This window comes from Chenopodium album, chromosome 21 (genome assembly GCF_948465745.1).
Source record: "Chenopodium album chromosome 21, dcCheAlbu1.1, whole genome shotgun sequence".
In the NCBI taxonomy this organism is placed as follows: domain Eukaryota; kingdom Viridiplantae; phylum Streptophyta; class Magnoliopsida; order Caryophyllales; family Amaranthaceae; genus Chenopodium; species Chenopodium album.
Window position 1 is genome coordinate 32,576,037 of NC_137854.1, and position 72,089 is coordinate 32,648,125.

Here is a 72,089-nt window from a genome sequence, read left to right on the forward strand (position 1 = left end):
TTAATTACAAAAGTTGTCGAATAAAGAAGGTGATGCACTAATTTAGGTCAATATGGATTATCATATCTTGTCATACGAAGTACAGAGTACTTGTACAATTTAGGTCATACTAGATTACTGGTGGAGTATGTCCTTAAAATCATGCAATGTTTTTACCTTTGGCTTCTTAATTCGATTTGGTTAAATCCACTGAAATTAGACATGTGCACAATATTCACCATATAGAGTAACATTGCTATGTATCGACTTATATAAGTAATTTCTCTGTCCCTATTTGTTTTGCCTCATAGCTAATATTTGGGTCAAAATTCGATAACTGTGATCATTAATTCTCGTTAATTTATAAGTTATTATATAGTCAAATGAGATCTTGTTGGATTCATCTCGTTGCATATTATATTAATATCTAGTTTTAATAAAAATTACGCTTATAAACATAAAGATATACATGTTTAAAGACATTTCTTGGAAACCGTGATAAGTCCGATGGGGCAAAAAATAAGGACAGAGGGAATACTGTTGATCGGGGGATTAAGTAGGTCGTTGGTTCTACTAACCCTAATCAAATTAATTATTTATAACCTAAACTACCCTAATACGAGTATAGGGGTAAGTAAAGGGTCGAACCCAAAATGACTAAGTGTATCAATCTATGCCAACTAGATTACTAGGAAAGCTTGTGAGGTAAAGAGAGGTTCAACTAAACACAACTAAGAACAAATAACTAAAACTAGGGAAAGTGGAATCCAATTACATTAATACATTCAACAACATCAAACAATTAGATGAAAATGCCCTTGATTAGGAACAATCAACACATTTCACTCACTCTCGCACAATTAAGCATGTTAATTATCCTACTAAACTAATTCACTCTCGTGAAACTAGCCTAGCAAAGGTATGGAAGAATTTAGACCCTCAACCAACTCACTCTCGCACAATTGATTGAAAGCACAATTAAGAACATAGAATCAATTAGCTAGAAAGATTCTAATCCATAAAAGCATCATCCATACACAATAATCAAGAAATAATTCCATACTAATCACAATCAATCATTCAATTAATTAACATAACCTTCATCCATTTCCCTAGAACAAAATCTAAGCTAACATGATGAACAAAAACAAGGAAAACATGGTAAAATAATAATAAAAGCAAGAATCAAATAACTAAACTAATTAATCTACTCAAAACAACAAATAAATAAGCAAAAACAATAATAAATGAAAGCAATAAAGGTGAGAGAAAGTTAGGAGGACTCATTGAATTTATGAGAGGAAAAATCCACAAATTTGCTTCTTCAAAATCCCAAAAACTCCATGAAAAATCCAAGCTTTCTCTCTCTAAACTAATCTAACCCTAAGAGAGAGAAAATAAAAGAACTAAACTACTCTAAAACTAATCTAGGGTAGAATTAAAATGTTAAGTGTTGAAAGTTTTGAGAGAATAACCCCAAAGGGGGTATTTATAATACAAAGCTAAAAAAAAAAAAAAATAAAAGAAAAGAGAAAATAAAACTAAACTAAAACAAATAAAATAACTAAACTAAAAACCAAAAAAAAAAAAAACAAAACTAAAAATAAAATAAAATAAAAGGAAAATGAAAAGGAAAAAAAAAAAGGAAAAACCCACTAATTTCCCCTAATACCCACGAAGCATTCAGACCAATTTCTTTCTCCCTCTTCGACTTGGCTGCTCAATACTCCAATGAAATGCGTCACTAGCCATTACCGTTCGATCATAGCCATTCATCATCGAATCACAACCATTCAACATCATTGCATATCATTGAGACTCAATCAAGGCTGTTGATCTTCATTAATAATCACATGCAAAGCTCGTGATGTGGTTCAAATTGAACCCCGATCTACGCGCCCGTGAAGACACCGCGCAGAGGTCGCACAATAGCTACTGCCTCAACTCCGATTTTGACTCTAATTACGTGCGCCTTCTGACAGGGTTGCGCGGCCGCGAAGCTCCAATCCAATTGGACCTTAATTGAGGCTTGTTGTTTGCAAATGGTGAAGAGGGGAGGCCGAAATGCGCTGCTGGTGAGTTGCGGGGTTTAATTGGTGAGTGGTTTGGTGGTGATTGATGGTGGTTTTGGCGGTGGCTGGTGTATTGGAGTTGCGTGGTGGAATTGGAGATGTGCGTGAGTGCTGATGGTATGTGATTGGAGGTGGTTCGGGGTTGCTGCTGTTGGTGTTGGTGTTGTTGCGGGGTGAAGCAGGGGAGTGAGTGGTGGCTGGAGGGCGTTGGTTGCTGGCGGAGATTGATGGTGGTTTCGGGTCGGTTTTTGTGGAGTAGATGGTGGCAGTGGTTGCGAGTGGTTTGGTGGTGGGAGTGTGTGACTGGTGCGTGGCTGATGGCTGGAGGTTTGATTGGTGGTTTAATTGGTGCTGCTGGTTGTTGTTGTTGGGCTGTTTTGCGTGAGGGAGAGCAGGGAGCAGGGGAGATGGGTGCGTGACTGGTGTGGTGGAGGTTAAGGTGTGGGGTGGTGATGTTTAAGCTGGCAGCAACAGGCCGGGCAATAGTTTGCTTGGGAGCTTGTGCCTCGAACCTTGGACCTCCGAGCACAATCCTACACAAACCAAGAAAACCGAGAGAAAAAGGGACAAAAACTAGAATAAAATATAAATAAAATAAAACAAGATAAATAAAGTAAACTAAAATGCTAAAACTAAAGAAATAATAAAATAAAATAAAATAAAATAAACTACAAACTAAAAGGAAATAAAACGAGAGAAGCCGGAAATTATTAACTAAAAATACAAAAATAAACTAAAAACTAATAAAAAAGCAAAAATACTCAAAATAAAGATAAAAGACGAGAATAATAAAATAATAGAAATAAAGGATAAAAAGGGTGAAATTATTGGAAAATAAGCCGGAATACGACTCAATAAACACCCTAAAAGTGACATAAAAGTCACTTATCAACTGTATATCATTTTTGTATATCTCTTTTATTTTTAGTCATTGTTATAACTTAAAACACATTGTACGTTTTTATACACACTTGTATTCATTTCCGTACTAACTTGCTACAGTACCATGAAAGGTAATTAAATTCCAGGTTATCTTGCTACATTATGGAGTCAACCTGGATCAACAATAACAATAATATCTGAGGCGGTTCTCGTCGTCTTATTAGAGGCTTTTATAGAGGCCAACTTTAGCTCGGAAGCCTTTTGTTTTATAGTTTCCTATTGAGGAAAACCCCATTAATCTCCTAGATAAACAAAACAAATATATTCCAAGAGAGAAGAGAATAAAATATAATAAATTTTTAGAAAGTAAAAAGATGTGGGTCCAACTATCAATAACGGATGTTTATCTACCTTGACGGCGTTAGTATGGTTCAGCTTCATCACCAAATCAGGACAAAATAAAACCACCATCACCATCTTCCTCTTCATCTCCTTCCTTCTTCAAACCACAACTGAAATTCAATCACCATCTTCACCTTCTTCTTGCAAGCCAACCACCACCAATACCAACATTATCACCAACATTGATGGCGGCTTCGCCGCCAAATAAAACGAAAACCCTAATAGAAATAGAGTAATTCAGGTCATGGTGAACCCAAAGGGTAAGTGAGCTTCCCCTCCTCCATCGTTTTCGACCATTAAAGCTCTGAGAATTCTACCATTATTAAAACTAAGAGATTTCTACCATTAAAGCTCTGAGATTTCTACCATTGAAGCTCCTAGTTGATTGGCAAGAAGATGATAATGATGGTGGTCACTTTATTTCTGGTTGTGGGTTCAAGGAGGAAGGAGATGGTGGTTGTGGTCCAGTGGCGATTCCAATATGGGTTTAGTGGGTTCAGCTGAACCCATACTGGACATCTGAAAATTCTACGAAGTCTGTAAAATAGAAAGGATATAATACTAATTTATGCGCTGATATTGTTGATCAACGTTGTGTTGGATCAGTGGTTGAAAGCGCGCGTGCAAACCTTGCTCCTTACACAATTGACACAGGATCAAACCTTTTCCCTAACACTTTGGGATTCGAATTTGACTCTCTTGGAAAGTCGGCTTTTGTCACGTGTGTTGCATGGATTGAAGCTTAGAGAGTAGCATTAGACTTTCACACTATCTTTAATGCTTTATTTTATTTTTCTAGCTAGCATGGTTTTACCATAACTCTTCTAGTGTGGGCTTTACATGTTAGATTATTCTTTTTGCGTTGGACTCCAAAAACGTCCATCTACCACTTCCTAAAGTTTTGTGGTGTTTGGATAAGTAACAAGATCTACACAGCCTAAAACTTTCGAGGTTGCTGCACTGATCCGCGAGAAGAATAAGCTACGTTCAAACTCACAACTCCATTAAACTTGCTGCAAGAATTCAAAGGTATTTCTTCTTGTTGCTTGGGTTGTGTTTTTCTTAGATTGTTCATCATCCATACTAGGGTTAGGGTGTTAAAAAAAATCACGTCCTTATCCTTGGGAAAGGGGTAAAATTCACATCTTGTTATTGAAAACTTGTTGCTATTTTGCGTGAGAATTGTTGGGTGTTTTGGTGATTTTTGTTACGATTTTGTGAGAGATCTCTTGCTAAAACTTAGTTAGCATTATCCTTCACATATTGGATGTGAATTTTCTGGGTTCCTACATAGCTGCATATATTAGGGTTAAAGTAGCTGCATAATTGAAGAACATAATTTCCAGATTATCTTTCTTAGTTGCAGTTTAATCTTGCTTGTTGTTCAAGGTTAATTTCGTGGTTGTTAGAGGTTGTTAGGGTTTATTAGAATACTTGGAGTGCAAGGATTTGTGTTATAACATCCTATAATCATATTTGGAAAGAGTTTGTTACAAGTTATTACTAGTTTGTTACAAATAGCCTTGGTGTGCAAGCAACGGAGTTTCGGTTAGTATTTGTGTAAGAAACCGACAAAGAATCAATCTTTTAATCAAGATTTCTGAGTTTTGACAAAGTTCTATCAAAGGAGGATTATATAAAAAAAGGTTTGGAGTAAAATTCGTGGCTTTATACACAAGCAAAAATCAAGAAAACACACACTACCTGCTGTTTGCTTTCACGGTTTGTTTGTGTGATTTTTGCAGATTATTATGGCTATTTCCAGGGACGAATTACAAACTATGATGATATGATGCGTGAGTTTAATACCACCATTGAATCTATGAATCAAAAGCTTGAAACTAGTACACAAGCCCTCACTCAAACGAATGAATCTATTGCTGCCACAAACGAAAAGGTTGATGTTTTGACTACTAGAGTTGAAGAAGATCGACCTATACCTCAACCAAGAACCTTTGAGAATGATAGAGACTTGAAAATTGCTGAACTTTCAGAGTTTAATGGAGATGGAGATGCCGAGGATCTCTTAGAATGGATTAGGCAATTTGAGAAGATCATGGACTACAAAGGGTTCGATGATGCTAAAGCTTTTAAGATCACACACTTGAAACTCACTATATATATATGCTGGTATTTGGTTTGAAAGACTTAGAAGCCAAAGGTTGAGAGAAGATGAGCCTCAAATTGATACATGGACGAATTAAAAAGACAACTAAAGAAGCGGTTCCTACCTAGAGAATACATCCAAGATCAATTCATTAGACTTAACCAAATTCAACAAGGTTCTAAGAGTGTGACCGAATATGCTAAGGAGTTTGATAAGTTGTGTATGCTTTGTGATTTGAATGAGAAAGAGGAGATGAAGATTGGTAGATTCATGAGAGGACTTAAAACTTTGATTGCACTCAAAGTAGAAACTTCAAGCTATCATTTCTTTGATGATGTTTTGAGGTTGGCCGAAAGATTTGAGAGGCAAGAGAAGGAAGTGGGTCATTCTACTTACTCGAGGGATGGTTCAAAGGGTTCTTTTAAGGAAAATAATTCGAATTCATACAAGGGGAGCTCTTCCTTTAATTCGAATGCTAGTTTGAGTAGTGGTTCAAGGTTTGATAACAAATCAAATCCTAGGGTTATGATTAGTCCTGAATAAGCTGCACTTGCAAAGAAACAATGTTATCAATGTAAAGGATTTGGTCATATATCCCATGATTGTCCTTAAAACGTGAAAGTTACTCCAAAGGATCACAAGATTCTTCTAGCTTGGCTTCAACAAGAGAAAGAAGATGAAGAGCAAAGAGCTCTAATAGTACATCATGGAGAGGATGAGGAGGAAAATATAGAAGGGGAGTCGGATTTTGAGAATGAAGATAGGTGGGATGACCAAACATTCCAAGAAGCTTGTTTTGACAAAGATACTTTGATTTTGAGGAGACTTCTTAAGGCCGAATCTACACTTTTGAAGGAGGAGGAGCAAAAGGAGAACCTGTTCTATACTAGAGCACTTGTGAGCGGAAGATCTTGTAATTTGATCATTGATAGTTGTTCTTGCGCCAATGTTGCTTCTTCTAAAATAGTAAACACTCTCAAACTTCCTACCAGAGAACATCTTAAACCATATGCTTTGAATTGGTTGAATGATAATGCGCCTATTAGGGTAAAGAAACAAGCTTTAGTTGCATTTGCTATCGGTGATTATAAAGATGAATTATGGTGCGATGTGATTCCTATGGATGCTTGTTCTATTTTGTTGGGAAGACCATGGCAATGGTCTAGAGATATTAGCCATGCAGGTAAAAGAAACATTTACTCAGTTTTAGTTGGTGGAAAGAGGTTTAGATAGAAGCCATTACCTCCTAAGGTGGCGCCAACTAAAGAATTTTCTATGAGTAGTTTGTTTATGTCTGCATCTGACTTTGAAAAAGAAATGAAAGAAGGTAATGTGGGATATGTTCTTTATGTGAGAGAAGCTGCTCCTAATTCTTCTCCTACACAAGATCCTACACTACAAGCTTTACTAAAAGTGTATGAAGATGTTTTTCCTGATGATCTTCCACAAGGGTTACCTCCTATTCGAGGGATAGAGCATGCTATTGATCTTGTTCTAGGTGCGCCACTACCTAACAAGTCTGCTTATAGATTTAATCCGGAAGAGTCTTAAGAACTCCAAAGGCAAGTACAAGAGTTGATTGATAGAGGTTATGTTAGAGAAAGTAAAAGTCCTTGTGTTGTTCCTGCTTTGTTAGTTCCTAAGAAAGATGGTACTTGGAGAATGTGTGTGGATAGTAGAGCTGTGAACAACATTACTATCAAGTATATATTTCCTATGCCTAGACTTGATGATATGCTTTATGAGTTGCATGGTGCTACTATATTTTCGAAAATTGGTTTGAGAAGTGGCTATAACCAAATTAGAATCCGAGAAGGGGACGAGTGGAAGACTGCTAGAAAAATGAACACCAAAAATAATAAATTTTAATATGAGGCAGTAGTAGTATTTATTAATAGTAAAAAAGCACAACACTTAAAATAACAAGCAAGTAGTACAAAGGTAAATTATTAATAGTATAAGAATGAGTTTAGATTAGCTTGGGTTGTAGCACACAATGCGCTATCCTTAGAGAGAAAACGCCCCGCTGCACTGGTAGAATGTATTTATGTGCTCCTCTCCCAAGATACGACAACCCGCCGGATCAATTGTGTGCAGCAAAAGACCCCCGAACCTAATTACACCAATGCTCCGTAATAATTACAGTATTGCTTTTAAAGAGAGAATATGGTAAACACTAATTTTCTGTGAAAGTAATTTTCCACTTCTTAATCCTCGTTTACCGTCACTTAGAATTACATTTATAGGAAAACAAATGAAATTAACCGTTATCAAATAGGCTGAGTTTGTTACAAGAATGTGGACATTATGCTCCATGAGTGGCTCAATAGTTATCCCAACTTTCAAGCCATGCAACGTTAATGTTCCTTAATAGTAGGAGGTTAACAACTCAAGTAAGATTAAAAACAAAACTAACGGCTAAGAAAAGAAAGTATCCAAAGTTTATAAAATATCTTTAAATTTTAAATTTAAACTAAAGAAAATAGAATTTATTTTCCAACAATCCCCCACATAATTTAAAATTTTAAATATTGTAAAATCTCAAGGTGTAACATAAATACTAATAATTAAGCGGAGCATATATTGTTGCATTTTCGGTACAAGGAACCTTCCGGGTTTGAGCCTTATACCTAGTGTACATGAACTTCCACCCGAGAAGATATAGAGACATGGTTGCCTTGAGCTATACCTCCATTCACCGAGCTTTAGTGCACAGCACATACAACATAGGTGTTCATTTAGGCTCTAACCAGTGGTTGCGCCTTACGACCATGCGCATGTATCTTGTATCGTGAGTGTCACTTAGAAACTAGCCCCATGTCTCACAGTAGCGGCCCCACTACCACACTCACTAGGTGAGCCCTCCAAGGGTGGTCCGTGACCTCCACCCCCACAATTTACAGTCGTCGGGATCATTAAGAGATATTTCATCAAACACTATTTACATATATACCTCAACCTCAATATTGCCGCGGTTTAAAATACACCTCGCCATAGGAAAGGGACATAAAATTATAATGTGGTGTATTTTAGCTATAGCAACTTGACTATTACAATGCATAGAAATGGCAGGAATAGGTTTATTAAGCATAGGCAAATCACATAAAAGATTTTTTAGAAATTCAGCTTCATTACTAGCAGAGTCTAAGGCTATTATTTCAGCCTCCATAGTAGAACGAGAAATAATAGTTTGCTTAGAAGATTTCCAACAAATTGCACCACCTCCCAATGTAAATACATATCCAGTAGTGGATTTTGTTTCATCTGAATCAGAAATCCAATTTGCATCACTAAACCCCTCAATGACGGCAGGAAAACGAGTATAATGAATACCATAATTAATAGTTCCTTTGAGGTATTTAAATACCCTCTCTAAAGCACTCCAATGAGAAAGATTAGGATTATGAGTGTATCTTCCCAATCTACTTACTGCATATGCAATATCGGGTCTAGAGTAATTTGACAAATGCAACAAAGAACCAATAATTTGAGAGTACTTAAGTGGAGAAACACCTTCACCCGTATTTTTCTTTAACTTAAAAGATGGGTCATATGGTGTCGAAACAGGTTTCACATAAAATAATTAAACCTTTTCAATAACTTCTCCACATAATGAGATTGTGTCAACACTATGCCATCTTTATTTTTAATCAACTTTATGCCCAAGATGACATCCACAGGACCACGGTCTTTCATATCAAAGTTGCTAGACAAGAAGCATTTTACGTCATTTATAGCATTTAAATTACTACCAAATATAAGAATATCATCTACATAAAGACAAAGAATCACACAAGAGCCATTATCTTCTTGTTTAACATACACACATTTATCACTATTATTTACTTCAAACCCATATGAAAGTACAACTTGATCAAATTTATCATGCCATTGTTTTGGCGCTTGTTTTAAACCATACAAAGACTTAACAAGCTTGCATACTTTCTTTTCCTTTCCGGGTTCTACAAAACCTTCCGGTTGGTCCATGTAAATTTCTTCCTCTAAGTCACCATTTAAAAAGCGGTTTTAACATCCATTTGGTTAATTTCTAAATTAAACACACAAGCAAGTGCAATTAATACTCTAATAGTAGTAATTTTAGAAACGGGAGAATATGTATCAAAGAAATCCACACCTTCTACTTGCTTATATCCAATAGCAACAAGTCTAGCTTTATACTTTTCTATAGATCCATCGGTTCTTAGCTTTTTTCCAAAAACCCATTTACACCCTATACTTTTGCATCCGGGAGGAAGATCAGTTAGAAACCAAGTTTTATTGGTTTTTAAGGAATTCATTTCATCATTAATGGCTTCCTTCCAAAAAGGTGCATCTATAGAACTCATGGTCTCACTATAAGATTTAGGATCATCTTCAAGTAGAAAAGTACAAAAGTCAGGACCAAAGTCTTTGGCCTTCCTTGACCTCTTACTCCTTCTAGGTTCAGAGTTAATTTCTAAATTAGTATGACTACTAGAAGGTAAATTAGAATTAGAAACATTACTAACAGGTTTAGGCACATCATTCTTAAAAGGAAAAAAATTTTCAAAGAAAACAACATCTCTAGATTCCATAATAGTATTATTAGAAATATCGGCTATCTCCGAATTAATAACAAGAAATCTATAAGTAGTACTATGCATAGAATAACCAATAAATACACAATCAACGGTTTTAGGCCCAATTTTCCTTTTCTTATTTATAGGAATATTTACCTTCGCAAGACACCCCCACACTTTGAGATATTTCAAATTGGGTTTTCTATTTTTCCACATTTCATACGGGGTTTTGTCAGAATTCTTGTAGGGTATTCTATTTAGAATATGACATGCCGTAAGTAAAGCCTCACCCCACAAATTATCATGCAAACCGGAGCTAATAAGCATAGCATTAATCATATCTAACAAAGTACGATTTTTCCTTTCGGCCACCCCATTTGATTGAGGAGCATTAGGAGGAGACACTTCATGAATAACACCATGCATTTCACAAAATTCACCCATTTCAGTAGGAGCATATTCCCCACCTCTATCGGAACGGAGTATTTTTATTTTCCTATCTAATTTATTTTCCATCTCCGCTTTATAAATCTTAAATTTATCAAACAACTCACTTTTATGACTAATTAAATACACATAGCAATATTTAGAGAAATCATCAATAAAAGTAATGAAATATCTTTTACCTCCACGAGTTAACAAGCCATTACTATCACAAACATCACTATAAATTAATTCAAGCAAGTTGGTTTCCTTTTCAATTATTTTATTAAAAGGCTTTCTTGGTTGCTTGGCTTGAAAACATAAACCACATTTTTGTTTCATATCAACAGATTACTTAGGAATAAGATCAAGCACCATCATTCTTTTAATAGAATTTAAATTTACATGTCCAAGCCTTGCATGCCAAGTATCACAACATTCAACATTGGAAATAGATGAAGTAGCATTAATAGAAATATAATTCACAGAAGAAGACATAAGATTAAGCTTAAATAAACCATCACAAATGTAGCCTTTACCAACAAAAACACCATGTCTAGAAATTACAACTCGATTAGACTCAAATACAACTTTATAACCTTGTTGCACTAATAGAGAAGCACTGATAAGATTTTTTCTAATATCAGAAACATGAAAGACTCCATCTAATACTAGACTATTTCCGGACGATAAATTTAATACTACTTGGCCTTGTCCGATAACACGAGCCAAACTCCCATTTCCCATACTCATGGTACGTGTGCTGGAGTCCTGATATGAAGAAAATAAATTTTTGTCAGCACATACATGTACATTAGCCCCAGAGTCTATCCACCAATTATTTAAGTTAAAAACATAATTTAACTCGGGGCTAGTGACATGATACCTGTCAGATGGGAGATCGGAGCTTGTACTACTCATAGTAACAACATTAGCTTGGGGCTTATGAGATAGCTTTGGGGCAGATTTTGATGCATTATTATCTTTAGCTTGCTTACAACGTTGGTAGAAATCCTTGGCAAAATGATTGGTTCTTTCACAAACATAACAAAATAACTCATTCCCCTGACTCTTACCATTTGCCTTGTTGTTATTATGAGCGTTGTTTTTATTTTTAAAATTATTTTTACCAAACTTGTTATTCTTAAAACCATTTTTCTTAAAAGGTTTAAACTTAGGCTTGTTAGAGTTCTCAACAACATTAGCCGTAGCCTGAAATTCAGATTTTTGCAAATTCTTTTGAGAAAGACGATGTTTTTCCTCAATACGTAAGCAAACAAGCAAATCATCAAAAGAAAAATTTTCAGGCTTATGTTTTAGACTCCTAGCAAACTCAGATCATGAAGGAAGTAATTTTGCAATCATAAAAGTAACAAGCATAATATCAGGCAAAACAACTCCTTTTAATTTCATATCATAAATAATACTTTCAAACTCATGAATTTGGTCAGAAATTGATTTTTGATCAACCATTTGAAACTCAATCATTTTTTCACAAGAATAACGCCTAAGACCCTTTTCGGCTGAACCATATTTCATTTCAAGTGCTTCCCATAATTCCACAGCAGTTTTAGTGTGACAAAATATTTTATACACACTATCAGATAGAGCACTCAAAATGCGGCCATGACATAGGATATCATTGTCACTTATAGAATCGGTACTAGGAGTTTTGACATCTACTTCTTGGGCTACATCTTTAGAGGAGCTAGCTGGTTTTTCTTTGGTTTTAGGATCAAGAATAAAAGATATTAAGCCTAATTCTGTAAGCCAAAATCTCATTTGTTGTTGCCAACAAAAAAAGTTTTCACCATTAAACTTATCAGGCTTGCTAGACAAGGACTAAATCATATCCATGGTCGACATGTTGACTAATAAATACTACTACTAAAATTAAAGTAGAGTTTTCTCTCTAAGATTGTTAGAAATATGAACACTAGGCCAAAAATAATAAATTTTAATATGGGGCAGTAGTAGTATTTACTAATAGTCAAAAAGCACAACACTTAAAATAACAGGCAAGTAGTACAAAGGTAAATTAATAGTAGAAGAATGAGTTTAGATTAGCCTGGGTTGTAGCACGCAATACACTATCCTTAGAGAGAAAACGCCCCGCTGCACTGGTAGAATCTATTTATGCGCTCCTCTCCCAAGATACGACAACCCGCCGGATCAATTGTGTGCAGCAAAAGACCCCCGAACCTAATTACACCAATGCTTCGTAATAATTACAGTATTTCTTTTAAAGAGAGAATATTGTAAACACTAATTTTCTGTGAACTTAATCCTCGTTTGCCGTCACTTAGAATTACATTTATAGGAAAACAAATGAAATTAACCGTTATCAAATAGGCCGAGTTTGTTACAAGAATGTGGACATTATGCTCCATGAGTGGCTCAATAGTTATCCCAACTTTCAAGCCATGCAACGTTAATGTTCCTTAATAGTAGGAGGTTAACAACTCAAGTAAGATTAAAAACAAAACTAACGGCTAAGAAAAGAAAGTATCCAAAGTTAATAAAATATCTTTAAATTTTAAAATAAAGCAAAAGAAAATAGAATTTATTTTCCAACAAATATATAGTCGTCATCATCATCTCCATTATATAGCATAAAATTTGAAAACGAAACATCATCATTTCCATTTATGTCCAAACATAAGTCCCCAATATATATTATCATTCCAATTTCCACATATGATTCATATAAAATGATTATAAATTATAATTGGATCATTTACATTTTATTTAAATATTTCCTCTATTTTTTAAATAATTGTGTCACTTGTATTATATACAGTGTTGTAGACAACTGAGTTAAAATAAATATTTTAACGTATAAGTGGGTGAAGTTGAAAATATAATAGATCAATAAAGGGTGAATAAAGGAACATTTTATTTACACATAAAGGGAGTATAGATATAGATTAGGATTGTTCAAAAAAAAAAAGTATCAGAAATAAAAGTGTTGTTAGTTAGTTAGTTAGATGAGAGAAAAATAATAAAATATATAGGACTATATCCATTTTCAAGAAGTTATGCACTTATTAAAATTGTTAAATAAAGAAGGTGCATGTGATGCACTTATTTAAGTCACTATATATAGATTATCATATCTAATGATACAAAGTACTTGTACAATATAGGGCATATTATGCTCTTAGAATCTTGTTTCCCCAAAAAGCTCTCACAACCTTTATATACATCTGAGTACATTAGCATACATGAAGGTCGATAGGTGTAATTAAGGGTAGTTTATTTACTCATTTTTTTTCTTCTCATTTTAAAATTTTAATAAAGCAAAAAAAAAAAAAAAAAATATAAGTAGAAAATACCCTTGGGTACAAGTGCACCTGAGTGTATATAATTTTTTTTTAAATAAGCCTCTCGCAATTTACCAAATTCATTCTTTCTTTTATTACCAGTTTGACGCAATGTTTCCAGTGTGTGGTTCCTACAGGTGTGGGTACCTTGCATCTTACAGCCGTTTCGCGGAAAGAACATACTACCTCGTTTAATAGTTATGTGCAACTTTGGGGGACTTTACGGTTCACGATGCAAAATTTGATAATGGTGATTAATGTATTTTAGGGGTATGTAATTAAGGTGGAGAGAGAATGTTTGGATAATTAATCAAACACCCACTGCCACCACCAAGACCAGCCAACACTATTACATCACCCCACTGCCACCACCAAGACCAGCCAACACCACCCACTGCCACCACCAATACTAGCCAACACCATCTACTGCCACCACCAAGACCAGTCAACAGTCTAACACCACCGACATCGCCTTCACCAAGACCACCACCGCGTTCACCGAGACCACCACCTCCTTCACCAACCCGCGAAACCAACTCCACTACCAACCCCACGAAACCACCACCACTACCAACCCTCATGAAATTACCACCACTACCAACCCCCACAAAACCACCACCACCACTACCAAAGGAAGAGAAAACCCAGAAAATCCCACCCCCACGAAAATCAAAACCCAGAAAAACCCAACCCCACGAAAATAAAAAATCAGAAACCCCACCCTAACGAAAATCAAAACCCAGAAAAAACCACCCCCGCGAAAACAAAACCCAAATCTGACAGAAAACGGAGCAAATCCCACAAACCCGTCACGAATTGAAGTTCTTGAAATCCAAAGAAAGAGAAAGAAGATCTCAAATCCTTGAAACTCACTACAAATTTTTAAAAAGTTGAAGAGAGAGAAAGAAGATCTAAGAAAGATGAAGAGAGATAATGATATTGAAAGAGGAGAGAGAATATATGGGGGAAGATGAAGATGAAGATTGTTTGGGTGTTTTTGTCCATCAGGAGAGTAACGTCACAAAGACTGGTCCGGCTCGAGTTGCACCTGCAAAAACACGAAGTCTCCGGGTGTTGGAGCTCCGCCTCCGACGATCAATAGAGTAACTTGAAAAAGAATAAAGAAGTGTGGAAATTTAGGTGGGTATCTTCTCGTATTTCGAGATCAGGAGTTCTCTGATTTGAGAGAAAGTGGGTGTAATGAATTATTGAATGTGTCCCCAAAATGGGAGAATATCTCCATATTTATAGGGTCATTGGGAAAAGTGCCCCTCCCTAGGTCACTCTGACCTAGGTTTGGTGGGCTGCGCCGCAAAGTGCGGATTTCTTCGGAATTGGGCCCTTGAAGGCCGTAATTCTCATTGATATCTGAGATATCCACGTGTCAGCTGGTGAGTGGCTTTGATGACCTGCCAGGGCTTGACACGTGGAGCTCTCTCATTGGTCCACATGTCTAGGGTATTTTTACCCTAAACATTTGCCCCTCACAGGAGTGACGTGGCGGGCCACGTGGCGCCTATGACACGTGTCCACCTGTGATAGATGAACAGTAGAAATGGCTAGTAAATCTGGGGTGTGACGGAGATGCCCCTGTTTACCCCTCTATAGATAGGATTTTACCCCCCCTCCTCTCACTATTTCCATCATTTTGACTTTCTAGAGAGAGAAAGAGAGATTCTTAGAGAGAGATACTCTGATTCAGTCTGCGTAATATTTTCAAGATTTTCGTGTGCTTACTTTGACAACACCCGGTCACCCGTTTGTAGCAGTTTTCAGATTTTTTCAGAGCTAAAGTAAGGTAACCACTTGTACCCTCTTTCAGCTTTTTCTTCATTTTCTTCTGTATACATTCTTTTTCCGTCTGTATACATTTTCTTCGAAAATAAAAATAAACTCTCTATCCACACACACGGCACTTCCTAGGACATTCAATTGGAACTACTTTGCTCATCTCTGAATTCCTCTCTCTTTGTATCTGTGCAGAACACAATGGCAAGATTTTAACAGACGGCTGTTAAGCCCAGACGGCAGCGCGCTAGGGAAGTGCCCGTAGATGAGGTTATTCGAGATGAGTATTACGATGGTCCGGATGAGCAAGATGGTTCCTCAGATGGTGCCCCCTCTTCCCCAAATAACACAAATGTGAGGGAGGAAGGCGGCGAGGATGCCGCCTCCTCTCGAGAGTCGGATGATGAGTCAGGCGGTAGTGAGGCCACCGAAAGATCAAAAACCGAAGCGTCTGGCTCTGATCAACACAACTTTGCTGCTGATTACCAGCAGCCGGCTAAAACATCATCTCTCCCTAATCCCAAAAAGGCAAGGATGTTGCCGAGTGATATTGCTTTACTGAAAAGTGGCTTCAAAGCCTTCAAGAAAAAACACCCCTTTGGGAAGGGGTGGGATATTGTGGTCCCGCCTGCTGATGATGTGATGGTCTGAGACGACAACATTGATAACGTAGACAACTACTTCGTCTGCTACGAGGCGGTAATAGAAGTAACGCATACAACTACTTCGTCTGCTACGAGGCGGTAATAGAAGTCAGCCTCCACTTCCCCCTTCATAAGGGGATTAGAAAGATTCTCAAGGGGTATGACCTGGGCGTCTAGCAGCTCACCCCGAACTCTTGGGTCAATATTCTGAGCTATATCGCCGCCTGCGAGTTTCAGAATATAGAGCCCAGCTTTACTACCTTCGCTCATATGCACTACATGAGCAAGGCCCCAGGCGGTCATGGGGCGTGGTATACTCTTACCAACCTCCCCGAGTATCTGATGAGCTTGGACAAAGTGTTCAAGTGGTCCGGGTGGAAGGAGAAGTTTTATTTGGTCTCCTCACCCTCGCTGAGACACAACCGGACACTACACCGGTAAAATAAGGAGCCGGCTCTCCAAGGCAGGAAATGTGCCCTTCCTACGCTCTCCTCTAGAGCTCAAGAACAAATAATGGAGCCGGAATTCTTCAAGACCACTACTGAGCCCTTGGGGGATGGGACTCAGATAATTGTGCCAAAGAACTGGATCCCCCATCCGGATTTTTTCAAGGACGAAATATTCTTGTCCGCCTGTATGTTAAGCACCATGTTTCCTAAGGGTAGATCCACTTATTCATCTGGCGATTTGCCGTCTGTGTTTATGTTGTTCAATTCTTTCAATTGTTTTGACTAACTTTCTATTTGCCCCTTGTAGACGAAGCACTAAAGATGGTAGATGCAGAGAAAACCCCAGCTAAATCAGCTGCCCAGCTCCGCAAGGAGCAACTCCTAGTCAAGAAGGCAACCGTTGAGGCAAAAGAGGCTAAGAAGGGCGGGGTAAGACCGCCTGACCTGTTTACTTTTTCTTTCAACTTCTTTCAGATGTTTTTGACGGCTGTAACTTTTTGCTATTTCCTTTGTAGGGTTCCAGCAAAACCATTCCTCGCTCCATCTCCAAACCTATCAAAAGGCCGGGAGATGAGCTGAACAAAACTCCGGCTGCCAAGGCCTCTAAGAAGAATCCTTCCTAGTCTACCTCCTCTGCCAAGCCGGATCATCCTACAACCGGGGGCAAATCCCCTTCAGTTATGTAGGCTATGAATGAAAACTCAGAGCGTTCTGGAGGAAAGCGCTGGATGCCTTTGAGGCATTGAAAAATGGCGAGCCACTCAATGCTGCAAGCGGTGCTGCAGCGACTGGGGAGGGGGAACTCCACTGCCCCGCACTCAAGGTAAGACTCGAATTGAGCTTCCTTGGCCACGTGAGTTTATGAGAGTCAAAACCAAGGTCGACCCTTCCGGGGGCTCAGTAAGCAGCCGACAAAGAATGAATGCCAACTATGCTGCAACTCTCTCACCAAGTACTTCTTATTGTGCAGATGCTACTTCCGGGCCCCCTGATCTGGTTGCCTTTGCCAAGAGGATGGTGAGAACTCTCACCCAGTCGGAGAAGAACTTCGTGCATGAACGGCAGGAGGTGGACTTCGACCGGCTGATCGAGGAAAACGAGCGGGACAATGAGGCCCGCCTGAAGATCACCTGGAGCCTCCTCTACCTAGACATAGACTTTGAAGTCTATAAACTCAGGTATGATTACGCCACAGCGGTGTATGATGCCCAAGTTCTGGGAGAGGCAGCTCCACCTCAATTCAAGACCTGGGCAGCTGAGCTGAGATATGAAGTCTCAGATGACAAGGTGGAGCAGGCGGAAGGCCAAGAGAACCAAGAGATCCAGCCCAGACGGCTGAGAATCAATCTGGAACCCTCCCCTCAAGTTAGGACCAGCCGGTTAGGACCAGCCGGAGCAGCCACCTCAGCAGCAGTGAGTCAGCCACTCGTCTTTTTAGCGGCAGTATGCCATTTACTTTCTTTTCCGGCCTGTGTGCCGAGTATTTTGTAACTTTACCGACTATGGAGTCGGGTTGACAATCTTTCTTTTTTTTTCACCAGATGTATATTTGGTTAACAATATTATTCGGCCTTAGTGCCGTTTTTAATTATGAAGCATTCCGACTTAGTCGGTTTTTTGCACATATTGCGTTTGCGTTTGAATTTTGAATTTTGCATATACTTGATATTTTGCCTAACTTATAAAAAGCATTTTTCATATACTTCATATTTTGCCTAACTTATGAAAAGCATGCGGTAGGTATTTATCCGGCTGCCTTACCCCTGGGCGGCTGTGTGGTTGGTTTCATCTTAGATTGATTGATTGGCTTGGAAATGTTTGATACTTTGAAGAGTATGAGATGTTTGTAAGCCAATCAATCACAATGGTGATTGCCCTAAACCAAGTGCACAACCGGCCATTAAACAGGCGTTCCAGCCTTTGACCCAGACGGTAAATGAACTGAACTAAACTTATGTAGATAATCTATATGATATTTTATGCAGATAATCTATATAGATAATCTATATGATATTTTAGATGTGATAATCTATATGATATTCTTTCTATAATTAAAGATTTAGATAACTAATTTATTACAATTAAAGTCGTTATTTACATTTAAGTCAACTTTTTTTTTTACCCCATTAAATTAAAACTTTACTTAAAAGATATTTTCGCCAAGGAAATAAAAGAAAATAAAAAAATTATTGAAGGACACACTAGGTGATGACATGTGTCATTACTGCTACGTCTTTTAGTATATAGTTATTAATTGATTGATTGATGATTATAGGAATTTGTAATACATTAGCTACAAAAGCTAAGATAAGAATTTCATACATTTAATTGTTCATCACATGGCTGGTGGACTTTATTTAAACTACTCCCTCTGTTTCATAATGTTAGTCTCATTTAGAGTCTTTTGAATATTAAAAGTTAGAGGGAATCTTCTAATTAAATTTCTATATATAAGAATAAACATAGTCAAAAGAGATATAGTTTTATTCGTCTTGATGAGTAATATCTAATTGTTATAATATTTGGTAGAGTGTGATTAAATGTATATGCGATCAAAGATTTGCATTGAAAAATATATGTAAATGGGACTAACATTGTGAAACGGGGGGAGTATTAAAATTGAGTGACATCAATTTAATTTCATCTCCTTAAAGTAAGCAATTAACCTAAATACCTAATGCGTTCTAAGAAAAATTAATGAATAAATAATTATGCTAAGTTGGTTATTTATTTATTTATTTATAGCTACGATAAAGTCGTGTGAAATTTTGTTTAAGTCGTTTCAATGTAAATTTTATTAATATTCATTTTTTTAAAGAATTTTATTTACAATGTTAATAATTTAAGACATTAATCGTTAAAATTTTGTAGTGGCAAGCATGATAAAATAAACGTCTCAACTAATAAAAAAAGTGAAGGTAGTATAATATAAGAAAAGATTTCAATTTTTATCTCAAGAAGGGAGCCTTTGTGAAAAACTACCCCTAAAATAAGTTGTTAATTACTACCCCTAAAATTGGATAATTCTAGGCGGAGGGCGGCGGCTACGCTGGGTGGGGTGGTGAAGAGGGTGGCGGTAGTGGGAGTGGGGTGGCTGGGTTAGTTTTAGGTTTTTTTTTTTTTTAATTTTTAACCAATTATCTTGCGACACGTGTCCTTGTGAACCCAATTAACGGATTTTTGGACGGAGACAGTTAAATTGTGTTAAAAACAATTTTTTTAAATGTTGGTGGTGTCAATCATTTTTTTATGGTGTTAAAAAAAAATCAATTTCAACCCTTTTTTTGTTGTTAAAAATCAAATTTTCCTAGAAAATATTTGGATTTGAAAATTCTTCAATATTCTCTTAGAACAAAAGTTGACGTTAGCAAGAATGAAAAAACTAAAACTGAATCTAAGAACACGCTCCCGGCCCATAGCAATAATATAACTGAATCTAAGAACACGCTCCCGGCCCATAGCAATAATATATTTTGGTTCAGGAAGTTGCTCATATAATAATCACACTAATGAAGGTGCCATTTTCATTGTTATGGTAGATCTTACATATCAAATATTCTAGTCATTTGCTGGAAAGGTTGTTTGTACAAATGCAATCAATAGTAATAATAATAATAACAAATTTATTATCATTCCTGGGATCGTGGTTGTGATGTCTGTGTTGATTTGACAGGGTCTTCTCCTTTGACACAGTCAGGGTTATCTGACTTTGTTCCTGGACGGGCTATGGTTGATGCAGCTCATCGGAAGCAGATCAAGTATGAATCTAGTTGTCTAGCAATTGGATATGGATTTCTTCCCTTCTCATTTTCTTCGCTTGGGGAATTAGACAAGGAGACTGTTGCGTTGCTAAAGCGGGTTCAAAAGTTCTCAACGACGCAGGACATTGGGGCTCGTGCTGCTGCTCATATTTTTACTAGGATAGACTTTTCTATAGCTAGAGGAATGGGGGCCCAGATTGTATCTCGACTTCCCACTATTTTTTTGTAGGTTGTATGACTTTATCTATTTTTGAGATATAATAATAATAATAATAATAATAATAATAATAATAATAATAATAATAATAATAATAATAATAATAATGATTAACCACACCACACCACAATTGCATAAGATATTTTACATAATACTTTGATCCGTAGTACATGGCTTTAATCATAGAACTAAACCTAACAGAATTAAAACTAAGATGATGAGAGAACACGACATTTATTCGCGCATGCTTTTTAAATTTAAAAATTTCTTTTCTACCAAGCAAAGTTGTGTTTCTTATGCATAATAAGACCAGAGAGCATATTAATGTCAATGTCTTCCATGTTTAAACCAGCAGGCAATTTCCAATCAAAAGAGTATAACAAATTGGCTAGCACAAGCTCACGGCTCACTTGATCGAAAATGAAGGTTAGGCACATTCTTCTTCCACCCCTTAATGGAATCATTGACATTGCTAGCTAAGTTCCCTTTTAAGTCTGTTGAACTCCCTAAAAACCTCTCAGGCATAAATTTATTTGGATCTTTCCAATATTTTAATTTGGGTCTCGTCCAATAGTCCATACGTTGAGGAAAACTGTAGTATTAGGTAAAATATCATATCCTTCAATGATGCTAATTTACAAACTGTTTCACATGGAATAAGTAATGGGGATGGTGGATGTAGCCTAGATATTTCCTTCAATACTGCTTTAAAGTATTCAAGCTTTAGGAGATCGCCTTCCAATATACAACATTTATTTTGTATCGCATTCCTTAGCTCTCCCTGTACTTTTTCATTGGAACGAGGTTCTTTATTAGCTTTGTAAGTACCAAAATTACCCCATAAGGCATAGAGGATTCTATGATAAGATAGTTAGTGGTATCACGTGTAATTTAAGTTAAGAAACTGTAAGTTATATATATGAACCTAGATATTATTTGAGCTTAGAAAAATCATATGAAGGAATTATGTCTTCGATAAGTGCAGTTACTAGATATATCAAGGATCACTATTATGGAGATAATAAGTTCATTCTTTTGGGTCGTCATTGTCTATTGCTAGATTATGATAAATGATCTTTGGGCTAGTCAAATAGTCCAAAGCACTCTAGAATGGATCCTATAAGGTCACACAACAAGGGTATTGGGTTGAACAAGTAAGATGCCCATTAATGGGCCTCATGAGGACATGACTAACCGTGAATAGGATTGGGCATGAGTAGTTAGATTAGAGTTAGGATTTCGGGCTTGATATGGACTCTTATTTAGAGATGTGATCTATAAATAAGATCCATGCTAGGGTTGCAAGTAAGTCACAATTAACTAACAGTGAATTGGACATCAAGGCAACTAATAATCCCAAAACCCTAAAGCTCTCTCTCTCTCTCTCTCCTCACCACGCCCATCCCCCCTCTCCGTCCGCACACACGACCACCTCCCCTTGGTGGCGCGTGGTGCCTCGTGGTGGTGGTTTTTGGCTAGTTCATTTCTCTCCTCTCCGTAGAAGGCCAGAATGGTTGGAAGCATTCAGTCACGACTAACTACCATTAGTGGAGGTTTAATCTATGCCCGTGGACTAAGTAGAGGAATCACACTTGAGGTTCTTTGTCTCCCTCGTTCTTGCTCGATGACACGTGTAATCACGCTTCAAAGGTATAATTACTTGTTCTTTATATGTTATGCATGTGATCTTGGGATTAGGTGCTTTATGAATATGATTCATGTTTTTCCGCATTATAGTACCTATAAACTCCTACATCATATACCCCACAGTTTTTAGCTATCAAGTTATTGACTGATGGAATAAAAATGCATAAAGGAACTTGACCCATACAATTAAGATGCAAGGTAGTCTATAAGTTGGTTAACACTATAGATTCATCTTTCAGGAAACAAACGGTTGATTCACAAAGCAAGGAGGAGGTGTAACACCCTCAAATATCTCTATCTTTACAAAAAATACTAGTATAATACGTATAATTATAACGTAGAGATACACTTAGCTGTATTACCGTCACGTGATAACATAAGGCTATTTAAAATTGTAACTCACTAGAAACTTACAGCGGAAACAACTCTTACTTTAATTAATAAATAAAAGGAATAAGTGATTTTAACAGGACAAACTTTTAGCCATCCGCCATAATTAAACAGTCCCACCTTGTGAGTATCTCATAATGGGTCCTAAACTCAAATGATAGGTTTAGGAACTTTATCATTATTATGAGTATCTATACTATATGTTGTAATGGGTCCTAAACCCAAAGGCGTTCCTAAAAAAGTTTAGGTACCATGTGGCGCTCTTCTCAATTTTTTACTCTTAAATCCAATTTTCATTCCATGTTTAAAAATATAGTTCTTACAAGATTTGAACCCACGACCTTAAGCTTAAAGTATAAAGTGTTAGTCACTAAGCTATTATCATATTAAATGCCATTTTATAATAATTGAATATTTTTCAAAAAAAATATAATAACTAAATATTTATAAAGATTTTTTTTTTTGACAAGGAAAGATGAATTTCATTAAAAAGTAGCCATACGCATCTACATTGGATATGAGTACATAAATCAATAAGATCTAAAATACGGAAACAAGATTCACATCCAATACAACTAACTGAAAGCATACTCGAGCGCAACTCCTGGAGGATGGAATCAAAGATGAAAATCCTCATTAACATTGATGTCTGTGCATCTTTACGGGCGGAGATCATCACAACCTGTGCTATAGCTGTGTTGAACGGAGAAATTGTACCATAAATTATACCTTCTTAAACCATAATCATCTTCCCTGCTACTTTAACCCTACAAAAAGAAACAGTATCACAAAACTGCCATAAAGACAGAACACAACAAACCCTCATAAGAGGACTCATTACCCCAAAAAGAGGACAATTAACTCTCTTAACAAGAGACTCAATTATTGACCAACATACTACTAAAAAACTGCATAAATAATAAACTAACAAGGAGATTTGGGGCTTACCATGGAATTTTTCATCCATGGCAGCCCCCAAAATTTTGGTTTTTTTGGGGGTTTTTTGGGGATGGGCGGCTAGGGTTAGGAGAGAGAAGAGAGAGAGAGCAGTGTTTCGCATCTCACTAAATAAGTTATTTATAAAGATTTTTATCATGGAAATAATGCAGTAATTCGGTGCATCGCCTAGGCCTAAAAACTAGTTTGACATTAAAAGAAAACCATAAAAAACCCTAAACTAGGTGAAATTATTCCTGGGATCCTCAATGCGCATGTTGACTCCATCTGCAATTCAACACTGCTTACCAATAAGGTAAACAGGGTGACCCAAAACAAAAATAGAAAGTATGAATTAGCAAATTTTTTTATGAACATTTAAGTCCAAGATAAGTAAATTAACTTTTATTTAATTAAACATGCTTTCGAAGACTAAAATCATGAAATTCATGACAACATTTAATTTTTTTCAATTAAAATCCTTCAGATAACTTTTTTCATAACCTCGATTAAATCTATACTCAAAATTCCAACAACTCAAATACTCAAAAACTCCAATAGCTCAATGAAGATTTCACAGCATTGAAAACCAATTTCAATGTTCTCTCCTAAGTGTGCATACCCCCCCCCCCCCAAGTTAGTATATTTATGTAGAAATACTATCCTTGATAAAAGCGTAGGTCATACAAAGTTCATAACCTTATCAACCAAATTCGAATAGTGGGATTACATAACATGCTTATAAAGCTTTAAATAATAATTCAACATATAATTCCTCTTGATAAATCAATCTTTAATTAATAAACAAACTTTTCAATAAAATTCCAATTCAACTAGCTCTTTTACTCGATTCAACCATCTTTAAAATCAAATCCTTTAAACATGATAAATAATTTAAACCGTTCAAAACATGATATTCAAATCAATTCCTCATATATATATTCAATTCATAAAATGTGATATCTAAATTTCAAAACATTAATTCAAATCCAATTTCACATAAACATGCATGTTAATCAATTCAAAGCACTTTATAATATCTAACCACTGCACCTAAATGTACCTTAATCCTTGCTTGGCATAATTCAACACTTATAATTCAAGAAGATTCACCAAAAACACCGTACCTTGCAAATAAATATCAGATAATCACAATAATGCTTAAACAAAACCCTAACTATATGTGCATGAATTAATTAAATTCTTTTTCATTAATCTAAAATAACTTTCTATTTTAATTATTTAAAACATTATAGAATAATTATTTTATAAAATCATAATATTAATAATAATAATTAGAATTAAAACAAGAGAAGAAGAGAAGTGAAGATAAACCAAAAAGAAGAAGACGATGGAGGAGGTAGATAGGCAAGCAGGCGGCATCAGCCTTGGACAGGTGCTGGTTGGCTGGAGAAGGTAGCGAATGCTACGGGTGGTGGTCAGAACCAAGACAAACCGAGAGGGAAGGGTGAGAAAAACCATGAGAATATGATGAGAAAAGAGAGGAATTTTGTGAGTTTTTGTGTGCATTTTTGAGTTGGAATGAGAGGGATTTGTAGGTTTAAAAGTGTAGGAATTATGGAAAATAGGTTTTGAATATAGTATGGTAATTTTGAAATAAAGATTTACTTAGAAAACAATGCTAGGATCTATCGGGAATTGTAGGAAATATTAATTAGATGATCGAGCAAGCAAATAATTGATTTATGGAAAGTATAGGATGTAGGTTTGATCATGAAATAAATTAAATTAAGTTAAGAATGTATTACTTGGAGAATATGTTTAGATGGTATTTGAGATCAAAATTTATGTGAACAAAGATAATTTAGATTTGAATAGCTAAGAAAATATAGGAATAAGGGAAAGATAATTACGATTTTTTTCTCTCTCTAACTGAGAGCTTCTCTCACTAAAAACGTGAGTTTTGTATTGTTCAAATCAACTTGAATTTTTCTTTGAAATATTGTCTCTTATTCAACCAATAGCAAGGCTTGTTCATCACTTTGTCAGGCTCTCAAGTACAAACTCTTCAACTTCTCTTCTGCAATTTCAAACACCCAATAGCAATAATCTGCTACAATTTCAAACACCCAATAGCACATAATCTGCTGCTACACTTTTCTATTATCCAAATTTTTCATCCAAAATCTTTGAAATCATTGCATTAACTCTTGCAAGTTAACTTCTTTTAATCCCCTTCCTGCCACGTGTAATCCATGCATTGCTCTTATTTGTGTAGCTCTGCTTATAAATAGGATCTGTATTTTGAGAATCCATTCATCTTAAATCCTTTTTTAATCTCTCACTCTTCTTATTTTCTTCATTCTACTATGGCTAATTCTCCTCCGTATCGGCACCCAAACTATAGGGGTGGTCCGGATGATGATGATTTGCGGATAGGTGGTGTGGCTGCACCTCCATAGAATTTCAGCTTCCTAGGTCCTATCAACTACAACCAATGTGCTGTTGGAGTTTCATTGGCTTTCATCCACCTCGAGTTTCTAATGTACAGGATGTTGTCAACTCCAAATGGAGAATGAGGGGCGTCATCCAGGTTCACAAGTTTGGTGCTTATTTCCTCTGTGAATGCTTTAATTCTCAGGATCTCTCAGCTATTATCAGGCTCAAAACGACTGGCTTTGATGGTAGAATCATCAATATTTGAAGGTATTATCGTTCTCTTAGTCCTTATCATCTTAATTTTGATATGACATCTATTTTGTAAGAATTCATGTCTTACCCTTTTTTTTATCGAACTCGTGAATGGGCTACTCAAATTCTTTCTCATGTTGGCTATATTGAAGAGTTTGAATTCATGGGATATGGTCTCCCTCCCTCTGCTGATATGCGTGTCAAATTATCTCTTGATCTCTCTCAACCCCTGATTCCAGGCTGCTTTGTGCCTTTGGAAGGGGATAGAGTTATGTGGGTTCACTTTCGTTATGAGGGTATTTTTCGTTTTTGCAAAAACATTGGTTTTGCAGGACATTCAGAGAAGCGCTTCAAGATCAAGAAAGAGGTAGCTAAGTGGCGCCTAAAGTGCCGAGTTGAAGCTCTTGAAAGGCAAGGCATGAGGGTCTTATATGGCCCTCGTGAGTACTCCTTGTTGATGCTTAAAAGGTTTTGATGATGATGAACTTAAACTAAAGCAAACTCAAAGGTTTATAAGTGTTTGATTAGTACAGGTGAAATAGATCTTGGTGATGCTAAGAAGACATGAAGAAGCCTTTAAAGAGAAAGTTAAACAGAGAAGAAGAAGAGTTCTCTAACAAGAACTAAGTTCCCTAACAGGAACTTGAAGACAGCAAGCTGAGGTGTCGGCCTGGTCTGCGAATGAATACAGTAAGTTCCTAAAGGAACTTAGTCTGCGTGAAGCCCAAGTAACCTATCTGTACACAAGCGCGGCGCAGCAATATTATTTAGTTAAGATTTTATCTTCTAGATGTATTATTAATATGTTAAGTAGGTTATGCACGAGATTTATTAGAAGTGTGGCAAGTAGCTTGGCGAATAAATTAAAATAGGAAAAGATAAAAGATAGGTTTTAGAAAAAGATTTTCCAAAAGATTTTATTTCTTAAAATTAGTTTGTTAAAAAGATATTAATCTTTTTAACATAATCTTTCTTTATCTTATTTTCCAAAAAAGAATTTCTCTAAAATGATTTACTTAAAACCGTGTTTTGAGATAAGGAAATTTAACATCTTTATCTTTTGGAAAACCTACTTGCTATACGAGTAATACTTGTATAAATAGTAGCGATCTCATTTCATTAGGTGTTTGAGAGTTTATGCGTGGAGAAATCACAGAGCTTTAATTGTGTAAGTTTTCCAAGCTTTTAACCTTTTCATATTAGTTTCGGGTTTCGTGCATAACTTGCCTATCATATACTAGGTGTCATCTACTTGTACTGGTTGGGTTATTTGGGTGAGTGTGTGAATTATACTTTGCATACGATTGAGAGAGCTTCTAGTGTGAAGCTGTGAAGAATTGTACTTTGGGAGTACGAGTGAATCTAAGTGTGGGACTTAGATTGGGTAGGATAGAGTCCTAATGTGTAGCAAGTTTATTCACTTGTGAGTAAAGGTCTGAGTATAATAGGTTTTAACTTGGTGTTTGCCCTATTATAGTGAAGTGGTTTGTGTTTGAAATCCATCCGAGTTTGTGAATCCACCAAACCGTGGAAGCAAGTTTTTTAACTTGCGGGGTCCCATCCATACGCGCCAACCCTTCCAAAGGTAAGGCTTCCGCGCGATGCATCCGGACTCATAACCAAGGACCCTCTTTGACTAACCCATATCCTTGAACTTTAGAGAACTAGAGCCATGGTTAGGTTGCAAACTCATTGCATCATATTGTGCTTACTTGACTACTTGTGCATTATTTGCTTGTGCATAGCTTATATGTGACTAAACTAACCGTTTGGTTTGACTTGTGTTCATAAATATGCCTAAATAAACTAACCAATGACTAAAGGACTTTGCTTAATTAATTGATTAATTAATTTGAACTAATGAACATACCTTAAATCGAGTCATAGTTCTTTTGAGTCAACCCGGATTTTTATTTCCGAATACTGTACAAGCGTTAACTTGTTTTGAACATATCCAGAGTTCTAGGAAGAACTACGAGTCGTACAATCTATGGATCTGTAGCCCCGAGTTGTATCTTTAATTTGGCGTTAGTGTCGTCCTAATCAAAGTCACAGATCAAAAGTTATCACTAAAATACTATAGACTGTCCAGTTTAGTGCATATACGTGAAGTCTTAACTTAGTCTTTGCTTAAGTCTAGTCACATAGTCTAGCCACATGGTCATGACACAAGTCTTAACTTGTCACCTACACTCACTAGTCTTAGCACACACTTTGTATATGTCACCACGACCATGTCTTATGTTCATGCATGAGTTGTCTTTCCGTCATTTGAGTTGGGGGTTCATTCTATTCCTATTTCTTCAATATCTCTCCATCTACATCATCTTCCCACTCTCCACATACTTTCTCCACACATATCATTCCCTTCATTCTTTCACGATCTCTTCCCATCTATGCATGTGGAATCAAGTTTGAGTCATGTGATTTATTATAAGAAAAAAAAAGTAATGATGAGACAAAATACAAGGCAAGCTTCTCACCAAGATTTCATGCTTTCTTCTTTTTTTTTTTTTTTTCAAACCCTTCCCCAATAAGTCTACCATAGGCATCCTTTGTCTTCCTTAGATTTATTCCATAGGTTTTTTCTTTTTTCCTTTTAATAAAATGAGTATTTCTTTTCTTGCATATGATCATTGCATTGCTTTGTCTCCAAAAAAAAAAAAAAAAAAAAAATCGCCGAACTAAGCACAAGGTATACCCATGATTAGAGGAACCTCTTGTAGCCTATCATATCACCATCACCCTTCAAATTTATAATCTCCTTCTTGATAAACTACTTTGAGCCTCATCTAACGATTGACCTTTCTTTCTTCAACCCACATCTACCAAACCTTGGGATGGGATGGTGAGCAACTTATGCAATTTTCAAAATACAAAAGCTTGAGCGATTCAAAAGAATAAAATAAAAAAAGCAATAACAAAATTGTACAAAAGGGCAAGTGTTCCAATGTCTATGATATGAAAATATCTTTGATAAGAACACGTCTCGGATTGCGTCTCTTATCGAGTGCTCGGTACCGTGCCTGATAAACATAAATGCCAAGTGAGTGATAGACTGCATGATCGAGATTGCCCACACTTACAAAAAAGATTCAAAAAAAATCGCAAAAGCAAAAAAAAAAGAAATGCAAAAAAAAAAAAAAAAAAAAAAAAAAATAGAGAAAGCAAAAAAATAAGTAAAAGAGAGAGCTAAAAAAAAGAGTTAAATCAAGGTTGCACACCTTGGGGGCTTATCTAGGGTCTTGAGCCTTTATCCCCTTCTTCCTTTAACCTTTAGCCTAACCACGTTACAACCCTTAAAAAGACCTTTTTGAGGTATATATACACTTATGCGAGGTTCGGCTAGAGCTACGTTTGGCCTGATTCCTAACGGATACGTAGGCAACCTCACAATGAGGTGCGGCCGTAATAAAAATGCATTCATGTCAAGGGATCTCCAATGCTCATCCCTATCCATGTAGAGCTAGACTTGGGGGCTTGATCTTTACATCATTAGCTTACCTAGCCTAAGAGTCATCATTATTTGACTTTTATCAAATAATACTTTTCCATACACTTAGCCTTTGCAGCCTAACTTTAGTGTCACTTTCACACATTACACAGATACATGACGACATAGTCCTTCCCTAAGGAACCCTTTGTCATGAAATCGTAACACAACGTTGAAGCATGCCTTGACATAACAAAATCACTCTTCAAATCATCATTGCATCACAAAGTATGAAGTACTTAGCCTCTACGCCTAGGTTACCTAAATACTTTCAACTAAGATTGTCTAGGATGAATTAATCCTTGAACTTTGAGAGATAGTATAAAACGCATATATTTGTTTAAGTTCATTCGACATGCACAATCAAACGCTTCGATTCTTTTTTCTCGTCTTTCTTTTTCGGGAGAAAGTCGGTACCCTCCACAAAAATGACGGAATTTTTTTTTGCTTTTTCAAGTCATGTACACATCGAGTCGCGTGAGTCAACACTCTACACACACGAGTCACACGTAGTGAGTCATCATTAAATCAAGTCTACACTTTGAGTCATGTCAAGCCACATGTGTCAAACGCTTTGAGTCGAGTCATAGCAATGCAATGAGTCGAGTAACACTAAGCCTTAGGTCAACCCTAAGATAACTAAAAATATAAGCAAAGTCCTATAGTTCTAAATTTAAAGGAAGGTACATTCCAGCAAGCAAGAACTCCAGCACCAGACGACAAAATCTGTCGCTTGGTGACAGAATGAGAACGCGATGGCAATATAATCTGGCGTGTGCCAGTGCAGTGACGAGATACGTGGCCCCCATATTAAATTATGCGGACCTCATACAGCAATTTCGGGTTCCTTGGTACGCCAGTTAACCCCTATAAGCAAATTGACATGATTAGTAGTCGGCTCGATCACAATCGTAATAAGTGATCGACTTGACAAAATTAAAGATCGTCTCACTTAGCTTAAAGCGCCTAAATATTGGCTCATCACAAGCACCAAAGCATCGGTTCAAAAGCAAGCGTATCACTTATACGACAAATGTTCCAAGATTGGATTGTCATCCCCTACTAACAATATTTCCATGTGTGGATTGTCGCGTATCATTTTCAACAACAATTTTTCCAAGATTGGATTGTCACCTCTAGCAAAGTTTCCAAGTATGGATTGTCGTGCTCTTTCCCTGTTTGGTAAATTATTCCAAGTTCAGACTGTCACATATTCATTAAAACCTTGGCAATTTTTCCGAGATTGGATTGTCACATACCTAGTTCCCAATGGCAAAATTTCCCAAAGGATTGTCGTAGGCCTTTCTTCATCATAAATTTCAGCAAAGGTTCCTCAATGTGGATTGTCATTCATTTCAGTAGGTGGCAAATTTTCCTGAAGTGGATTGACGATAGGATCTTTTTTTGCAAATGTTCCAAGACGCGGATTGTCAATAGTGGCAATATTTTCCTAAGAGGATTGTCGCATAGCAGTGGCAAATTTCCAAGATGGATTGCTTTCGAGAGTTATGTTCCAAGATGTGGATTGTTGATCGTAGCAAGGTTCTTATAACAGATTGTTACGAAACATTGGCAACTTTTCTCAAAAATTGGATTTTAGCAAAATTTTCCGAGATACGGATTGTCGCTTCATCGTGGAAACATTTCCAAGGATGGATTGTTACGAAGCATTGACAACTTTCCCTAAATCGGATTGTCATACATTATTCAAGAGTTGTGTTAACAACTGTTCCTGAAGAAAAGAGGATTTTCATCACCCAAAGTATCGCGACAACAGAATTCAAGCATATAAAGCTCCATTGTTCAGAGATGAGTGAACATCAACAAAAGGGGGATGGCATTCTCTAGCTTGTGGAAGGTCGTCAAAACAAAAATACAGCAACAAAACGGTTACTTCCAGAGACGTGTGCTCGACGGTGCAAGATACGCGTTTCTTAACTCTTCTATCTGTTTAACTAACGCTAGTTTGCAGGTATCGGCGTTATAAGAATGATTTAGGATCGCAGAACGTCCTAAATCATTATCCGTCCCTATCGATACTTTGACTTTTGTTTTCGAAACATGCATTTCTCCAAACTCAGTCAAAGTGGGGGCTTCTGTAGACACCCATTTGTGTCTCCCCAAAACCAAACCCAGTGATGAATACCTTTCGCGTCGAACCTTAATCGAATGAAGTGAAAGTGTGAAAAGACTAGTGTTGCGGTTAGTTTTTTTTTATTAAAATCCTTCTTTTTGTTTTCGAAAACCAACTCTATTTTATGAAAACGTCCAATCTAATTTAGTTTGGTCCATGATAAGGGTCCAATTATGTTGTATTTGGATGGGGTTTGAAAAGACCTTTCCAACGATATATTATTAGCCCAATTCTGATGAATAATGAGGAAGTTATGGTCAAAATATTAAACTAGGCCCAAACAAGATTTTACCTGCGACCCAATGATCATGAGGAGGGTCCAAGGGTTTAATCCTATTCCTAAACTAATTAGGATTGGTTAGAATCTTCCATAAGATTCTAAAGATCTTAATTATCCTTTTTTAAAAAGATAAGATAAAGGAATTTGATTTAAATATAAACTTTCTTTTTTATAAAACTTTCCTTTTTTAAAATCCTAATTCTATTCGGATTTAAAGATGTTCAAAGACAGTCAGATATTATTTCCGTGTCTCATATTTTTTATCTAAATTTTATATGGTTGGATAGATCTTGAAATTAACTTTGCAATGATATATTATAATGTTAATTCCGAGCTATAACGAAAAAGATATGAAAGGAATACGAAACTCCATCAAAAACTGACACCCTTTCACTATTTCAGCTATTTATTTTTATCTAAAAAATATTTTAATCTTATTATATTTTCATTGGAAAGTAGACTTCAAGAGCTTTCCAACGACATATTATTTGACTTATTTGGACTTCCGGATCAAAAGATATGATAAAAACAAAATCCGCAAAAAATTGTCTTTGTCGCAAAACGACAAGCTTGTCGCCTGGCGTCTGGCGACAAGGTTGATTTTCGGCGACAACGCGGAGTTTTATTCCATTTCAAATTCTAACTATTTTCAATCAATTCCCGGACTGTTTTCTTATAAATAGAGTCCTAGACCTCCGTTTTTAATCATCTACAATCAACAATCAATTCAATTCTCTCTATTCTCTCTCTAAGCAATATAGCTTATTCTTTCCCTCTTGTTTTCTAGACTAGCTTTTTACAAACACAATTCCGCATACACAAGATCTAGAAAGACCTAGCCAAGTTCGAAGTTGCCTTCGCCCTAGACGTGAAAGGTTTATACTTTTCTGAAGGTTTGGTCCCAAATCCAGTCTAAATTTTCTAACACTTTTTCTTTCAAATATTTATTTAATTTAATTCTTTGATTTTATTATTTTCATTGAAGTTTACTAACGCGTGTATTTTGTTATTAGAAAGAGGTACGAGGCTTCGAAGTAAGTAAATTAGCTTACTCCCTATTTTATTCCAATGTAGAAAGCACTACTAAAATTCGGCCAAATTGCGACCGCCTCTAACGGTCGCAAAAAATAGCAAAAACGGTCTCTAAGAATAATTGCGACCGTCAACGGTCGTAAAGGGGTGTCGTTATTTACCTGGTCGCAAAAAAGTCAAAATTGCGACCGCTTGACGGTCGCAAATTTATTGCGGCAGTTTCCTTTATTTTCAACGACCGGTTAAACAACGGTCGCAAATATTATGATTTACGACTGGAATAGCAGCGGTCGCAAAATTTACCATTTGCGACGGCTTAAGGCGGTCGCTAAATTAAAAAAAAAATAAAAAAAAAATTCAAAACATCTAGCAGATCCAGCAGGCAGCAGCACCCTCAAGCCTCAACCACCCGTACCACCCATCGAAACCCAGCATACATTCACACCCTAAACCCCCTGTACCACCACCACCGCCAATCGCCTTCCCGAAACCCTGTCAACCCGCCACCACCGCCAACCGCCTTAATACAAAATACACCAAAAAATTAATCCCACAAATTGAACCCAAATTACTAGAAAATTAAGCACCAGAAGATTAAACCCATAAAAAAATATAACCCACAAAATTAAACCCAAATTACCATAAAATTAAACCCTTACAAAATACAACCCCAAAAATATATCCACAAAATTAGTCACCAAAAACGAACCTCAAAACAAACACAAATTCAAAACGAAAATCAAACCCAAAAATTAAAAAAAAAAAAACGAAATCGAAAATCAGTCACAAAATGAACAAAATCAAACAAAAAAAAATCAACATTCGTGGAAATTCGAACAAGAAATGCAACACAAATTCGGAAAAAAATCAAATAAATAAATATAAACACGATAACATACCTTAAACCCCAAATAAACTTCGAATTTCATCTCAAAATTGATTTAGAAGGCCAGATTGGACCATAAAAAGTCTAGATCTAGGCTTTTCATGGTCCAATTTGAGCATAAAAACCGTTAACATGTTCAACCATAAGATTATGAAGGTGGAGATCGTGGTGGTGGGCTCGTGATTGTAACGGTGGAGGTCGTGGTGGTGACGCAGTTGAAGGTCGTAGTGGCTTAATGAAGAAAGGAGATGAAAAGATGAGAAAGAAAGAGGAGATGAAGAGAAAGGAGGGCGTGAGAATGGAGAAGGAAAGAGATGATGGAGAAAATGAGGAAAGAGAAAAAGATAGGTTGGGGTGAAAAACGGCTGCTTCCAACAAAGAATAGGGTTAGGATGGGTTATGCACCACTTTTATACTCCATTTTATTAAAAAAAATCATATTATTATTACGACCGCTCTTAGCGGTCGCAAATAGGCACAAATTGCGACCGTCTCTATAACGGTCGTATTGGTTGCATTTTGCGACCGTTTTCGGTGGTCGCAAATGGTCGCAAATTGCGATCGTTTCCATAACAGTCGCAATTTGCGACCGTTTCTGACGGTCGCAATAGAATTATTTTTATTTAGAATAATTTTTAACATATATATTATTTTTTAATACTTTTGCGACTGTTAAATAGCCTTAAAACTGTCGCAAAGCTGCGACCGCCTTAAAAACAATCGCAAATCTGCGACCGCCTTAAAAACGGTCGCAATTATTATATTTTGCGACCGTTTTAATGACGGTCGTAAAAAAACGGTCGCAATTTGACCGAATTTTAGTAGTGAAGCATGCTTAGATTTGATTAATTCATAGTATCATGTTAGGATGTTTTTATTGCTTTCTAGAATCATGTTTAGGGTGTCTTTTATTCTTTCTAATAGCATGTTAGTACCATGTTAGGTTTAAAGCTTTGATCTTTATTGTTTAGTGACATGCTAGGATTTGTTATTAATCTTGTTAGTATCATGCCTAGGATCTTGCTATTATTTTTAAGCTTTGTTATGCCTTATCATGATTTTGATTATTATTATTATGATTATTATTATGTTGCTTGATATTTTTATTATATATTTATTATTATTGCTTGATCACGCCTTTTATGCATGTTTAAAGGGAATTTGTACTTGAAATCCTGCTTAATAAGATAATTAATAATTTGGTTTAGACTAATATGATTTTAATTCAAGTGATCGCCAATAATAGCTTTATTTGTGCATTAATATTCAACCAACATAGATAAACAGGTTTAGGGTTAACCTAATGTTTGCATGTTAGTCAAAAAGTGCACATGAATACGAGTAGAATAAAGTAGAGGCCTATTTATAGGACGGGTCCTCTCTTTTGTAGATTGGATTCGAACCCTTATCCCCGAACCCTATTTGGTTCAAGACCTTATGGAGTTGACGATCTCATGGATCGTTAAGGGGTGTAACCTTCACCCCGTGAACGGTTTACAAGTTCCTAAAACTTGTTGGCGACTCTTTTGCTCTCTTTTCTTTCCCTTTGGACGCCACCATACTTTAGTGTATGATCACAGTGGGGTTCAAGCTTGGGGTTATAGTGCTTGAAATATTCCCTACACGTACCGTTACGGTTAACCTAATGTGAACAACCCTACTTACTTCCCTCAATTGTTGAAGGACTAAAATGCTGTAAATATGTTAGTTTAGGGACTGTATTTGATCTTAACGGTTAACCTAATGTGAACAACCCTACTTACTTCTCTCAATAGTTGAAAGACTAAAATGCTACAAATACATTAGTTTAGGGATTGTATTTGATCTTAACTCCTTCATAGTCATATACAACCAAGTTATAATGAGAACCAAGGCTAAAATAAGAACTAGCAACTAATCTAGACCCTTAGATCATGTTAATCGGACGGCTCACATGCTTTCCGTGTCATTAATGGAATTTTTGTAATATTTTAACTTTATAAAGTAGTTTCCAGTTGACTCTTGATATCTAATTAATGATGAATTCCTAGCTTGGTTTCAAAAAAAAAAAAATGTAGTTTCCAGTTTCATTTTTCAAAAGTAAATGAAAATTTTGTTAAAGTAAGGATCTATTCACATTTACTGAACTGAACTGATTGGAGCTGAACTGAACTGAATTGAACTAAGCTAAATGAATATTTTATGAGAGAAGGAAATTAGGAGCTGAACTGAACTGAACTGAACTGATTGGAGCTGAACTGAACAGAAATTAAGTAAATATGAACAGGCCCTAAATGAAACCAGTCTTAAAGTAAATGAAATTGCCTTAAAAGTTAAAAAAAAAAACTGGAAAAAAGTTTGAAAACATCGAAATTAAGAAAATGTCATTAATGAGAGAGCGGGTGCATTGTGAGCCATTAAATGGAGTGCGATCAAGACTAAGATTAGTTCCTAGTTCCTATTATTCCCCTTGGTTCTCACATATATATATATATATATATATATATATATATATATATATATATATATATATATATATATATATATATATATGATAAGAACTTCACATCAAAATAACATGAATTTTATAAACTTGGAGTACCTTGTGCATGGTATTTCAGAAGTTAGGTAGAACTTGCGGAACTGAACCCCATACCTTGTGGGTTTGTGGTATGAGTTTAAAAATTAGATTTTTTTTAAAAACAAACATTAGAATATTACTCATTTCAACCCCTTACCTCATACCTAAAACCTACGGAGTACGAACCTAACGCCTAGTAAGAAGGTTTTTATGGGTTTTAGAAATCAATCCTGCAAAAACGAATAAAATACTATAAGAAAAGGAGATTAATCTTTATTTCAACAAAAAAAAAAAAAAGAAAAAGAAAAAGAAAAAGAATAAGAGATCAATCTAATACAAAATGAAAAAATAAATGGTATGATAAATGAACAATTTAATGAACAATAAGTAAGCGATATAATTGGTAAAACTGATCTGGTTATTCCGTTATTGTTATTGGCTAGCTGGCAATATTAATTAATTATGGGATTGAGTTTATTGCATTTCTTAATTGTAAGCTAAGCTGGATTATTGAATAACATTATCATCTGTTAATACTTAATAGTCTTAATTCATAGCATTATTATTCAATTGCAACTTGGAGAATTTGCATCGTAGGACACATGTATGTGATTACAGAGTATATGCTGTTATAAATTTTAATTGATTTTATAATTGAGAATCGGATATAAAACGAACGAATTCATTCTACAATCTACATACATATAATTATATAGCATACTCAAATATTGTTTATTTTCCGCAAAACGGCAAAAGAAAAGTGAAAAAAAATAAGTATGAATAAATTTGTTCCTAGCACTCTATTAGGAAAATTTTTGCTAACTACGATCTTAGCAATCATCGTTTCTAGCACTGCTGCTCAAGGTAAATACAGCACGCAGTATATTTATGTTTTAAGTACTCTTTCCATTTGAAATTATTTTCAAAATATTTTTCACTTATATTCTATGTTAAATCGTTGCAAATGAACGAGGGTATTATTTATTTTAAATTTTGTTTATTTTTCTGTAAAAGTAAGAAATGTTCATAATTTAATTTATTACAGGAAGTATATGCGAATCTTGTGCTTCATTTTGCCTTTCAATGGGTTTTCCCCCAGGGAATTGCTCCGACAATGATATACTGTGCAGCTGCGGCAACTCACAAGGTTAACAGATGATGATGTTAAATACAACAGTTTTGTTATGTTTTTATTTTTAATTTTGTTTATTTTTCTGTATACAGTAAAGAGACATGTTCACTTTTTTTTTTTTTTTTTTTTTTTTTTTTTTTTTTTTTTTCCTTTTTTTCTCTGACGGGGAAATGTTTATAATTTATTACAGAAAGTGTATGCGAAATATGTGCTTCTAATTGCGCTAGGATGGGTCTTCAGGCAGGAGATTGCTCCAACAATAATTTATCGTGCAACTGCGGCAGCAAACACTGGTAAACTCAATTGTTTGTACGAGTAACCGGGCTGCGGACTAGTTAGCAAACTATGGAGTAGCATCGACCACCAAGCTTGTTGTTCTTGAGGCGGCCCCGGTGGGTCTTAGGGCCGTTTTATTGGAGGATTGGGGAGGTGTAGCCTTAGCAAGATCTATTCGGGAAATTGCGGCTTAAGGCTAGCAGTTAGTTTGTGTGTTTTTGTTTGTTTTTTTTTTTGTTCTGCTTTGTTTTCTTTGTTTTGGTGTGTTTTGTTTTTGTTGCTCTTTTTCTGCTTTTCTACTTTCGTTTTACTCTTCTTTGTACGGGGCCTTCCCCTCTCTTGCATCAAAAAATATCAAAAGGTTTGTACGAGTAATGTTGTTAGGTTAACATTTTTTTTTTGAATGGGTTTGGTTAACATATAGAAGGTACCTAAGTAAGCATTTTTTTTTTTTGGATTTTTCGGAATAATGAAACTTCAAAGGAAATGCTACTTGTATATGTCAACCAAACAATGTAATACATTACCACTTTGTATAGTGTGTAAGTGTGTTATTTGATTTTTGTTATCATTAAACAAGCACCTATATCATTTTTATTCATAATCTCATAACGAAATCACAATTTACATGTCTTCCATTTTGGCGTGCTTTTAACTGATTATATTCATTTGTTGGTTGCTTAATTGTGTATCTTTTTTAATTGGCAAAATTAGCATCAATACCTTGAACTGTAGCTTGAGTGTAGTCAACCCCCTAAACTTTAACTAGTAGCTAGAGCACCAACAAGTATTGATTTCAGAGCAACGGGTATCATTAATGGGTATTTTTGGGCACTTAAACTGAGACATATATGGTAATTATAGGAAACTTGATGGCATGCGTTATGTTGCACCCTAATAATTGGTGGTGTTTAAACTACTAGTCAAAGTTTGGGGTATTGACTGTACCCAAACAATACTTGAGAGTGTTGAGACCAACTTTGCCTTCTTTATTTAGCAATGTTAAAATTGGGATCCTGTTGACAAAAAAATGATTAATTTATTTAGTAATTTCTCTTTTTTTTTTTTTTTTTTTTTTTTGAGTTTTGATTAGTTATTGTAACAATGCATAATAAGGAAAAGTGAAAATGACACTATACATGAGGGTACTTTTGCCTTAAAGTGAAGAGATAGAGAGTAAAAGATTCATTAAATGAATTGGGCTCCAAAATGGGATTGTAAGTGATAAATAAAAATGAATGAAAGGTTGTCATCAAAGGAATAAAGTAAAATTGAGCAAACATAGAAAAAATGAATGAAAACGAAAAGCGAGTAGTATCTTAATTAAACGAAGGGAATGTCACAATTGTGTTTTGTGTATTCCTCTAATTAATTATAGTTTTATTTTTACTTAACGTACTATATTATTTTGCGAATATTATGAATTCACGACTTTAACACTACTGTTCACCAAATTTGATTTAGTTTGACTTTCAAAATAAAATTTGGGCTGAAAAATGTTAGCAAAATAGGCTAAGATCCATATAGCACAACCATTTAAGTCCAAAGAAAGTCAGGTGATGGCCCAAATTTAACAACTGCACGTGCAAGACATGTAGAAATCTGAATATGAATGTCAGCAACTCAGCAGTCAGCACCAATATTTGAAAAGGGGTTATAACCGGTAACTCGTCGGTTGGATTCAGGCATAGAAAAAAATCGCGGTCGCGGTCGCGTTCGCAGAAACGGACGCGTTGTCACGGAAGTGGCTTGTAACGGTCAAATAGAACGGATTGCGGATTTTGCGGCGTGATTTTTTTCAAAAACTTCACATAAGTCTTTTTTGAGCTTTTAAATTCATTTCTATTTATTTATTCAATATTATTCCCAAAACTACTTTATATACAGCCCAATATATGAGATATGGCATTTATAAATTTAATTTACCATTTATAAGTCCTTAGATCAGGAAATTAGGCTGAATATGGATCGAGTTTCTATATTTAACGACCGCTACAATTATAAAACGGTTATATAACGCCGTTATACCGTTACGTAATGGCCGTCGCGGCGAGTTGGGTGTGATTTTCAATGCGCCGTTATATAACGGCTTTTCGCGGAACGGTAAGTCCCAAACCCGTTACAAAGCGGCCGTTATAGAACGGAACAGCCGCTTTTTAATTCCATGGATTCAGGTTATGGTTAGGTTATTTCTGGTCGCGAGTCACTTTAGGTCGGGTGATTTTGTATCCCGGGTTGAGAAATGCTCAAATTTAATCCAATGTTTTGGATTCAAGTCATCGTGTTAGGTTGACTTAGCAAATTATTAGAAATAATTGATTCTTTGATTGTCACCAAATCATATCCAGTTCTTACATGAAAAAAAAAATATATATTTACAATAAAGCCACAAAATATTGAAAGGCATTTCTAACAAATTCTATGTGCCATGTAAACCCTTTCACTTATGTCACGTCATCTACTCAACCTCTTTTTAGGCCACATCACCACTCAATTAACCTTAATCATTATGCCATGTCACTGATACTCCAAATAAAAACATAAGGATAAGGAGTTTTGAGCATCCAATCTCACATAGGAAAGGTGATCATTTTACCATCAAAGCCAATTAACAACTATGTTATAAATATGAAATTAAATGTATATAATTGCAAATTACAACGACTGATAAAAAAAGGGAAAAAAAACACCAAAAATATTAGATACATATAATCACAAGGTGTAATTAAAGTATTCCGGAGCAATGCCCGTGCCACAAACTAGTTTTAAAATTAAATGAAGAAGCTGACATTAATTATGTGGTGAATAATATGATCACTTATTTATCTTTTCTATCCTATATACTTCGTACTTGACACTATCAATATTTAGGTGTATATCATCCCTTATAGATATTATAGTTGTGATAATATTTGTCGAAAATTAGGATAATATTTGTATATATTATGTATCCTTATCGTAATAGGATTACTAGTCTTGTAAAACTTCTCAATTTGAAGTGTGTACCATTAATCAAAATATATATAGAGTTTTACAAGACTCGCAATCCTAATACGATAAGAATACATAATATATACAAATATTATCGTAATATGCGACAAATATTATCATAACTATAATATCTATCAATCCCTTTAGTAAATATAGGCGTGGTTTAGTACCCTTAACATATAATATCCTCATAGATAGGCTATCTCCATTAGCTAACTTAGAAAATTATTTGTAATTAAAAAAAAAGAACTTAGAACATCACGCTAAGCTACCTTTACAAACTACCTTTGTTAATATACATTCTGTGAAACTAATCAAATTTATCAAACAAAACATCCGGGGAACCCTCAACAAGATTAGAATAAATTTGATGATCAGTCAGATCATAGAGCACTGACAAACCCTCTTCTTCAAAGGCTTCCTTACGAGCATCAAATAATCTAGCAGCTGTATATTCAGTGCAATCACAACATTCAATTTAGTGCCCAACAAGCTTTACAGAACTTGAAACAGATCCAAATTGGAGAACCATTTTCCCTCTGAATAAAACAACCTGGGATTAAGGGTTTCGACATGTCCACCATGACTTGAGCCCTAAATTCTGGTTCCTCTGGCAAACGTTCACTGTCATACTCCAAGATTTCCAAGAGATTATTACCTAATTTCAAAGTTTTCACAGCCCATTTGAGGTCCAATAGCCCACAGGAAGGCTGTAAACCCGAATCCAAATCCTTGTGTAATCAAAGTTTATAAAAATAGGGTTGCTAAGCTAGAAAGATAGATTGCACTGACATTGTCACTATAAACAATGGCAGCGTGACGAAAAGAACAATGTAATTCAAGTAAAAGATTACGAAACTAACAAGCCTTAGAGACAATATTCGCGGACACGTCGATATTCAGCTCCCGCACTCGATCTTGAAAAAGTAGGCTAACATTTAAACGACCATTACATGAGGTTGTCCCCAAGAAAGGAACAATAACCAAGGTAGAACGACGAGTATCGGGACAACCTCCCTAATCTGCGTCTATATAAGTAATCAAGCGACTAGGGGTCTGTTCTGTTCACCTTATTTTCACTTATTTCAGGTCTAATAAGTTCTGACAAGTTTAGATAAGTTAATATAAGTTCAGATAAGTTAAGTTTAGGAAAAATCAGTTCAAATAAATTAAGTTCAGGAAAAAAAAGTTCACATAAGGGCTACCTAAGTTCAAAATACAACTAAAATAAGTTTTAATAAGTTCAGATAAATTCGATAAGTTAAGTTATGTTCAGATAAGTTCAGATAAGTTAAGTTAAGTTCAATTAAGTTCGGATAAGTCAAAATCAGGTGAATAGAACACACCCTAGGAGCAGATGAATATAAATGTGACCCATGATCAACAGTACCTTGAATTTAACGCAAAATGATTTTGAGTGCATCATAATGTAATTCCCTAGGATCATGCATAAAATGACACAGTTGTTGTACAACATAAGCAATATTTGGACGAGTAAAAATGAGGTATTGAAGTGCACCTGCAAAATACGGTACTGAGTGGGATCTCGAAAAGGAGGACTAGAGTATACTCTAAGTTTAGACTTAGTATCTACATGCGTCGCTGCAGGCTTACAAGAGCTCATACTTGCAGGTTCCGAAATTTCTTATGCATATTTCTACCAAGAATAATTATAATTCTGCGACTCATTCCTAATATTAAGGATATAATACTAAATAAAAATAAGGAAATAATGACTTTAGATTATGGTACACTTTATTAGCATGAAGATCGTACAATTTGTATAATGTTTTTGATCTATGGGGAAGTAGAATGGTTCAATTCATAACAAACTTTAGAGTGTGAATCGTGTCAATTAATCCACATACTCTTAAATGGGTAAAACCATACGTGGCAGAGCACTACAAAGCTTGAGATTATGGAATGGCTCATAGAATTTGTACCATTTCCTAATGATAATTCTACGTTCTTTTGGAAACTCACAAAGTTCCAAAGGTATGCTTTTAGAAGAATTTATGATACAACGAGATACATAGGAAGAGTTGATCAAGTCCTGGTGCAAAGTGAAAATAGTGAAATAGTTGAAGGAAAAATTAGTTTCCCGCATCTCTTAATCATATTTGAAGATGTTCATCGCAAAGTCGAAGATCCAATCTGTCTCCAGCAGAAACGAGTAAGGGCAAGAGCATATGATTTTTCCTTAATAGCTCAATATATCAATTAGTTCATAGCAATAAAGGAAGAACCCCCTGTCGTAATTCATGTTGGAAATACCACTATAATAACGTGAAGGGAATTTTCAAACTCATCTTTGAGCTTTACTGTGGTTCATGTTTTTAAGCATGGTGGCGCTCCATAGAAAAGAAGCTAGAGATAAAAGAGTCACCAACAAGTTTTAGGAACTTGTAAACTGTTCACGGGTGTGAAGGTTACACCCCATTCACAATCACGGAGATTGCTAACTCCATAGTGGTCCGAAACCATGAATGGATGTTCGGGGATGATAGTACGAATCCAATTTTAAAAGAGATTGAACCCGCCCTAAATAGGCCTCTACTTAATTATTATGATATTCATACGCGCTTTTCGATCAACGTACATACATCAAATTAATCCTAAATCTCTTAATTGATTAAAAATACACAATTGATGAATACAAAGTTATATCGCAAGTGCACGGTATTTGTTGTTAGCAAAGACTTAGCAAATACGGGTCGAATCTCACAGGGAGACATGTTCTATTAATTTTTGCCCAATTAGTAAAACTATTTCAATAAACGAAGAGCGATTTGGTTATTAATTAACTAAACTAGGACAATATTGCAAATAACACTAGTAGAAAAATTGAAAAATGCACCGCTAATTGGCCACCGGTTTTTGAAAACCGGTGGCTTAATTAATGGGCGGGATTAGCCAAACCGGTTTTGCCACCGGTTCAAACCAAACCCGTGGCAATAATTATAAGGCCACCTATCCAATTAAATTAAAAATAAAAAAGCGCCCCATATAAAAACCCAAACCCAAACCCTACTCACTCATCAGCCTTCCTCATTCTCTCTCTCCTCTCCTCTGCTCTTCTTCTCTTTCCTGGTCGATCTCCCTCATTCTCTCTCTCATCTCCTCTCCTCTCCTCTCCTTCTCTTTCCTGTTCGATTTCCTTCTCGATCTCCTCTCCTCTTCGTCTTTTTTTCCTTATCTTCGATCTCCGCCCTAGCCCTGTAAGCCCACACCTGTGTAGAGTAGATCGTTCAACACCTGCGGCAGAAATTTTTTTTGGTTTTTTCGCTCCTTCTTGTCTTTGTTCGTTCCTGAGTCCGGAGAGTTCCTAGAAGTGCTCGGGGGTCAGTTTCCTTTTTGCTGCTACTACTACTATCCCCTTCTCGTCTCCTTCTCCGTCATTTTAACCACCACCGCAACAACAACAATGAAGACATGCACGAGGTTAGGTTCAATTTTGTGTTTAATTAATCGATTTTAATCGATTTTTGGATTTTGTTGGGTTTAATTAATTGTTAATTAGTCGATTTTGGATTTTTTGAGTGTTTTCATCGATTTTAATTGATTTTAATCCGATCTCCTTCTAGGTTCTATTCGATTTTATTCTGGTTTTTTTTTTCGATTTTGAGCTTGGGTTTTACTAATTTCTGGGAATTTTGTTTTTTTTTTTTTCTGGGTTTGTATTTTCTTTTTTTATTTCTGGGTTATTTTTTCTGAGTTTTTGTTTATTACACGTGGGTTTGGTGTAGTGGGTTAAGTTGGTGGGTGGGTCTGGTGGGTGAAGGTGGGTGTTCGGGTGAAGGTTAAGGTGGTGCGGATGGTGGGTTAAGGTGGTGCGGATGGTGGGTTAAGGTGGTGCTGTTGGTGGGTTAAGGTGGTGGGGTGGTGATTGGTGTGAGATAGTAAACTGATTTTAGGGATTTAATTTTATTTTTGTTTAATTTTTTTTCCTGGGTTTTTGTTTAATTTCTGGGTATTTGTTTTTGTTTATGTGGGTTTTAAATTGATTTTAATCAATTAATGGTTATATGCAGTGTTTTGGTTATTTTTTTTTCACAGCTTATTTTAATCGATTTATTTTTTTGTTTTAATTGATGCAGTTATATTGATCAAGATCTGAAATCGAAGAACCAAGATGCAAGAATAGTGAATTAGATGTTGTATGGGGTTTTTTAGATTTTAATGTTGTAATTATATTTTAATTTAATATTGGAATTTTAGTTTGTAAATCTGATTATCTTAATTATTTGGAATTGTTTTATGAGAAATTTATTTGTAGTTATTATATACTGGTTATTGATGAATATATGTGTGTTTCATGTATATTATGCATATATATATGTTTCTGCAACATTTTAAGTGAAAAAAATGCAAAAAAAAAAAAACAAATTTTTTTTTTTGTTTTTTTAGGGTATTATTGCCACCGGTTAACAGGTGGCAATAGTTGTTAGTACAAAAAAAAAAATTGCGGGAACGACTATTGCCACCGGTTTTGAACCGGTGGCAAAAGCTTCAATTTATTGCCACCCCCCAAATGACCACCGGTTCAAAACCGGTGGCATAGGGGGGTTTTGAACCGGTGGCCAATTGATATTTTCGCCTAGTGTAAGGTTGTTCTCAAATATATAAAGGTCTAGGGTATACGTTTGGTCCACCATGCTTATGTCAATCCAAGAAATGCAAACAATCCATTAATAAACAAACTAGGTTGAATAATTAAAACACTTGTCAATCCTATGGTCGGAATTAACGCTTACGAATTAACATAACATAATCAAATTTGCCAATTGTAATTTAGCCTCTAAAAATATGATCTTTCAATTGTAATATTTATTAGCTAAATAATCAACTCATGATATTGGCCAATTACATGAATCAAACAATAAAGCATAAATCAATTGGAATCATTCAAACCCTAATTCATCAACTTATAAATAATTAAGCATAAAAATCAAGGTACAAACCTAGCTTCCCTCTCTTAGCCCAAGAAAACGACTACTCACTCATAATTGAGATAAGCAAAAACAAAAGAGATAAATAAACTAGAATTCAGAAGTAATAAAATAAAGAACGAAAGATTAAATGAAATACCTCGATGATTGAATTAATGGAGAATAATAAAGTAGGGTTCAACAATGGAGAGAAAAAAAAAATAAAAAAGCGTTCTATCTAGAAAATAAAGCATAAGAGGCCAAAATAAAATCCTTTCAAGTATTTATATTAAAGCCTAATCCTAAGCTAAATAAAATAGAAATAAGTAAATAAATATATAAGCTAAAATATTATAGGACGATAAGTGATGACGTGGAATTAAGAAATTAAGGCTGCTCGTGGCTCATCACCACTCGACTAAACCCGCGGGCGCAGGGCTGGTGGCCGTGGCCTGGCAGTAACAGCAACAACCTTCAAGTGGCCGCAGACAGGCCCGCAGCAAGATCGTGGGGGTGGCTGATTGCATTGCTTGAATTCAAACGCCTATAACTTCTTTTCTAGGAAGCTTCTTGAGGCATGTGACCTATCATAAAAAAGGTCTTCAAGTCTAGTTTCCAACGCAACTTGAATCGCTTTAATTTAATCCGTCGAACTCAAGTTATGATCAAAAGAGTGAGCAAAGGTCATTTTTGATACCTTGCATGCATGCAAGCCTTCGTTTTTTTCCATTTCTAGCTAACTCAAATTTGTTTCCGAAATGTCCATAGCGACTCTCGTGGATGCTATTTTCATTTCCCATGCATTAAATAATCCTTAGAGCCAACATCCACGAGCATAAATCCCTCGATTAATGAACTTGATCCATCGATTTCCATTCAAATTAAATATCATCTTAATCATCTCCAAACACTTCGAAAGTGTTCAAATGACTATGAAATTAAATCACCTGAAACATTAAAAAAATACAAACGGAGCATAATAGAGCGACATATGGTAGCTTATGCAGACATGACTCAAAAAACGACCAAGAAGACTTAGAAAAGGCTCTAAAACTAGCATAAACGTGCCTAGAAAACTTATATAAATATGATTCATCAACAATCAAATATATTATTGGTGATCTCTTCAGTTTAAATATTATTAAACTTAAATTCAATTATTAATTATCTTATTTGGCGTGATTTCAAATACAAATTCCCTTTCAACCTACAAAAAGGGGCGTGATAAAGCAATAGCAATAAATCATGAATAATCAAGCAACATATAATTAATGCAACAATCATCATCATAAAAACATCATCAAAATTATTATTAGTACGTAAGATCCTATGCATGATGCTAAACAGATTAATAACAAATTCTAACATGTCACTAATAATTAACGGTGCTTAGGGAAGGGGAGGTAGCCGAAAAAGGGATTAGGGAAGGGGAAGGAGCTGGAATCGAGATTGAAAAGGGATTTTCGAGGGTGAGGGATGGTTTTTTGGCTCGCTGGAGCTTCGCGTATCTGAAACACCGCCTATGTTTTCGTGAGGGAGGGGGTGGATAGTTCAGGTGGTTCAGGGGAGGGAGGTGTTCCGCTATCAGCGTTGTCGCCGTCGCCGTGGTTGGGGGTTAGGTGGTCGGAGACACGGGGCAGGGGATCGGTTTCAGGCGGGAGGATGGTGGCATGGTGGTTGATTTTTTAATTATTAATTTCTTTCTATAAAAAAATCTAAAGTTTTAAAATATTTTAAAATATTTTATTTTTATTTTATTTTTTTGACCAATCATAGGCCGCCACGTTTCTGGTAACTTGTTATAACAAGTTATCTAACTGGTTGGGACCATTTTGAGCGGATTAGGTATAAAAATCTAACTGGTTGGGACCATTTTGAGTGGATTAGGTATAAAGATCGGATTATTTAAAAATATCGTAAAGGTGGGACTATTTTTAGCGGACGCCCCAAAGGTGGGATTATTCCGGACAATTTTTCCTAATCATAAAACTTAATATATATACAACAAAACGAATCTAACAAGATCACACATTACTATGATACCTCTTATAGGTCAATGATAATTAATGCTCAAACATTTATAAGTTTGACCTAAATATTGGCATTGGGCCTGGGCCGAAATTTAGAGTAAAGGGAGTACTTAGTTATGTACTAGTACATAGTCTGCTTACAAATCAAAATAAACAAGTAGACACTATTACATCATCCCACATTTTGATTCATTTTACCTAGTGCTGTCAAATTTCAAACCGAAATCGTTTAACTGCCCGAAACCGACCGACCCAAATGAGAACTGAACCGATTAAAAATCGATTTTTTGAAACCGAAAACCGACCCGAACCGTATTTTAGTAAACCCGAAACCGAATCGACCCGAATAATGTTAAACCGTATAAGAACCGAACCCGTTAACAAACCGAACCAAATATAGACCGAACTGAAAGAAAACCGAACCGAAAAAGAACCGAACCGTATCTAACCCGAAACCGGTTCCAACCCGAAATCGTTTAAACTGGCAAAAAAACCGCTTACACCGAACTGTTAGCAAACTGCTACCCGTTTGCACCGAACCATTTAAAAACCGAACTGATTGTAAACCGAACTAGTTATAAACCGAACCGTTTATGAACCAAATCGCTTCTAAATCGAACCGTTTACAAAATTTTTTATATAATTAAATGGATTTTTTTTTTGACGGGAATATAATTAAATCAAACCGTTTACAAACTTTTTTTTTTGACGGGAATATAACTAGTAAGATCAGTATGACTAAACTTGAAACAGAACATAATATGTATTTATTAAATCAATAAGAATTTGTTTATAATATGATGCCTAAATATGAAATGATTCGCGACTTTATATAAAACTTGTGAACAAAAAAGGTTAGCAAGTACTATCAAATTTCAAACCAAAACCATTTAACTACCCGAATCCAAACAACTTGATAAACAATTTATTTTTTGAAACCGAAAACCGATCCGAACCGTAATTTAGTAAACTTGAAATGGAACCGATATGAATAACGTTAAAGTGGTTAAACCATCGAAGAACCGAACCAGTTATAAACTGAACCGAAAAAGAACCAAACCAGTTAAAAGCTGAACCGAAAAAGAACCGAACCAGTTATAAACTGGACCAATAAAGAACCAAACTGTTTCTAACCCGAAACTGTTTCCAACCCGAAACTGTTTGAACCGGGATAAAAACCGTTTACACCGCACCGTTAACAAACCGCAACCCGTCTGCACCGAACCGTTTACTACCCGGACTGTTTACAACCCGAACCGAATTAAAACCGCTTAAGAATAAACCGAATCGAACCGATAACTATTTAAACTGAACCAAAAACGACCCGTGAGACAATTAAACCGATTCCAAACCGACCCGATTAAATACCGAACCGATTTCAAACCGAACTGTCAAACCGTTTTGACAGTGCTAATTTTACCTGCTTAAATCAGTATGTGTATCGTACTAAACAAACATAAAGCGGAAAAGAAAGCTTTCAAACGATGCATCATAAAACAGCAAAATTAACGAAAGGCAACTACTACATACGTAATAGATAGTGGCAGATCCAGGATTTTAAGCTAGGGGTAGCATCGGATCCAAAAAAAAAAAAACTGTCGAACAACCTAAGTTAATTTTTTTATATAATTCATTTTGCCGTCATAAGTATATTCCTTAAATTTAATGGTATGATGCGTTTTACATTTTATATTTCATTGGGTATTTTAACATATATGCCAACATTAAAGTTAATGGTACAATTGAGGCACATAAATCATACTGTTAGAGATAATATCAGAAAATATATGTGTGATCTATTTTCCGTAATAATCTTATTAGGAGAATAATATATTTAGCTTTATTATATGTTAAGATATTATTTAAGTATATCTTTTAGAAAGATTGTTTCCTATCTTATGAGCTTAGGTTTTGTATAAATATAACAAATTTTCGTTTTTACAGAGCAAAACCGAGCTCCAATCAAATATTGGTTTTTCAGAGTAAACAACACTCAAATTTCTTATTGGTCTTTCAGAGTAAACCACCCTCAAATTTCGTATTGGTCTTTCAGAGTAAAGAACACTCAAATTTCTTATTGGTCTTTTAGAGTAAACCACACTCAAATTAAACCACACTCAAATTAAACCACACTCAAATTTCTTATTGGTTTTTCAGAGTAAAACCAAACTCATATCCAAAGGAGCAAAATCATGCTCGAATCAACTCACAAAAAAGAAAAAAAATTGCACAGCGGAATTTTTGGGTAAAATTTATGAATCCCGCCGGTGAGTTTAATTTTCTAAACCACCGGCAAGGGGAAAATTTTTGTGAAGTATCCCAAGATCTAACCTACTCTTGATACCATGACAAATTAAGGAGAAGAGAGAATAGAATGGCTTTTGTATTGCTTGATTATTGTTCATCAATAGGTTGAGTATTTATACAAAACCTAAGCTTATAAGATAGGAAACAATCTTCCTAAAAGATATACTTAAATAATATCTTAACATATAATAAACCTAAATATATAATTCTCCTAATAAGATTAATACGGAAAATATATCACACATATATTTTCCGATATTATCTCTAACACAAACATCAATCATACCGAGTAGGAGTAATTATTAACCATTAAATTTTAAAAATTTATTTTTATTGAATTTTATTTCTTTCAAATACTGAGTAATTTATATTGTATATATCAAAATACTACAATCAAATTTTGTGTTGTATATAACTATATAAGAAAAAAAATTATCATATAGGATTTTTTTATATAGTACATTTAAATGTTAAATAAATTTTGTTTACTAAAATAAAACTAAAGATTTGGCATAGTTGAGCAATAGAAAACATGTTACTCCGTAAATTAATTGGAAGAATTTCAATGAATAGCTAGATGGAGTATCCAAATAATAATGTTTTGTCAATAGTGGGAGTATTTAATTTCAAAATTAAAGCTAGTTAAAGTGTGTAAACTTTTTATTTTTTAAGAAAAGTTATAGTGTGTAAATGATTGAAACTAAAGAGCTACAAAAACCTTCAATAGGCTTTATTAAAGCTAAATAAAAAAAAATAGAATAGGGAATTAAAACAAAAAAATTGCTCTAAGAGGGATACGAACTGTAACCCCCTGAAACATTCCAGGGTCACTTCACACATTACAAACCACCAGGCAGCGCTGACCATATGTAATTTTGTGCCGAACAATAATTAATATAATGTATGTTGTGCCTAAAATTTTACTACAGGTTCAGATTACTGCAGGTTGCTAGATCGCAGGTCACAGGTTGCTAGGTCGCAGGTTACAGATTGCTACGTGATCAGCTACCTGGTTCCAGTTCTTAAATAAAATCAAACAAAGATATTTCCAAGGAATATTCTAAGAGAATCCAAGTTTGAATGAAGTCAAAGTTGTTATAAGCCTTCCTACAATCAAGGAGGAGATATTTCCCACCAGGAATAAGTTAATCGGAGATGTTAAATGTATCTACACCGCAAATCAGTCCACATTCGTTGAAGACCAAATCAAGGGGTCAAAATAATTCTCCTATTTTCATGGGGACACTCCTACTATCCTCCAACTAACCAGCAACAAAGAACAAGTCAAAAGGTAAAGGATAAACACAAAGAGAACATGGCATAAATCTCGTAGCTGAACCTGACAGCTACCTCCTACATTCAAGGAATCATCAATAAAGTTGTTACAAGACTTCAAAAGACTCCCCTATTATAAATAGGATGGAAGACCATTGTAAAAACACAAGATACGAGCCCCAGGCATCATATTTCATAGTCATTAGCAATTAGTACTAAATTACAGGTTCTTTCTTAGTCACAAAACAACCTGTATTGCACCTGTAATTCATTCTCAAACTAGTAGATTGGTGGACTCAACGCCACCCGTAGTTTTTACCCTTATTCCTGGGGTTTTCTGCGTCATCATCTCGTGTCTCTTTTCCTCTTTCCCCTTTGTTCATCTTTCGTAGGTTATCTACCCCCATTCTTTGAACCTACACTATCATTTGCATACTTTCTAATCTAGCGGTTGTCCTCTAGAACCTGGTCGAATCTAGCGAGCAGATTTTGGCCAAACAATGTACTTTAGTTGAGCTCAATTTAAAGCAACTGTTTTTTTATTTAATACCCATTGTGCCTCTGTAGATATGAAAATAGTATACTGCACCCGGAAAGAACATTAAACATATTTTAAAGAACATGGGTAAAAAAAAAAGAACATCCAAGTGTTTGAAAAAGAACATACTTGTGTTTGACAAAATAACATGTTTGTGTTTGACAAGAACATGACATGACAAAGAATTCATGGTTACTCGGGTGGTTGAACGTGTTTGAAAAAGAACATTATATTTGACAAAAAAGAACATGTTTGTGTTTGAAAATGATAGAGGTGATCATTGGGCGGGTCGAGCCAAAGTTAAAAAATCAGCTCACTTCTCGAGTCACGTCAAGTTTTGGGGCAAAATTTTTGTGCCCAAACCCGCCCAAAATGGTCGGCTATATATGTGGGCTTTTCGAGTCGAGTCAAAAAAATCAACTAAAATGCATAAAAATGTATTCCCAAACCCGCCCGATCAAAAAATTAAATTTACGGGTTGGGTCTGACTCGATTTGGGGGGCGAAAAATGTAGGGGTTTATAGCTACTACGCAGCAGAAATAATATGAATCATATTCATACAGTACCTAATCCCAAGATCTAATGCATAACACATAAAGAACACATAATTGTACCTTTGAAGCGTGATTCCACGTGCGATCGAGCAAGAACAAGGGGAGATAAAGAACCTCAAGCGTGATTCCTCTACTTGGTCCACGGGCATAGATTAAGACCTCCACTAATGCTAGTTGGTTGCAATTGGACCCTTCAATTAACCTTCAATAGAGAGGAGAGACAAACTAACCAAGAACCACCACGAGCCACCACCTATGGGCGGCGGTCGTACGGACGTGATGGGAGAGAGATAGCCGTGAGTTAGAGAGAGGAATTAGGGTTTTTGGGATTGGTTGCCTTGATGTCAAAATCTACTGTAAGTTGAATATGACTTCTTTCTTCCAACCTTAGGCATAGATCTTATTTATAGATCTCATCTCTAAATAAGAGCCCATGTCAAAAGCCCAAAACCTAATTCCAATCTAACTATGCTAGCCCAATCCAATTCATGATTAGTTAATTGCTCATGAGGCCCATTAATAGGCCTCTTACTTGCTTAACCCAATACCCTTGTGTGTGACCTCATAGAATCCATTTTAGAGGGCTTTGGACTATTTGACTAGTCCAAAGATCATCTCTCATAGTCTAGCAACAGATGATGACGCCCAAAAAGAACGAACTTATTATCTCCATAATAGTGATCCTTAATATATCTAGTAATTGCACTTATCGAAGACACAACTCCTTCAATCTCCCACTTGTCTGAGACAAGTGCGCAATATTAAAATTCCTTAAGTCAATTTGTGTCGATTTGATAATATGATTGCATCTCAGGTCGTGATCATATTAATCTACAAATCTTTTCTTGAAAAACTGAGTTAGCTTAGAATTACAAAACAAATGGTTACTATGTAATCCATTTGAGCACGGCCATGCATTTTTAGAATTCTCTCTCTTTAAGGGGCCAAAAAGACACAATTCTAATTAAATAGGTAAACTCTATCCAATCTTGTGGCAACCAAGGCTCCCACTCAACTTCTAAAATAACCGGGAAACACCCTTTATAATCTCCAATTACGGGTAGACGTTTGAGTGCACCACAACCATAACATCCATTGAATGAGATCAATGTTCCACTCATGTCAAAGGAATCCACTAATATATCCGGAAGCTCTATACTTGAACTTCAAAGTAGGTCTATAGTTCGATCATGCATCATTCATGCATATCCATGTGATTGACCGAGCATCACTACGCTCCTACAGCCCATGAAATTGCGCTATCCAATCAATCTTAACATGGTAGTCCATTATTAGAAATCATTCATGTCCACTTTAATGATTCCGAACTAGGAACTTAAATAATGTATGAATCTAGTTCACCTATGGGGTTTCATTCACCAGGTCATCAACCTGATGAGCCCATCAATTCATAATCATTTTGGACATTTTATTTAATCTTGAAACCACGATTAAATAAGATTGAAACTTTGTTTCAATTGATAAACATAATTCTGTAAATAAATATATTACACATGTAACTTGTTTTTCTCCAAAAACAAATACAACTTCTAATTATATCATTTGCCTCAATCCAGTTTCATTAGCATGTTTCTCATGCTTAGGAAATGGAAGAAGTTTAGTAAGTAGAGTTCATGAGACATTCTTATAAACATGAATTTTGCAATTTCTAAATTTTATAATCATTTTTATCTCCATACACTAAGAATTTTCCTTCGCCCTTTCCCAAGGAACTTAGGAATTTCTAATTTGTATTCCAACATCACATTGGAATTCGATTGAAATATATCATCACTTGTTCTTAAAACACGTGAATCAAATACACGAGTATAGTCCATGGCATGCATGATGCATCCTTTGAGAATTGCATAAGGATCATCACTCAAAAACCTTAATTTCATCAACCTTTCACAAAGTATTGAATCATAATTAAGCAATGTGTCATGTCACATGGGATTGAGACTCTATTCAATATAATGTTGAACTTTTTAAGAATCTTATCAATATAAACTTCTTAACCAAAATCAAACATCCTTCGAGACCTATCTATATAGATCTTGAATCCCAAATGTACTCATCATTCATCATTCTCTTCAAGGTTTTCATACAAAATGCATTAGCCATCTCCCACTAAACATCTTGTATACACAAGACCTTTTCTTCATTTTACGAGAACATCAAACGATTTGATTAACTCACAAAATAAGAACACTAACTCCAAGATGCTATGCATCCCTAGGATTATTGGATCTTCAAACTTTTGATTGTATCATATAAAAATCTTATTTCATGAACAATTTCAAGAAAGTGTTTTGAAATCCATCTACCAAATCTCATAAGGTAGAAATCACTCAAGTATCTTTAATAGATCTTTGCAACATGACTAATGTAAAGGTTTCATCGTAATAATAGTCATACTATGAATTAGTTGAATCCTTTAACAAGTCTTTACTTTAGTTAGAAAACATTTTTCTTTCTTGTCTGCTTTGCTTACAATGGGTTTCACCCAATTAGGCAAATTTATCAAGTGTCATACACTTTCTTACAGACTTAGAATCTATTTCAGATTTCCTGGTTTTTTTACCACTTGGAGTTATAACTTGTCAAATCATCTTTATTACTTGCATAATCATCATGTTCCAAAATTAGTATTTTAGAATTCTTAGTCAATATGAAATCATATTTCTTTGGCTAAGTTTTACATATGCTAGTCATCATTGTGGGTTTTTATGCAACAATCGAAACTCATACAACAACTTTGTTTAGTTTTCAATGAGAAAACGTCAATAGAGGATTTGCACTTGGAATGTACTACCTTCGACACATGGTTATTAATCCCATTACACTTAACGAGACCACGCGTTGTTATTTGTAACATGAGGTGAATCATGCTTATATTGTTGCTTTTATTCGATTGTTTCTGAAATTTCTTCAAGATTTTCGAATTCATTTTTCTTGAACTCTTTCAAGGCTCTCGAACTTTACGAGAAACTAATACTCCACTTGCCTTTTGAGGAGGCATATTTAGCATAGGGTGAACCAATCATGGTTTGAACCACGTTTGTTTGTTTCTTTTCTCGAACTCTTTCGAGATTTATACTACTCCCACTTGACCTATTGGAACAGTTTCCATAAGGGCACCTACTTGAACAACAAACATTTTGTGCTAAGTATGGTTTGTGTAGTAGTACCCCTTGCTCTATATAGGAATCGAATGTGCATTAAACATTTTAATACAACTTTTATTCCTTATTTTGTAGAAAGACTTTATAAGAACTTTTCTTATCCATATCACATATGAAACCTTTGCTACATTTTGATTTGACCTATGTAGTTTTTGTTTAGTTTTGTAGCTTATCTTAAAATTATATCCCTTGAACAATGGTTGGAAGATAGGTAATTTACATCCATTATCAAAAAATATCTCATATAGATTGATAGCTCCTTTTTATGAACATTTCATAAGGTTTCGTTTCTGAGTTTGTTGTAAAACGATTTCACAACTCTTGGATGTTTATCAAGGTCTTGGCTTTCTTATTATTACGATCATATCACAATATTTTGAATGTGTTGCCAAGTACATGTCATAACTTAAATTTTCACAATTACAATCATATTATAATGTAATCATTATCTTGTCAAGTTGATACTGAACTTCATACTGAATATTTTGAACTATTCAAAATTTTCATTCTTTTGCGTCAACTAAGCACAAGTAGTGATCGTATCACAAATGAAGTTTCGTTGTCCGTCTCTAGACTTTGAACTTTTGGTTTTCTTACATCGATATGTATTCGACCTCGAGTTTGCATCATCATTTCTCTAAATGGTGACTTTGTCAAAATTTCAAATTAGAATGATAATTACATATATCAATGGATTCATAATCCAATGATATTGAAAGTCCATCCCTTTGGATCTTCCGCATGCAATTTTCATTCGAATTGATTGATCTATTAGAGACAATTTATATATATAGAAAAGGTTTAATTATAACTATCATATAGAACATTAAACTTATATCTAGCAATTCAAAACACATTATGACTCAGTAAAACATAGAATAACATTCATTCCACGTTTTTGAATCTTCGATGCTTAGTCATTACTAACATTGAATGGTGTTTTGATAATGACAAGAATAAATAACATTTATTTAATGCTAGCCAATAATAAGGTAAGGTGAAATATAAGTTCTACTTGTAAAGTTGCAACTTTTGCTTCCAGACTTGTAGATTCCACTTGTGAAGTAGCAACATTTGCTTCTAAACTTGTAGATTTATTTCTCCTTTAGCTAACTTCTTCCTTTAGTTCAACCAATTGTGCAATAAGTGATCTAAACAAGACATCATATGTCCAAGAATTAGCAATATGCTAAATCAATTTCTATAATGTATTTCTTAAATTGGAACATTTCCATTCTTTTACTTTCCAACTATATGAGGTAGATTCTAATCAATTGGAATTGGTCCATTTAATTTGAAACATTTGTTGTTCATAACAACTTTGAGCATGTAAGTAGTTCTAGGTTTGAGAAGTAGCAACTTGTTTGCATTTCTTGGCCTAAACCTTTCCCATTTGAGCCACTTAGAACACTTCTCTTAGGTTCAAAATCATATTTTCCTTAACTTCTTTAAGTACTTTTCATTATTTTGCTAAATCTATTCAATCATTATTCATAATAGAGTTTAATCAACTATTCAACTCTTATATAAAGTGGATGAAGAATAGCGTCATTTGATTAACTTTTGATCATAGAAATTTTCAATCACTTTCTTATATTCAATCATATTGAAGATAAGAGATTTTATTGGACTTCTATACTTGTCTTTTAGAGGGTTTGTACCTCCCATCTCATTATATCCCTTGAAACACTTTTCAAAATGAAGATGTGGTTGCATTTTATTCAAACATATCATTTTGAATAAAACCAACCTTAGACATATGACATAGATTTCTAAAACTTGCCTTTTAGAACCATCTTAGCAAAATTGGAATATAGGTTTATGGATTATCTTTTAATCTTTTGAGAACGTTTCTCAACTTTATTTTCAATCGAGGAGATTATATATAATAATAAAATTAGAACGACATGTCACTTATAAGTAAACGCAAAATTCAATTATCTTTATTAAATTTAAAGTAACATAAGCGATTATTAAACTGGTAACTTTAAAGCATTTATTCAATTTTAAATGATCTCTATTGAATAAAATGATTCCAAGATCCTTTATTTGTGCAATAATTGACCGGACTGAGGCCCTACCATCAAGTATTGCATTTTCAAGGTGTGTAAACTCTTTACTGATTACAACTCTTTGTAATTCTTGGTTGAATAATTATCCATCACATGTTTAATTATTACCCTTAGCTTCAAGGTTCTAAACTCTTTAGGTTGCCTTGTTGAGTATAACCAATAACAATTGTAAAACGTAATTTACCCCCACTCCCCTAAGATATAATATGAAACTCTGCTGAGGCCGACCCATCATAAAAGATCAAAGGTTTCATCGGGTTTTTAATTGGAAAAGCTGCCTCAATATTACCGGGACCTAGATTTATTATGTTGTGATTAAATAGTGAACTCTAGCGCATCATCACAAAACATCAATAAAATCTAACATGCATAAAATACTGAATGCATAAATAAGACATAGCATGGCCCCTAATCCTAAGAAAACTAATAAAGTAAATGCTCCCACTTGAATCATCATGGATCTCATCCACCTTGCTCCTTTGGGCCTTCACTTCACGGGCTTCTTGGATTATCTGCAACCTGTAATTCTACTCTATTCTATATACTACTTAAATAAAATAAAATAAAATTACAAAAATACTTTATCGGTTCGTAAACCGTACTAAGATTACAAAAATACATCACCATGCGCAGATCGTATTTAGCAATCTATTGGGCCATACTAGTCATTATATAGCAATAAACAACATATATTATAAAATTGCCACATAATAAATCACTCATCATGCTTTCCTAAACTACAACATCGAATGTTCACAATTAAGGAAACATAACACCTAAATATTTCATATTTTAATTAATGCAATTAGATAATATCATAAATTATTCATGATCATCAATAAAATATCATATATTCTAAATTAGTCATGAGATAGAATCAAATCTTATTTTAATCTTAAAAGATAAAATCATATTTATCCTCAAGGATTATTATCCTAAGTACTAGCCAATCACAAAATTTTAAATCAATTACATCCTAAAATAATTATGGGATAATCTTATTATTTAATCATTTATTATCCATATAGAATCTTTTGCTCATATTTTTAACAAAGTTATCTAAAATCAACAACTTTAATTAAGGAAAATTATCAAAATAACAACTTTTGAAATTTGATAATATCTTACAAGATTTTAATTTTGAATTTTTAAATAAAATAATTTTTTTTTTTTGAAAATTCTGGAATACCGTGACTTGGCTTTTTTGCCAGTCACTTCCAACCACCGCAGCAACCAGGTTGAATCCCGGCCACCGCAGTAGCCTGCCGCAGTAGTCAGGTCGAAACCCCAGCCACCGCAGCGACTAATTGACACAGTAGCCAACCACCGCAATTGGGCCGAAGCCAAACTACGGCAGTCAGCACAACGACAACCAGAATTGGCTGAGCTGCCCTCCCGTGACTGAGCACCCTGCCAGCCACACGCAGCTCTTGGCGCAGCCAGGCCAGAGCCCAACCGCAACCGCAGCCAGGCGGAGTGCCCAGCCACGCTGCTAGCTTGGAGAACACAGCCAAACCGTGCAACTGTTACACAATTTAGCCACTGCCTTCCCTAGCTCCGCCTCCCTACTGCCCTCTGCCTCACCTGACCACCGGAGCAGCCACCATGGCCCACCAGCAGGTGGTTCTGCCACCCAGTCGTGGCTGCTCCCACTCAATTGCTTTTTTTTTAAATGAAATTAATTTTCCAACTTTTGCAAAATTAATTTGGTGATTAGATAAAATTAAACATAAACATTTTATGCCTAATTCAAAATTAATCAAAATCTTTATTTTAATTAATTTGGGGCTTTCATAAAATTCAATCCTTATATCACATAAAATACTTTTACATGATTAATTAATCACACCAAACACTTTTAAGTATGAATAATTAAATCAAATTATATGAAAATAACACATTTAAATTCGAAAAATTAGGGTTCATATCACCAAAATTTCGGAAAAATTAATTAGGGCTTTAAGGTTTAAATAATTCGGCTAGGGCATAGAAAGAAAATTAAGAAATTAAATCACATTTAACGATTCTATAGGTTAAATCATATTTAAAATAATAATTGACCCATAATTAAATTATTCTCCCACTTAAATGAATTAAAATTGTGGACTATCAAAGAATTATAGTCAATATGCGTAAATGCAAGAGCTGATACCAATGTAAGGGTTTATAGGTACTACGCAGCGGAAATAATATGAATCATATTCATACAGTACCTAATCCCAAGATCTAATGCATAACACATAAAGAACACATAATTGTACCTTTGAAGCGTGATTCCACGTGCGATCGAGCAAGAACGAGGGGAGATAAAGAACCTCAATAGTGATTCCTCTACTTGGTCCACGAGCAGATTAAGACCTCCACTAATGATAGTTAGTTGCAATTGAACCCTTCAATTAACCTTCAACGGAGAGGAGAGACAAACTAACCAAGAACCACCACGAGCCACCACCTATGGGCGGCGGCCGTACGGACGTGAGGGGAGAGAGATAGCCATGAGTTAGAGAGAGGAATTAGGGTTTTTGGGATTGGTTGCCTTGATGTCAAAATCTACTGTAAGTTGATTATGACTCCTTTCTTCCAACCCTAGGCATGGATCTTATTTATAGATCTCATCTCTAAATAAGAGCCCATGTCAAAAGCCCAAAACCTAATTCCAATATAACTATTGTAACACCCCAATAATTCTCTCTTAAAAACCTGTGAGAAACCTGTATATAACCTGAATAAATTCAAGAGAATTACTGGTGTGCTACCGCCACGTGTTCAAACGTTAAGGCTATCTCATAAATTAGCAGCGGAAAACCAAAAAAGTTATAAATAAACCTCAAAACAGAGGAATTAAATCAAAATAAGTATTACAAGTTGGAACCATTAAGGCCCTTATTCAAAACCCAATAGAAATAGTAAGTGATTAAATTCAGTGTTCAAATAAAATCGAATTAAAATAAATTCAAACTTGCAAAGGAAATGAAATGCAAGCAACCAACTCTCTACTCAAGATCCCACAACCCTGATTGATGCACGTGTAAGAACCTGCGGTTATTCTGCTCCCCAATATTACAAGTGTAAAAATTGGATCGTCACAGGGTCATTGAAAGGCGAAGGCCATGACCAAAGAAGGACACACACAAAAGCACGTAATCAGCAAAGCTGAGTACATACAGGCTCCGAAATAAATTAAGAAATACCTAACATGCTACTAATAATCAACCATATACATCATTAATTAATAAACTCAACACATGACTCGACTATCCAATTTATTAAGACTTCACTAGTTAATAGTAGCTAACTCATTTCAATTTATTCATTGGATTTATCAATAGACAAGGTTGTCCAACCCATCTCCCATTTGGAATATCAATAAAGAAAAACCCCATGCCTCCTTTCGAAAACATCAATAAACATCCAACGACCACGGGCGCGACTCCGTGACCGTAGTTAGTATGAGATCTCACCTAACTCCTAGCTTTAAGAAAAATATTTGAAATAAGAGATTCGTAGATCAGACGGGCTCGATAAAAGTACACGGCTAATACCCCATGTACCCCAACCCCTGATTGTCATTACTCCAGATGTGCACAAATCCAGAGTTTTATTGCTCATCCATCTTGCACTTTACGTAATTTACAGATTTAAACTTGGTGATGACTCATATGCATAACAATACAAACATTCCAAACACAACTAAATCAAACAAGGCAAGTTTCCGATTTCAATTCTTGATTTATTAGTGACAAAACAACATTTATTATTTATTCCTTTACTACCTCGGTGTATAAACACCTTGAGTGCATAAGGCACCCCAAACTCTTAACCTTGTCTTATAAGACATGAATCATTCCTTTACTCATCCTATTTCATTAATCATGAATGAGTAATAATTAAGTCATTTCACCAATCACATACCTTTGCCTCTAAGCGCACCTTGCATAATTAGAACATAACCAATAATTGCAATAAGGAATAGTGCACGTCAAATGAAATTCACAATGTATAACCAAACAATTTAACCCAGTCATCCCTAGAAATGATACTAAGTTCTCGATCCGCCTTAAACATGCACCAAAAGGCAAGGTTTTGTAACTTGTACGTACCTTGAGTAAACAATTCGATTGGCCACTTTAGAAACTAGAAGTCGCTTTCTACAAAGTCCTCTCCTAAACCAAACAATTAGAAATAAATCAATACCAAAGCAATTAAAATTACAACAATACTAAATCATTTTAAAACCTCTCAAATCATTAAAATAAAGCCTTTAAATTGCTCCCATTAGTCAAAATTAGTAGTACAACATCCCAACTACAAGTTCATGTGTAAAAATCATGAAAATATAGTGTTTTATATCAAATTACAGCAACTTTAAAGTGGTTAAATAAATCTGGAAATTTGTTTTAAGCATATAAAATAACCCCGTAAGCATAATTATTTGAAATAGTCATTATATAGCAAGTTAGTGTGTTAAAAACCCAAGAATATATCAATTCAATGCAATTAGAGGCTTCAAAATAAAAGGTATGAAATCTGAAAATTATTTTTAAAGTTAGAATATAAAGTTCAAAGCTTTTTCAATCACAAAATACTCACAATAATTATTTTATAGATTTAGAAGCATAAAAACATGATATTAACACTACTTGTTCATAAAAATTGAAACTTTACTAAATCTAAAAATTAATATACAACCAAAATAATCATACTTTGACATACTTTGAACATAGAATAATTAAGTAACTTGTTTAGTACGTTATTAAGCCTTAAAACATGAAAAATCAACACTTTAAACCCTAAATTCATACATACCCAAATCTGAAAATTAATATAATAATTTAAACATGTTAAAACCCATAAATTTATAATCTTTTGTAATTTATACATACTATTAAAGCCTAATAACAATAATTTTATAATTGAAATCAAATAAAAACTGAATCTTTAAATCAAATAACAAGAAATAAAGGAAGAGAAATAAGAGGGAGGAGAAGGAGGCGAACGGGGCTGCAAAGGAGGTGGTGGCCGGCGGTGGCAGCAGGGCTGGCGGCAGCAGCTTCGAAGGATTTTTTTTTCTCTTGCTGAAAACGTGAAGAGGGAGGAAGAAGAAAGTGAGGGGTTTTCTTTTTTTTTTTTTTTTTTTCTTTAATCTCACGTGAAAGAGGAGTAGGGGAATTAAGGTGGGTTTTTTTTTTATAAAAGTTGGGCCTAAATTCCTAACCCAAGTAGAATTAGGAGTAGGAACTTGCAATTTGGGCTTGAATAAGAGGAACTAAGTGTTTGGGCTAATCACAACTTAGTAGTTTTAGTTTGAAAATAATTAAAATCTTAATACTTTACCTCAAATAAAATTCATACTTATAAAATAAAAAAAAAATATGGAAATATTTGTAAAATAAATACTAAATAAATACATTATTATTAAATTGAAAATATGGGGGATTACAACTATGCTAGCCCAATCCAATTCATGATTAGTTATTTGCTCATGACGCCCATTAATGGACCTCTTACTTGCTTAACTTAATACCCTTGTGTGTGACTTCATAGGATCCATTCTAGAGGGCTTTGGACTATTTGATTAGTCCAAAGATCATCTCTCATAGTCTAGCACGCAACAGATGATGACGTCGCCCCAAAAGAACAAACTTATTATCTCCATAATAGTGATCCTTGATATATCTAGTAATTGCACTTATCGATAACACAACTTCTTCAAAAAATTCTGCCCAAAACTCGTCTAAAATCGAGTCGGGCCGGTCTAACTGCACCTCTAGCCAAAGAACATAAAGTCTTTACACAAAGAACATAATACATTAAAGAACATGTCCTTTTTCTTGGTTACTCGGGTGATTGATTTTTTTTTATTTATTTATTATTATATACATACATTATAGAACATATTGTATTATGTAAAGAACATATAGTTCAAACTTAAAGAACATAATAATCAAACTTAAAGAACATATTACGCTCGTGTTCTTTATAAATATCTATAATGTTCTTTTTTTTCCGCCCATGTTCTTTTAAATATACCTAATGTTCTTTTCGGGTGCACTATGCGCATGGTGCACCAACCACACATTATTCTATTCATGGTTAGATTCTCGTGGGTTTACATGCATACTATTTTAATCTTTTATTTTTTATTTTTTTATTTTATTCACTATTTCTTTTACAAGTATTAGTTTTTTTCCCCTTAAAATTTACTAGTTTTAGCATTATTCTTTAATTTAATCTATTTTTCTTTTACCCCTTCAATCAATCTTTTTATTAGTTTGCCAATTCTTTTGATTTTAACTTACTTATATTATTTTTTCTATATTTCTAATTAGATAAATTAGTAAATTGCATACCTTACATATTTCTTTTAGTTATTATATATTTATCTTGTGCAAATGAACTACAAGAGCAATACCAATTAAATATATCGTACACAAACCTTTGCTTAGCTATAATAAAAAAGGCAAGTCTTCATTGGTTGAATGGTTGTAATATTGAAAATTCTAATGAAATAATATTTTGTGTTGCTTTATAAAATATAGTCAAATCTAATCTATAATATTGCAAATACCGCAACAGAAAATATTGTTTAATGAGAAAATCGTATTAAATACAATACTACGAACTGAATAAATCTCATCCCCCCATATTTATATGGAAATTTGTAATTATTAATCCCAACTTTTGCCCATTTTCTTTCATTAATCCCAACTTTCGATTATTATTGAATAATCCCAACTTTGGGGGGCATTTTCTTTTATCAGGTCAAATGACCGGTGACCTATTTAAAAGGTAATTTTTTTTTATTTTTTTTCTTACATGCCACGTGTTGCAATTTCATTAGTTAATTTTTTTAAAAAAAAAACAAAAAAAAAAATTAAAAACCAAACCCACCAGCACCATAGCCCCACCACCTCCTTCCTTAACACCACCGGAAACCACCGTCTCCCCAACCCCACTGAAAACCACCGCAACCTCACCCCCCGTCGCCGACAACAACCCTAAGCCAGCATTTTCACCCCTCGTCGCCGAAAATAACCCCCAAGCACCACAACTCCTCTTAGACGCATCTCCACTCTTCACCCCGATCTCCCTCATCCACTCACGAAAACCACCAATCTCCTTCCCTTACTCACGAAAACCCTAACAACATGGTGGGGAAGGGCGTTTGATGGTTTTCGTGAGTGAGGGAGGGAAGTCAGGGTTTTGGGGGTCGAGGTTCAAGGGGACGGTGGTTTCAAGGGCCGCGGTTGCGCGGCTGGTGATATTGGGGGTCAGGATTCGCGCGGCTGTTGGTTTTTGGGGGTCCAGGTTCGCGCTGCTGGTGGTAAGGGGGTTGGGATTCGTGCTATTGGTGGTAATAAGGGTCGGGATTCGTGCTCCTGGTGGCAATAGGGGTCGAGGTTCGCATGAACCAGTTATTTTAGGGGTCGTGGTGGTACGGCTGGTGGTTTTGGGGGTCGGGGTTCGCCGATCGATTGGTTTTGGTGGCCCAAAGGCAGTGGCCGACGAGGTTAGGGGTGGGGGTTTATGTTTCACGGTGGTAAAAGGGTATGGTGGTCCGGTGAACGGAAGGGAGAGGTTGGGTTTTTTTTCACTTTTTGTAATTTTTAATTTTTTTAAATTTTTTTTTACCAATCAGGGCTTGACACGTGTCAAGTTACCTATTATAATAGGTCATTGACTTTTATTGACCGGTCATGACCTAATAAAAGAAAATGCCCTCCAAAAGTTGGGATTATTCAATAATAATTGAAAGTTGGGATTAATGAAAGAAAATGGGCAAAAGTTAGGATTAATTACAAACTTTCCTATTTATATTCTTGGCTTCACCCATGCCTAGTGCACTGCATTACTATTGTATACATGGTGACTTTAGATGATAAATATAATAAACACAACATAACCATTGTTCCACCTATGTTTTCTACAATTATTTGTGAAAAAAAATTGTATATATTTACTAATTTTCGGGGTGTTTTTTTTTATGGCCCTAAGCTGTCGTCAACCTTGCAAGCCCAGTCCCACCATTGATCTAAACAACAATTTATATGATACTCCGTCCATGTATTATTAATTGTTACACTTATATTATAATACGCTTGTCTTAATCGCCATTTTTTTTATGTTCACTTTTATTTTGCAAATTATTACTTTCGTTTTTTTTCACGGAAATTAAGGGTAATAAGAGAGTGTGTAATAATTTTAGAGTAATTGTATTTAGATGAGAAAGGTGAAAATGTTAATGACATTTAATTAATAAATTATTGAAAGTATGGGAAATGAAAAAAAAAAGGAAAATAGGGTTTTTGGGGTGGTGAGTGTTGGTTTAGGGGGTGGTGGGTGGAATAGGGTGATGAGGCTCGGCTAGGCAATGATGGTTCTAGTGGCTTTGATGTATGATGGTGTGATGTTAATTAAAGGATAGGTTAGTAATTTAATTGATTTAGGTTAAGAATAAACAAACCAATGGATTAAGAAATAAACTAATGATATAAGCAATCATATTACGAATTTTACCCTTTTTTTTTATAATTTGATCAAATTTATATAAAAAAAATCTCTTTCCTACATTAAAAAATTAAATTTGTTGTTTTTTTTTAAAAAAAAAATTCCTGCAATAAAAAAATTACATAAAGTAAGTTTAAGGGGTCCCAGTACGGCAGTACATATTAATTAGTTTGTCTACGGGCCTTCGAAATCTCAAAAAGGGCCTTGACTAAACTCCTAGTATTACAATGTCATCTCATAGTAATATAGTATCATATCAATGTAGATTCATATCTCAATAATAATAATAATATAACAATAGAGGGAGTAATAACAAATCTAACAATTAATTATAGGATATTATATACTCTAAATAAAATGAAGATTACTACAGAGTATTATAATTGGTGATGAACCTCGCGTCCCTCATGGTTAGGTTCTTTAGTGTCGTTGCTTTTGAATGTTGCATCAGACACAGCAGTTGCATTATACCATTGTACTAGTCATAACCGTTGCATTAGGCCGTTGCATTAGCTACCAGCGTTACATTTGTTTGTTTACGTAGTAACAGCAGTTGCATTATACCATTGTACTAGTCACAACCGTTGCATTAGGCCATTGCATTAGCTACCAGCGTTACATTTGTTTGTTTACATAGTAGTATTTTTAAGGATGAATACCAATCATCTTAAATTACATTAAAGCGAGAGCAATAATATAAACAAGTTCATCGGTCACATTGCAACATCTTGAAGGTTGACATAAAACAGATTCATCGGTCACATCAGTTAGCTAATCAATGCCATCTTACTTTGTCCTCTTTTTCATTTTCTATAATTTAGTTGTTTTACTTGTTCTTTTGTTTCTGCTGTTGTCAATATTACTATACATATATATATATATATATATATATATATATATATATATATATATATATATATATATATATATATATATATATATATGTAATGACGGGAGTTTAGGCATATATAATGACACATAATTTTATTTTTTTTTTCATATTTTTATTAATATAATGACATACATTATTAAATGGGCAGTAGCAACAAAGCATACACGAATCAAAGCAATAATGACGGGAGTTTAGGCAAGTATTTCATGGATTTATCTGCTAGATAACACCATTTTTAATACTTACAAATGAGCCTAAATAGAAGCACAAGCACCAATCAATAAATTAATACATTGTAGACCACGGCAACAATAGGGTCCAAGCGAGGAGCAAAACCCACCTTGTTGTACGCATTGTAGCGTATTGTCTTGATTTCCCACCACCGTATCATCAGTCGTTCTTAGTTGCAATACTGATGGTTTTTCGCCCGTGTTCACTGCATTTGGCTGCTCGATCACCAGTTCTTCAACTATTATCACTTCATACCTCTCGGGAATTTTTTCCTCATTGGTTGTTGCCAAATTTGCAAGAGCTGGAGTTGTCAATTAAGATTTAAATTGTTGTCAAAAATTTATAATGGAGAAAAGTAAATAAGATACAAGAACAAATTATTAGCCATAGTAAAGTATTTTTTATGTTCACAAGAATCACAACTCAATGCTGCATAGAATTGTAAAGAGTAGATAATTGTGATCATCAAGGAAAAAAAAGGAGATGAAAAAGTCAAGATATGTTGCATATAATTCAAATATTCAAAAATAGAGTGTCGAATAAATTTATATGTTTTTTTTAAAACTCGAATAAATTTATATAAAACCCTATAAAATGTTACTTATGATTAAAAAAAATTTATATACATGTGGTGCACAGTACACCTTAATCCAAGGTATTTGATGATATCCAAATGAGAAAAAAATACACTTAGATGTATCGTACATCCAAGTATATAACAATTACCCATTGATTAAATAAATACACCAAATTATATAAAATGATACGAGTTAGAGAGAATCGCCATTAGGTATAAGTGTAACCTGTTGTACTAATGAAAATTAGTACTAAGACAACCGAGCTAAGAAGCTTGAATGATGCCCTCGCCATTTACTTAAATTTTAAAAGATACTTTGTATGTAATGTAGATTGTACAGTAGAAAGAAGAACTGTTGTATATCATTTCACTTAACAATCGCTCTTATTTATAGTGTTATTTTTGCTATATAATATATTATCCTTTATTTTCAAAAATATATCTATATCCTTTCAAAGCAGCCAAGAGCTGCCATCTCTTAAGTTATGACTACTCACTTTGTATAATATTTTTTTTTAATAAAAATTAAAAAAATTATACGTTTCTTCGACCAGCAGATGTGTTGCTTTATTCATGTGTGATAGAGGCCTTGATGTATTTGTTGACTTGACGGAGTCTTCTCCTTAGACACAATCAAGGTTGTCTGACTTCGTTCCTAATCGTGTTGTGTTGGTTACAGCTCAGCGGAAGCGGGACAAGCTAAGTATGGGGCGCGCTGCAAGGCTATTGGCTATGGTTTTCTTCCTTTCTCCTTTTTTCTCATTGGAGGAATTAGAGAAAGATGATGTTGCTTTGCAGAAGTGGGTCCACGCGTTTACTAGGACTCAGGATATTGGTGCTCGTGCAGCTGCTCACATTTTCATCAGGATCGGGACGACGTTATAGCTAGCTAGAGGGGTGGGGGCCCAGATTGTATCTCGACTCCCCGCTAATTTCTTGTAAAATGACTGACTTTGTAGATTTTGGTTATTTTTTCATAATAATAATAATAATTATAAAATTATTGTTAGGATTGTCTCTTGCTCTCGGCTCTAGCATTCGTAATTTCGTATGATGATGAAGGGAATATAATATGAGCTTTGAAGGGAGAAAATCAGAAAATTAATAAAATATATATGGAGTAATAATGTTAATCATGAAGTACGCTGATAATGTTGATAACCACACCAAATAACGAACGGTCAATCTGAAATGTAACAAATTTCCTCATTATCTTGTAGTACGTACTCCATTTCTTTTAATTTATTACATTTTGATGTCTACGGACTATAATGCACTTTGTTGGCAACAAATAAATACAATTATCTATGAATAATTACCATAAATTTTATTAAAACTTGATATTTTGAATATATTTGTCTTTCAAATAGCAATAATCTAACAAGATCGAAATGATATAATCTGGTGTGAATAAATTATAAGTTTTTATAATCAAAATTTTTAAAATTTGACCTTTTTTAAAACGTAAGACCAAAAAAAAAAAACAAAAAGATGGAGCGTTATAGTATCCCTGCTTATAATGACGTCATATGTTATTTTATTATACGGATAAATACTAAAGTCTGTTCGTAACTTTATAAACAAGTAATTGCAAGAGTATTATACGAATTATTCGTTATGAATTTAAAGTTATATTATACCTCGCAGAACGCACATAATATACTATATTCCTCGTGGCTTATCATATAAATTATCCTTACAGATCTTAGATCTATCGTGTCATGTAAGACCGACGTACTTACTAGACATGAATATTTAATATTCACTCGATGAAGGAACGCACGATAGGATTCAATGTCAACAACATTACAAGTAGGGTTTAATTACTAACAAGCTAAACTCCATTAATTTTTTACTTTTTATTTGAAAGAATACTCCATTTTAAATCTGTTCTTCATTATTGCACGGTTGCACCATAGCTATTGGGCTCAAGTTTTTTGTTAGTGAAAAAAAAAAAAAAAAAAAAGATGAAAGAGAATGGTAAAAATACAAAATTACTCATACTAAAAAATCAAGTATTGAAAAGTAATAGTATATTAGATATATTTGTAGTATGAACATAGATATTTTATTCTTTTACTAAATGACTATGGTGTAATATTTATGAAACTTAATTAAAAGGTAAGCAGTACAATATTGAAAAAAATAAATAGAGGATGTATATGTTTTCAAGTTAGTTTTATTTGGTTGATAGGTTTTTTTTTTCATGTATACATGTCAACATTGTAGTTCAATAATTAATATCTCTAATTATCGATAAGTAAAAACTATTAAAGTTAATACGAATAAATATATAAGATCCATGTGGCAATGTTTTAACTAGGGACGGAATAAGTTTAAGACCTAACCCATATCCATGGACCCAGACCCATTTTTAAGGATCAAAGTCCAAAAAAATCTACACCTAATAAGTTTGGTCTAGATCTAATAATTTGAGACCCATATCCAGTCCACAGACCTAGACCCCCTTATACTCAATGCTTAATGCTCCATTTTGAAAGGATCAAATGGATGAGATTTGAACTCATATTATGATCGTTGTGTCATGTTGGCTTTTGATACCATGTTAAAATATTAAATGATCAACTCAACCAAAAACTTAATGATTGAAACCTACAAAACTGGTTTATGTACTTTGCCACACCATGAGAATTGTTGGCTTGAATTGCGGATCGGATGCGACATGGGCTTCCTCATAGCGGGAAATATTCCACTTCAAATAAGGTTAGATGAGATTTAAACTCGTGGTCTTCTTAGCTTCTTGTCCCTTTGATGCCATGTAATATTAAAGGATCATCTTAATCAAAAGATTAAAATGTTGGTTGAAGCACACAAGACTGTTTTATATACTTTATCACAATGATTAGTGCGTGAGTTTTTAAGTTGAAAAAATCATGATATTAGTTATTATTTTGGAGAAGGAAATAAGGAAAACCATAATAGATCCTTACCAAATAAATTAAACTTCAATCTGACATTAGTTACTGCTAATTATTTCATACAGTTATAATATTAATCTTATGTATTATAATGATAAATTATTGAGTCTATTTGACAAATTAGGGAGAAGAGAGAATAGAATGGCTTTTGTATCGCTTGTTTATTATTCATCAATAGGTTGAGTAGTTATACAAAACCTAAGAACATAAGATAGGAAACAATCTTCCTAAAAGATATACTTAAATAATATCTTAACATATAATAAACCTAAATATATTATTCTCCTAATAAGATCAATACGGAAAATATATCACACATATATATTCCGATATTATCTCTAACAACCTCCCGCAATCGTAACGGCAGTAACACGAACGTTGCGATTGGAAATTCTTCAAATTGTTGAAGCCGAGATGCACACTCTTGTGATGTCGCCTTCAATTTTTTTTTCTTCTTCAATGATGAGAACGTTCATCTTTTCGAATTCATCTGTCATCAATCAAACAGGAACGTCATTCTTTTCGAACCTGCAAATATAACAATTTTTGGTTTTTCCAGAGCAAAATCGAGCTCCAATCAAATGTTGGTTTTTCAGAGTAAACCACACTCAAATTTCTTATTGGTCATTCAGAGTAAACCACACTCAAATCTCTTATTGGTTTTTCAGAGTAAACCACACTCAAATTTCTTATTGGTCTTTCAGAGTAAACCACACTCAAATCTCTTATTGATTTTTTTAGAGTAAAACTAAACTCATATCCAAAGGAGCAAAATATCCAAATGAGCAAAATCATGCTCGAATGAACTCACAAAAAAGAAAAAAAAATTGCACAGCAGAATTTTTGGGTAAAATTTATGAATCCCGCCGGTGAGTTTAATTTTCTAACCCACCGGTAGGGGGGAAATTTTTGTGAATGGCCCCAAGATTTAATCTGCTCTTGATACCATGACAAGAATGTGAATCCTTGGTCTTTGTATTACGGTGTAAGGGTATATATATACAACCTAAGATGCGGCTAAACATAAGCCCAATAGG

The 72,089-nt window shown here is 34.8% G+C and overlaps 1 long non-coding RNA gene across 1 annotated transcript; it reads left to right on the top strand.

The window, feature by feature from the left end:
* Positions 1-37,342: 37,342 nt before the first annotated feature.
* On the top strand, positions 37,343-38,033 carry LOC145603117 (uncharacterized). The gene is made up of 3 exons (XR_014104690.1): positions 37,343-37,480; positions 37,662-37,763; positions 37,939-38,033. It is a non-coding gene; the product is annotated as an uncharacterized LOC145603117 (long non-coding RNA).
* The last annotated feature ends 34,056 nt before the right edge of the window (positions 38,034-72,089 follow it).